This window comes from Schistocerca gregaria, unplaced genomic scaffold (genome assembly GCF_023897955.1).
Source record: "Schistocerca gregaria isolate iqSchGreg1 unplaced genomic scaffold, iqSchGreg1.2 ptg000256l, whole genome shotgun sequence".
NCBI classification, from domain to species: domain Eukaryota; kingdom Metazoa; phylum Arthropoda; class Insecta; order Orthoptera; family Acrididae; genus Schistocerca; species Schistocerca gregaria.
In genome coordinates this window covers 1085061-1157149 of record NW_026061762.1, presented here as the reverse complement: position 1 = coordinate 1157149, position 72089 = coordinate 1085061, and positions in this window count along the sequence as shown.

The following is a 72089-nucleotide window of genomic DNA, read 5'->3' as shown; positions in this document are numbered from 1 at the left end:
GCAAAGCTATGTCACGTGCTGCGGTATGCGGAGACCCTAAAAGCACCATAGTAGAGCACAGAAGAAGCTTCTAAGTTGAAGCAATAGCCAGTAAGAAGCAGCACAATTCAAGTTTTGGTTATCGAATATTGATTTTTAGGGGGCTTTAGTGCCATGGACATGAGGTGGAACCTTAAGATTTTGCATGAAAGGAGGACTAGCAGCCGCGTACCACGGTAGAATGTGAAAAGTGTTCAAATATAATAAACACCTGAGAAATCCGTCCGTTTTCGTCACTTGTTATCGAATCGACTTAAAGCCAGATCGTCACATTGGCCGCTTTTCTCTCTGAGACGGTTACATTTATCGTCTGCAAAGCTACGTTGCGTGCTGCGGTATGCGGAGACACTAAAAGCACCATAGTAGAACACAGAAGAAGCTTCTAAGTTGAAGCAATAGCCAGTAAGAAGCAGTACAATTCATGTTTTGTTTATCGATTATTGATTTGTAGCCGGCCTTGGTGCTTTGGACATAAGGTAGAAACTTAAGATTTTGCATGAAAGGAGGACTAGCAGCCCCGTTGCACGGGAGAATGTGAAAAGTAAAAACCTGAGAAATCAGTCCGTTTTCGTCATTTGTTATCGAATCGACTTAAAGCCAGATCGTCACATAGGCCGCTTTTCTCTCTGAGACGGTTACATTTATCGTCTGCAAAGCTATGTCCCGTGCTGCGGTATGCGGAGACTCTAAAAGCATCATAGTAGAACACAGAAGAAGCTTCTAAGTTGAAGCAATAGGCAGTAAGAAGCAGTACAATTCAAGTTTTTGTTATCGATTATTGATTTTTAGCCGGCTTTGGTGGTTTGGACATGACCTAGGACCTTAAGATTTTGCCTGAAAGGAGGATTAGAAGCCGCGTTGCACGGGAGAATATGAAAAGGGTTCATATGTAGTAAAAACCTGAGAAATCCGTCCGTTTTCGTCATTTGTTATCGAATCGACTTAAAGCCAGATCGTCATATTGGCCGCTTTTCTCTCTGAGACGGTTACATTTTTCGTCTGCAAAGCTATGTAGCGTGCTGCGGTATGCGGAGACACTAAGAGCACCATAGTAGAACACAGAAGAATCTGCTAAGTTGAAGCAATAGCCAGTAAGAGTCAGTACAATTCAAGTTTCTGTTATCGATATTTGATTTTTAGGGGGCTTTGGTGCCTTGGACATGAGGTAGAACGTTAAGATTTTGCATGAAAGGAGGACTAGCAGCCGCGTGGAACGGGAGAATGTGAAAAGTAAAAACCAGAGAAATCAGTCCGTTTTCGTCATTTGTTATCGAATCGACTTAAAGCCAGATCGTCACATTGGCCGCTCTTCTCTCTGAGACGGTTACATTTTTCGTCTGCAAAGCTATGTCCCGTGCTGCGGTATGCGGAGACTCTAAAAGCACCATAGTTGAACACAGAAGAAGCTTCTAAGTTGAAGTAATAGCCAGTAAGAAGTAGTACAATTCAAGTTTTAGTTGTCGATTACTCACTTTTTAGCCGGCTTTGGTGGCTTGGACATGACCTAGGACCTTAAGATTTTACATGAAAGGAGGACTTGCAGCCGTGTTGCACGGGAGAATGTGAAAAGTGTTCATATGTAGTAAAAACCTGAGAAATCCGTCCGTTTTCGTCATTTGTTACCGAATCGACTTAAAGCCAGATCGTCACATTGGCCGCTTTTCTCTCTGAGACGGTTACATTTATCGTCTGCAAAGCTATGTCGCGTGGTGCGGTATGCGGAGACACTAAAAGCACCATAGTAGAACACAGAAGAAGCTTCTAAGTTGAAGCAATAGCGAGTAAGAAGTAGTACAATTCAAGTTTTAGTTGACGAGTATTCACATTTTAGCCGGCTTTGGTGGCTTGGACATGACCTAGGACCTTAGGATTATCCCTGAAATTAGGACTAGAAGCCGCGTTGCACGGGAGAATATGAAAAGGGTTCATATGTAGTAAAAGCCTGAGAAATCCGTCCGTTTTCGTCATTTGTTATCGAATCGACTTAAAGCCAGATCGTCACATTGGCCGCTTTTCTCTCTGAGACGGATACATTTTTCGTCTTCAAAGCTATGTCGCGTGCTGCGGTATGCGGAGACACTAAAAGCACCATAGTAGAACACAGAAGAATCTTCTAAGTTGAAGGAATAGCCAGTAAGAAGCAGTACAATTCAAGTTTTGGTAATCGATTATTGATTTTTAGGGGGTTTTGGTGCCTTGGACATGAGGTGGAACGTTAAGATTTTGCATGAAAGGAGGACTAGCAGCCGCGTTGCACGGGAGAATGTGAAGAGGGTTCATATCTAGTAAAAACCTGAGAAATCCGTCCGTTTTCGTCATTTGTTATCGAATCGACTTAAAGCCAGATCGTCACATTGGCCGCTTTTCTCTCTGAGACGGTTACATTTATCGTCTGCAAAGCTATGTCGCGTGTTGCGGTATGCGGAGACACTAAAAGCACTATAGTACAACACAGAAGAAGCTTCTAAGTTGAAGCAATAGCCAGTAAGAAGCAGTACAATTCAAGTTTTGGTTATCGATTATTGATTTTTGGCCGGCTTTGGTGCCTTGGACATAAGGTGGAATCTTAAGATTTTGCATGAAAGGAGGACTAGCAGCCGCGTTGCACGGGAGAATGTGAAAAGGGTTCATATGTAGTAAAAACCTGAGAAATCCGTCCGTTTTCGTCATTTGTTATGGAATCGACTTAAAGCCAAATCGTCACATTGGCCGCTCTTCTCTCTGAATCGGTTACATTTATCGTCTGCAAAGCTATGTCGCGTGCTGCGCTATACGGAGACACTAAAAGCACCATAGTAGAACACAGAAGAAGCTTCTAAGTTGAAGCAATAGCCAGTAAGAAGTAGTACAATTCAAGTTTTAGTTGTCGATTATTCACTTTTTAGCCAGCTTTGGTGGCTTGGACATAACCTAGGACCTTAAGATTTTGCATGAAAGGAGGACTAGCAGCCGCGTTGCACGGGAGAATGTGATAAAGGGTTCATATGTAGTAAAAACCTGAGAAATCCGTCCGTTATCGTCATTTGTTATCGAATCGACTTAAAGCCAGATCGTCACATTGGCCGCTTTTCTCTCTGAGACCATTACATTTATCGTCTGCATTGCTATGTCGCGTGCTGCGGTATGCAGAGACACTAAATGCACCATAGTAGAACACAGAAGAAGCTTCTAAGTTGAAGTAATAGCCAGTAAGAAGTAGTACAATTCAAGTTTTAATGGTCGATTACTCACTTTTTAGCCGGCTTTGGTGGCTTGGACATGACCTAGGACCTTAAGATTTTACATGAAAGGAGGACTTGCAGCCGTGTTGCACGGGAGAATGTGAAAAGTGTTCATATGTAGTAAAAACCTGAGAAATCCGTCTGTTTTCGTCATTTGTTACCGAATCGACTTAAAGCCAGATCGTCACATTGGCCGCTTTTCTCTCTGAGACGGTTACATTTATCGTCTGCAAAGCTATGTCGCGTGGTGCGGTATGCGGAGACACTAAAAGCACCATAGTAGAACACAGAAGAAGCTTCTAAGTTGAAGCAATAGCCAGTAAGAAGTAGTACAATTCAAGTTTTAGTTGTCGATTATTCACTTTTTAGCCGGCTTTGGTGGCTTGGACATGACCTAGGACCTTAAGATTTTGCATGAAAGGATGACTAGCAGCCGCGTTGCACGGGAGAATGTGATAAAGGGTTCATATGTAGTAAAAACATGAGAAATCCGTCCGTTATAGTATTTTGTTATCGAATCAACTTAAAGCCAGATCGTCACATTGGCCGCTTTTCTCTCTGAGACGGTTACATTTTTCGTCTGCAAAGCTATGTCGCGTGCTGCGGTATGCGGAGACACTAAAAGCACCATAGTAGATCACAGAAGAAGCTTCTAAGTTGAAGCAATAGCCAGTAAGAAGCAGTACAATTCAAGATTTGTTTATCGATTATTGATTTTTAGCCGGCCTTGGTGCTTTGGACATAAAGTGGAACCTTAAGATTTTGCATGAAAGGAGGACTAGCAGCCCCGTTGCACGGGAGAATGTGAAAAGTAAAAACCTGAGAAATCAGTCCGTTTTCTTCATATGTTATCGAATCGACTTAAAGCCAGATCGTCACATTGGCCGCTTTTCTCTCTGAGACGGTTACATTTATCGTCTGCAAAGCTACGTCGCGTGCTGCGGTATGCGGAGACACTAAAAGCACCATAGTAGAACACAGAAGAAGTTTCTAAGTTGAAGTAATAGCCAGTAAGAAGTAGTACAACTCAAGTTTTAGTTGTCGATTATTCACTTTTTAGCCGGGTTTGGTGGCTTGGACGTGACCTAGGACCTTAAGATTTTGCATGAAAGGAGGACTAGCAGCCGCGTTGCACGGGAGAATGTGAAAAGTGTTGATATGTAGTAAAAACCTGAGAAATCCGTTCGTTTTCGTCATTTGTTATCGAATCGACTTAAAGCCAGATCGTCACATTGGCCGCTTTTCTCTCTGAGACGGTTACATTTGTCGTCTGCAAAGCTATGTCTCGTGCTGCGGTATGCGGAGACACTAAAAGCACCATAGTAGAACACAGAAGAAGCTTCTAAGTTGAAGCAATAGCCAGTAAGAAGTAGTACAATTCAAGTTTTAGTTGTCGATTATTCACTTATAAGCCGGCTTTGGTGGCTTGGACATGGCCTAGGACCTTAAGATTTTGCATGAAAGGAGGACTAGCAGCCGCGTTGCACGGGAGAATGTGATAAAGGGTTCATATGTAGTGAAAACCTGAGAAATCCGTCCGTTTTCGTCATTTGCTACTGAATCGACTTAAAGCCAGATCGTCACATTGGCCGCTTTTCTCTCTGAGACGGTTACATTTATCGTCTGCAAAGCTATGTCACGTGCTGCGGTATGCGGAGACTCTAAAAGCACCATAGTAGAGCACAGAAGAAGCTTCTAAGTTGAAGCAATAGCCAGTAAGAAGCAGCACAATTCAAGTTTTGGTTATCGAATATTGATTTTTAGGGGGCTTTAGTGCCATGGACATGAGGTGGAACCTTAAGATTTTGCATGAAAGGAGGACTAGCAGCCGCGTACCACGGTAGAATGTGAAAAGTGTTCAAATATAATAAACACCTGAGAAATCCGTCCGTTTTCGTCATTTGTTATCGAATCGACTTAAAGCCAGATCGTCACATTGGCCGCTTTTCTCTCTGAGACGGTTACATTTATCGTCTGCAAAGCTACGTTGCGTGCTGCGGTATGCGGAGACACTAAAAGCACCATAGTAGAACACAGAAGAAGCTTCTATGTTGAAGCAATAGCCAGTAAGAAGTAGTACAATTCAAGTTTTAGTTGTCGATTATTCACTTTTTAGCCGGCTTTGGTGGCTTGGACATGACCTAGGACCTTAAGATTTTGCATGAAAGGAGGACTAGCAGCCCCGTTGCACGGGATAATGTGAAAAGTAAAAACCTGAGAAATCAGTCCGTTTTCGTCATTTGTTATCGAATCGACTTAAAGCCAGATCGTCACATTGGCCGCTTTTCTCTCTGAGACGGTTACATTTATCGTCTGCAAAGCTATGTCACGTGCTGCGGTATGCGGAGACTCTAAAAGCATCATAGTAGAACACAGAAGAAGCTTCTAAGTTGAAGGAATCGCCAGTAAGAAGCAGTACAATTCAAGTTTTAGTTGTCGATTACTCACTTTTTAGCCGGCTTTGGTGGCTTGGACATGACCTAGGACCTTAAGATTTTACATGAAAGGAGGACTTGCAGCCGTGTTGCACGGGAGAATGTGAAAAGTGTTCATATGTAGTAAAAACCTTAGAAATCCGTCCGTTTTCGTCATTTGTTACCGAATCGACTTAAAGCCAGATCGTCACATTGGCCGCTTTTCTCTCTGAGACGGTTACATTTATCGTCTGCAAAGCTATGTCGCGTGGTGCGGTATGCGGAGACACTAAAAGCACCATAGTAGAACACAGAAGAAGCTTCTAAGTTGAAGCAATAGCGAGTAAGAAGTAGTACAATTCAAGTTTTAGTTGACGAGTATTCACATTTTAGCCGGCTTTGGTGGCTTGGACATGACCTAGGACCTTAGGATTATCCCTGAAAGTAGGACAAGAAGCCGCGTTGCACGGGAGAATATGAAAAGGGTTCATATGTAGTAAAAGCCTGAGAAATCCGTCCGTTTTCGTCATTTGTTATCGAATCGACTTAAAGCCAGATCGTCACATTGGCCGCTTTTCTCTCTGAGACGGATACATTTTTCGTCTTCAAAGCTATGTCGCGTGCTGCGGTATGCGGAGACACTAAAAGCACCATAGTAGAACACAGAAGAATCTTCTAAGTTGAAGCAATAGCCAGTAAGAAGCAGTACAATTCAAGTTTTGGTTATCGATTATTGATTTTTAGGGGGCTTTGGTGCGTTGGACATGAGGTGGAACTTTAAGATTTTGCATGAAAGGAGGACTAGCAGCCCCGTTGCACGGGAGAATGTGAAAAGTAAAAACCTGAGAAATCAGTCCGTTTTCGTCATTTGTTATCGCATCGACTTAAAGCCAGATCGTCACATTGGCCGCTTTTCTCTCTGAGACGGTTACATTTATCGTCTGCAAAGCTATGTCGCGTGCTGCGGTATGCGGAGATTCTAAAAGCACCATGGCAGAACACAGAAGAAGCTTCTAATTTGAAGCAATAGCCAGTAAGAAGCCGTACAATTCAAGTTTTGGTTATCGAAAATTGATTTTTAGCCGGCTTTGGTGCCATGGACATGAGGTGGAACCTTAAGATTATGCATGAAAGGAGGACTAGCAGCCGCGTTGCACGGGAGAATGTGAAAAGGGTTCATATCTAGTAAAAACCTGAGAAATCCGTCCGTTTTCGTCATTTGTTATCGAATCGACTTAAAGCCAGATCGTCACATTGGCCGCTTTTCTCTCTGAGACGGTTACATTTATCGTCTGCAAAGCTATGTCGCGTGCTGCGGTATGCGGAGACACTAAAAGCACTATAGTAGAACACAGAAGAAGCTTCTAAGTTGAAGCAATAGCCAGTAAGAAGCAGTACAATTCAAGTTTTGGTTATCGATAATTGATTTTTGGCCGGCTTTGGTGCCTTGGACATAAGGTGGAATCTTAAGATTTTGCATGAAAGGAGGACTAGCAGCCGCGTTGCACGGGAGAATGTGAAAAGGGTTCATATGTAGTAAAAACCTGAGAAATCCGTCCGTTTTCGTCATTTGTTATGGAATCGACTTAAAGCCAAATCGTCACATTGGCCGCTCTTCTCTCTGAATCGGTTACATTTATCGTCTGCAAAGCTATGTCGCGTGCTGCGGTATACGGAGACACTAAAAGCACCATAGTAGAACACAGAAGAAGCTTCTAAGTTGAAGCAATAGCCAGTAAGAAGTAGTACAATTCAAGTTTTAGTTGTCGATTATTCACTTTTTAGCCAGCTTTGGTGGCTTGGACATAACCTAGGACCTTAAGATTTTGCATGAAAGGAGGACTAGCAGCCGCGTTGCACGGGAGAATGTGATAAAGGGTTCATATGTAGTAAAAACCTGAGAAATCCGTCCGTTATCGTCATTTGTTATCGAATCGACTTAAAGCCAGATCGTCACATTGGCCGCTTTTCTCTCTGAGACCATTACATTTATCGTCTGCAAAGCTATGTCGCGCGCTGCGGTATGCAGAGACACTAAATGCACCATAGTAGAACACAGAAGAAGCTTCTAAGTTGAAGTAATAGCCAGTAAGAAGTAGTACAATTCAAGTTTTAATGGTCGATTACTGACTTTTTAGCCGGCTTTGGTGGCTTGGACATGACCTAGGACCTTAAGATTTTACATGAAAGGAGGACTTGCAGCCGTGTTGCACGGGAGAATGTGAAAAGTGTTCATATGTAGTAAAAACCTGAGAAATCCGTCCGTTTTCGTCATTTGTTACCGAATCGACTTAAAGCCAGATCGTCACATTGGCCGCTTTTCTCTCTGAGACGGTTACATTTATCGTCTGCAAAGCTATGTCGCGTGGTGTGGTATGCGGAGACACTAAAAGCACCATAGTAGAACACAGAAGAAGCTTCTAAGATGAAGCAATAGCCAGTAAGAAGTAGTACAATTCAAGTTTTAGTTGTCGATTATTCACTTTTTAGCCGGCTTTGGTGGCTTGGACATGACCTAGGACCTTAAGATTTTGCATGAAAGGATGACTAGCAGCCGCGTTGCACGGGAGAATGTGATAAAGGGTTCATATGTAGTAAAAACATGAGAAATCCGTCCATTATCGTCTTTTGTTATCGAATCGACTTAAAGCCAGATCGTCACATTGGCCGCTTTTCTCTCTGAGACGGTTACATTTTTCGTCTGCAAAGCTATGTCGCGTGCTGCGGTATGCGGAGACACTAAAAGCACCATAGTAGATCACAGAAGAAGCTTCTAAGTTGAAGCAATAGCCAGTAAGAAGCAGTACAATTCAAGTTTTGTTTATCGATTATTGATTTTTAGCCGGCCTTGGTGCTTTGGACATAAAGTGGAACCTTAAGATTTTGCATGAAAGGAGGACTAGCAGCCCCGTTGCACGGGAGAATGTGAAAAGTAAAAACCTGAGAAATCAGTCTGTTTTCGTCATATGTTATCGAATCGACTTAAAGCCAGATCGTCACATTGGCCGCTTTTCTCTCTGAGACGGATACATTTATAGTCTGCAAAGATATGTCGCGTGCTGCGGTATGCGTAAACTCTAAAAGCACCATAGTAGAACACATAAGAAGCTTCTAAGTTGAAGCAATAGTCAGTAAGAAGCAGTAAAATTCAAGTTTTGGTTATCGATTATTGATTTTTAGCCGGCTTTGGTGGCTTGGACATGACCTAGGACGTTAAGATTTTGCATGAAAGGAGGACTAGCAGCCGCGTTGCACGGGAGAATGTGAAAAGGGTTCATATGTAGTAAAAACCTGAAAAATCCGTCCGTTTTCGTCATTTTTTATCGAATCGACTTAAAGCCAGATCGTCACATTGGCCGCTTTTCTCTCTGAGACGGTTACATTTATCGTCTGCAAAGCTACGTTGCGTGCTGCGGTATGCGGAGACACTAAAAGCACCATAGTTGAACACAGAAGAAGCATCTAAGTTGAAGCAATTGCCAGTAAGAAGTAGTACAATTGAAGTTTTAGTTGTCAATTATTCACTTTTTTAGCCGGCTTTGGTGGCTTGAACATGACCTAGGACCTTAAGATTTTGCATGAAAGGAGGACTAGCAGCCGCGTTGCACGGGAGAATGTGAAAAGTGTTCATATGTAGTAAAACCCTGAGAAATCCGTCTGTTTTCGTAATTTGTTATCGAATCGACTTAAAGCCAGATCGTCACATTGGCCGCTTTTCTCTCTGAGACGGTTACATTTTTCGTCTGCAAAGCTATGTCGCGTGCTGCGGTATGCGGAGACCCCAAATGCACCATAGTAGAACACAGAAGAATCTTCTAAGTTGAAGCAAAAGCCAGTAAGAAGCAGTACAATTCAAGTTTTGGTAATCGATTATTAATTTTTTGCCGGCTTTGGTGTCTTGGACATAAGGTGGAATCTTAAGATTTTGCATGAAAGGAGGACTAGCAGCCACGTTGCACGGGAGAATGTAAAAAGGGTTCATATGTAGTAAAAACCTGAGAAATCAGTCCGTTTTCGTCATTTGTTATCGAATCGACTTAAAGCCAGATCGTCACATTGGCCGCTTTTCTCTCTGAGACGGTTACATTTATCGTCTGCAAAGCTATGTCGCGTGCTGCGGTATGCGGAGACACTAAAAGCACCATAGGAGAACACAGAAAAATCTTCTAAGTTGAAGCAATAGCCAGTAAGAAGCAGTACAATTTAAGTTTTGGTTATCCATTATCGATTTTTAGCCGACTTTGGTGCGTTGGACATGAGGTGGAACATTAAGATTTTGCATGAAAGGAGGACTAGCAGCCGCGTTGCACGGCAGAATGTGAAAAGTGTTCATATGTAGTAAAAACCTGAGAAATCCGTCCGTTTTCGTCATTTGTTATCGAATCGACTTAAAGCCAGATCGTCACATTGGCCGCTTTTCTCTCTGAGACGGTTACATTTATAGTCTGCAAAGCTATGTCGCGTGCTGCGATCTGCGGAGACACTAAAAGCACCATAGTAGAACACAGAAGAAGCTTCTAAGTTAAAGTAATAGCCAGTAAGAAGAAATACAATTTAAGTCTTAGTTGTCGATTATTCACATTTTAGCCGGCTTTGGTGGCTTGGACATGACCTAGGACCTTAACATTTTGCATGAAAGGAGGACTAGCAGCCGCGTTGCATGGCAGAATGTGAAAAGTGTTCATATGTGGTAAAAACCTGAGAAATGCGTCCGTTTTCGTCATTTGTTATCGAATTGACTTAAAGCCAGATCGTCACATTGGCCGCTTTTCTCTCTGAGACGGTTACATTTATCGTCTGCATAGCTATGTCTCGTGCTGCGGTATGCGGAGACACTAAAAGCACCATATTAGAACACAGATGAAGCTTTTAAGTTGAAGCAATAGCCAGTAAGAAGCAGTACAATTCAAGGTTTGGTTATCGATTATTAATTTTAGGCGGCTTTGGTGCCTTGGACATGAGGTGGAACATTAAGATTTTGCATGAAAGGAGGACTAGCAGCCGCGTTGCAGGGGAGAATGTGAAAAGGGTTCATATGTAGTAAAAACCTGAGAAATCCGTACGTTTTCGTAATTTGTTATCGAATCGACATAAAGCCAGATCGTCACATGGGCCGCTTTTCTCTCTGAGACGGTTACATTTACAGTCTGCAAATCTATGTCGCGTGCTGCGATCTGCGGAGACACTAAAAGCACCATAGTATAACACAGAAGAAGCTTCTAAGTTAAAGTAATAGCCAGTAAGAAGAAATACAATTTAAGTCTTAGTTGTCGATTATTCACATTTTAGCCGGCTTTGGTGGCTTGGACATGACCTAGGACCTTAACATTTTGCATGAAAGGAGGACTAGCAGCCGCGTTGCATGGCAGAATGTGAAAAGTGTTCATATGTGGTAAAAACCTGAGAAATGCGTCCGTTTTCGTCATATGTTATCGAATCGACTTATAGCCAGATCGTCACATTGGCCGCTTTTCTCTCTGAAACGGTTACATTTATCGTCTGCAAAGCTATGTCCCGTGCTGCGGTATGCGGAGACTCTAAAAGCACCATATTAAAACACAGAAGAAGCTTCTAAGTTGAAGGAATCGCCAGTAAAAAGCAGTACAATTCAAGTTTTCGTTATCGATTATTGATTTTTAGCCGACTTTGGTGCCTTGGACATGAGGTGGAACCTTACGATTTTGCATGAAAGGAGGACTAGCAGCCGCGTTGCACGGGAGAATGAGAAAAGGGTTCAGATGTAGTAAAAACCTGAGAAATCCGTCCGTTTTCGTCATTTGTTATCGAATCGACTTAAAGCCAGATCGTCACATTGGCCGCTTTTCTCTCTGAGACGGATACATTTATAGTCTGCAAAGCTATGTCGCGTGCTGCGGTATGCGTAAACTCTAAAAGCACCATAGTAGAACACATAAGAAGCTTCTAAGTTGAAGTAATAGCCAGTAAGAAGTAGTACAACTCAAGTTTTAGTTGTCGATTATTCACTTTTTAGCCGGGTTTGGTAACTTGGACATGACCTAGGACCTTAAGATTTTGCATGAAAGGAGGACTAGCAGCCGCGTTGCACGGGAGAATGTGAAAAGTGTTGATATGTAGTAAAAACCTGAGAAATCCGTCCGTTTTCGTCATTTGTTATCGAATCGACTTAAGGCCAGATCGTCACAGTGGCCGCTTTTCTCTCTGAGTCGGTTACATTTGTCGTCTGCAAAGCTATGTCTCGTGCTGCGGTATGCGGAGACTCTAAAAGCACCATAGTAGAACACAGAAGAAGCTTCTAAGTTGAAGCAATAGCCAGTAAGAAGTAGTACAATTCAAGTTTTAGTTGTCGATTATTCACTTATAAGCCGGCTTAGGTGGCTTGGACATGGCCTAGGACCTTAAGATTTTGCATGAAAGGAGGAATAGCAGCCGCGTTGCACGGGAGAATGTGATAAAGGGTTCATATGTAGTAAAAACCTGAGAAATCCGTCCGTTTTCGTCATTTGTTACTGAATCGACTTAAAGCCAGATCGTCACATTGGCCGCTTTTCTCTCTGAGACGGTTACATTTATCGTCTGCAAAGCTATGTCGCGTGCTGCGGTATGCGGAGACTCTAAAAGCACCATAGTAGAGCACAGAAGAAGCTTCTAAGTTGAAGCAATAGCCAGTAAGAAGCAGCACAATTCAAGTTTTGGTTATCGAATATTTATTTTTAGGGGGCTTTAGTGCCATGGACATGAGGTGGAACCTTAAGATTTTGCATGAAAGGAGGACTAGCAGCCGCGTACCACGGTAGAATGTGAAAAGTGTTCAAATATAATAAACACCTGAGAAATCCGTCCGTTTTCGTCATTTGTTATCGAATCGACTTAAAGCCAGATCGTCACATTGGCCGCTTTTCTCTCTGAGACGGTTACATTTATCGTCTGCAAAGCTACGTTGCGTGCTGCGGTATGCGGAGACACTAAAAGCACCATAGTAGAACACAGAAGAAGCTTCTAAGTTGAAGCAATTGCCAGTACGAAGTAGTACAATTGAAGTTTTAGTTGTCGATTATTCACTTTTTAGCCGGCTTTGGTGGCTTGGACATGACCTAGGACCTTAAGATTTTGCATGAAAAGAGGACTAGCAGCCGCGTTGCAAGGGAGAATGTGAAAAGTGTTCATATGTAGTAAAAACCTGAGAAATCCGTCCGTTTTCGTCATTTGTTATCGAATCGACTTAAAGGCAGATAGTCACATTGGCCGCTTTTCTCTCTGAGACGGTTACATTTATCGTCTGCAAAGCTATGTCGCATGCTGCGGAATGCGGAAACACTAAAAGCACCATAGTAGAACACAGAAGAAGCTTCTAAGTTGAAGCAATAACCAGTAATAAGCAGTACAATTCAAGTTTTGGTTATCGATTATTGATTTTTAGGAGGCTCTGGTGCCTTGGACATGAGGTGGAACATTAAGATTCTGCATGAAAAGAGGATTAGCAGCCGAGTTGCACGGGAAAATGTGAAAAGTGTTCATATGTAGTAAAAACCTGAAAAATCCGTCCATTTTCGTCATTTGTTATCGAATCGACTTAAAACCAGATCGTCACATTGGCCGCTTTTCTCTCTGAGACGGTTACATTTATAGTCTGCAAAGATATGTCGCGTGCTGCGGTATGCGGAAACTCTAAAAGCACCATAGTAGAACACATAAGAAGCTTCTAAGTTTAAGCAATAGCCAGTAAGAAGCAGTACAATTCAAGTTTTGGTTATCGATTATTGATTTTTAGCCGGCCTTGGTGCTTTGGACATTAGGTGGAACCTTAAGATTTTGCATGAAAGGAGGAATAGCAGCCGCGTTGCACGGGAGAATGTGAAAAGTGTTCATATGTAGTAAAAACCTGAGAAATCCGTCCGTTTTCGTCATTTGTTATCGAATCGACTTAAAGCCAGATCGTCACATTGGCCGCTTTTCTCTCTGAGACGGTTTCATTTATGGTCTGCAAAGCTATGTCGCGTGCTGCGGTATGCGGAGACACTAAAAGCACCATAGTAGAACACAGAAGAAGCTTCTAAGTTGAAGCAATAGCCAGTAAGAAGTAGTACAATTGAAGTTTTAGTTGTCAATTATTCACTTTTTTAGCCGGCTTTGGTGGCTTGGACATGACCTAGGACCTTAAGATTTTGCATGAAAGGAGGACTAGCAGCCCCGTTGCACGGGAGAATGTAAAAAGTGTTCATATGTAGTAAAAACCTGATAAATCCGTCCATTTTCGTCATTTGTTATCGAATCGACTTAAAGCCAGATCGTCACGTTGGCCGCTTTTCTCTCTGAGACGGTTACATTTATCGTCTGCAAAGATATGTCGCGTGCTGCGGTACGCGGAAAGAATAAAAGCATCATAGTAGAACACAGAAGAAACTTCTAAGTTGAAGCAATAGTCAGTAAGAAGCAGTAAAATTCTTGTTTAGTTTATCGATAATTGATTTTTAGCCGGCTTTGGTGTATTGGACATGAGGTGGAACCTTAAGATTTTGCATGAAAGGAGGACTGGCAGCCGCGTTGCACGGGAGAATGTGAAAAGTGTTCATATGTAGTAAAAACCTGAGAAATCCGTCCGTTTTCGTCATTTGTTATCGAATCGACTTAAAGCCAGATCGTCACCTTGGCCGCTTTTCTCTCTGAGACGGTTACATTTATCGTCTGCAAAGCTATGTCGCGTGCTGCGGTATGCGGAGACACTACAAGCACCATAGTAGAACACAGAAGAAGCTTCTAAGTTGACGTAATAGCCAGTAAGAAGTAGTACAATTCAAGTTTTAGTTGTCGATTATTCCCTTTTAAGCCGACTTTGGTGGCTTGGACATGACCTAGGACCTTAAGATTTTGCATGAAAGGAGGACTAGCAGCCGCGTTGCACGGGAGAATATGAAAAGTGTTTATATGTAGTAAAAAAATGAGAAATCCGTCCGTTTTCGTAATGTGTTATCGAATCGACTTAAAGCCAGATCGTCACATTGGCCGCTTTTCTCTCTGAGACGGTTACATTTATCGTCTGCAAAGCTATGTCGCGTGCTGCGGTATGCGGAGACACTAAAAGCACCATAGTAGAACACAAAAGAAGCTTCTAAGTTGAAGCAATAGCCAGTAAGAAGCTGTACAATTCAAGTTTTGGTTGTCGATTATTGATTTTTAGCCGGCCTTGGTGCTTTGGACATGAGGTGGAACCTTAAGATTTTGCATGAAAGGAGGACTAGCAGCCCCGTTTCACGGGAGAATGTGAAAAGTAAAAACCTAAGAAATCAGTCCGTTTTCGTCATTTGTTATCGAATCGACTTAAAGCCAGATCGTCACATTGGCCGCTTTTCTCTCTGAGACGGTTACATTTATCGTCTGCAAAGCTATGTCGCGTGCTGCGGTATGCGGAAACACTAAAAGCACCATAGTAGAACACAGAAGAAGCTTCTAAGTTGAAGTAATAGCCAGTAAGAAGTAGTACAATTCAAGTTTTAGTTGTCAAGTATTCACTTTTTAGCCGGCTTTGGTGGCTTGGACATGACCTAGGAACATAAGATTTTGCATGAAAGGAGGACTAGCAGCCGCGTTGCACGGGAGAATGTGAAAAGTGTTCATATATAGTAAACACCTGAGAAATCCGTCCGTTTTCGTCATTTGTTATCGAATCGACTTAAAGCCAGATCGTCACATTGGCCGCTTTTCTCTCTGAGACGGTTACATTTATCGTCTGCATAGCTATGTCTCGTGCTGCGGTATGCGGAGACACTAAAAGCACCATATTAGAACACAGATGAAGCTTTTAAGTTCAAGCAATAGCCAGTAAGAAGCAGTACAATTCAAGTTTTTGTTATCGATTATTGATTTTAGGCGGCTTTGTTGCCTTGGACATGAGGTGGAACATTAAGATTTTGCATGAAAGGAGGACTAGCAGCCGCGTTGCACGGGAGAATGTGAAAAGTGTTCATATGTAGTAAAAACCTGAGAAATCCGTCTGTTTTCGTCATTTGTTATCGAATCGACTTAAAGCCAGATCGTCACATTGGCCGCTTTTCTCTCTGAGACGGTTACATTTTTCGTCTGCAAAGCTATGTCGCGTGCTGCGGTATGCGGAGACCCCAAATGCACCATAGTAGAACACAGAAGAATCTTCTAAGTTGAAGCAATAACCAATAAGAAGCAGTACAATTCAAGTTTTGGTAATCGATTATTAATTTTTTGCCGGCTTTGGTGTCTTGGACATAAGGTGGAATCTTAAGATTTTGCATGGAAGGAGGACTAGCAGCCACGTTGCACGGGAGAATGTAAAAAGGGTTCATATGTAGTAAAAACCTGAGAAATCAGTCCGTTTTCGTCAGTTGTTATCGAATCGACTTAAAGCCAGATCGTCACATTGGCCGCTTTTCTCTCTGAGACGGTTACATTTATCGTCTGCAAAGCTATGCGCATGCTGCGGTATGCGGAGACACTAAAAGCACCATAGTAGAACACAGAAAAATCTTCTAAGTTGAAGCAATAGCCAGTAAGAAGCAGTACAATTTAAGTTTTGGTTATCCATTATCGATTTTTAGCCGACTTTGGTGCCTTGGACATGAGGTGGAACATTAAGATTTTGCATGAAAGGAGGACTAGCAGCCGCGTTGCACGGCAGAATGTGAAAAGTGTTCATATGTAGTAAAAACCTGAGAAATCCGTCCGTTTTCGTCATTTGTTATCGAATCGACTTAAAGCCAGATCGTCACATTGGCCACTTTTCTCTCTGAGACGGTTACATTTATCGTCTGCAAAGCTATGTCGCGTGCTGCGGTATGCGGAGACACTAAGAGCACCATAGTATAACACAGAAGAAGCTTCTAAGTTGAAGCAATAGCCAGTAAGAAGCAGTACAATTCAAGTTTTGGTTATCGATTATTAATTTTTTGCGGCTTTGGTGTCTTGGACATAAGGTGGAATCTTAAGATTTTGCATGAAAGGAGGACCAGCAGCCGCGTTGCACGGGAGAATGTAAAAAGGGTTCATATGTAGTAAAAACCTGAGAAATCCGTCCGTTTTCGTCATTTGTTATCGAATCGACTTAAAGCCAGATCGTCACATTGGCCGCTTTTCTCTCTGAGACGGTTACATTTATCGTCTGCAAAGCTATGTCGCGTGCTGCGGTATGCGGAGACACTAAAAGCACCATAGTAGAACACAGAAAAATCTTCTAAGTTGAAGCAATAGCCAGTAAGAAGCAGTACAATTCAAGTTTTGGTCATCGATAATTAATTTTTTGCCGACTTTGGTGTCTTGGACATGAGGTGGAACATTAAGATTTTGCATGAAAGGAGGACTAGCAGCCGCGTTGCAAGGGAGAATGTGAAAAGTGTTCATATGTAGTAAAAAGATGAGAAATCCGTCCGGTTTCGTCATTTGTTATCGAATCGACTTAAAGCCAGATCGTCACATTGTCCGCTTTTCTCTCTGAGACGGTTACATTTATCGTCTGCATAGCTATGTCTCGTGCTGCGGTATGCGGAGACACTAAAAGCACCATATTAGAACACAGATGAAGCTTTTAAGTTGAAGCAATAGCCAGTAAGAAGCAGTACAATACAAGTTTTGGTAATCGATTATTAATTTTTTGCCGGCTTTGGTGTCTTGGACATAAGGTGGAATCTTAAGATTTTGCATGAAAGGAGGACTAGCAGCCGCGTTGCACGGGAGAATGTAAAAAGGGTTCATATGTAGTAAAAAAATGAGAAATCCGTCCGTTTTCGTCATTTGTTATCGAATCGACTTAAAGCCAGATCGTCACCTTGGCCGCTTTTCTCTCTGAGACGGTTACATTTATCGTCTGCAAAGCTATGTCGCGTGCTGCGGTATGCGGAGACACTACAAGCACCATAGTAGAACACAGAAGAAGCTTCTAAGTTGACGTAATAGCCAGTAAGAAGTAGTACAATTCAAGTTTTAGTTGTCGATTATTCCCTTTTAAGCCGGCTTTGGTGGCTTGGACATGACCTAGGACCTTAAGATTTTGCATGAAAGGAGGACTAGCAGCCGCGTTGCACGGGAGAATATGAAAAGTGTTTATATGTAGTAAAAAAATGAGAAATCCGTCCGTTTTCGTAATGTGTTATCGAATCGACTTAAAGCCAGATCGTCACATTGGCCGCTTTTCTCTCTGAGACGGTTACATTTATCGTCTGCAAAGCTATGTCGCGTGCTGCGGTATGCGGAGACACTAAAAGCACCATAGTAGAACACAAAAGAAGCTTCTAAGTTGAAGCAATAGCCAGTAAGAAGCTGTACAATTCAAGTTTTGGTTGTCGATTATTGATTTTTAGCCGGCCTTGGTGCTTTGGACATGAGGTGGAACCTTAAGATTTTGCATGAAAGGAGGACTAGCAGCCCCGTTTCACGGGAGAATGTGAAAAGTAAAAACCTAAGAAATCAGTCCGTTTTCGTCATTTGTTATCGAATCGACTTAAAGCCAGATCGTCACATTGGCCGCTTTTCTCTCTGAGACGGTTACATTTATCGTCTGCAAAGCTATGTCGCGTGCTGCGGTATGCGGAAACACTAAAAGCACCATAGTAGAACACAGAAGAAGCTTCTAAGTTGAAGTAATAGCCAGTAAGAAGTAGTACAATTCAAGTTTTAGTTGTCAAGTATTCACTTTTTAGCCGGCTTTGGTGGCTTGGACATGACCTAGGAACATAAGATTTTGCATGAAAGGAGGACTAGCAGCCGCGTTGCACGGGAGAATGTGAAAAGTGTTCATATGTAGTAAAAACCTGAGAAATCCGTCTGTTTTCGTAATTTGTTATCGAATCGACTTAAAGCCAGATCGTCACATTGGCCGCTTTTCTCTCTGAGACGGTTACATTTTTCGTCTGCAAAGCTATGTCGCGTGCTGCGGTATGCGGAGACCCCAAATGCACCATAGTAGAACACAGAAGAATCTTCTAAGTTGAAGCAATAACCAGTAAGAAGCAGTACAATTCAAGTTTTGGTAATCGATTATTGATTTTTACGCGGCTTTGGTGCCTTGGACATGAGGTGGAACATAAAGATTTTGCATGAAAGGAGGACTAGCAGCCGCGTTGCACGGGAGAATGTGAAAAGTGTTCATATGTAGTAAAAACCTGAGAAATCCGTCCGTTTTCGTCATTTGTTATCGAATCGACTTAAAGCCAGATCGTCACATTGGCCACTTTTCTCTCTGAGACGGTTACATTTATCGTCTGCAAAGCTATGTCGCGTGCTGCGGTATGCGGAGACACTAAGAGCACCATAGTAGAACACAGAAGAAGCTTCTAAGTTGAAGCAATAGCCAGTAAGAAGCAGTACAATTCAAGTTTTGGTTATCGATTATTAATTTTTTGCGGCTTTGGTGTCTTGGACATAAGGTGGAATCTTAAGATTTTGCATGAAAGGAGGACCAGCAGCCGCGTTGCACGGGAGAATGTAAAAAGGGTTCATATGTAGTAAAAACCTGAGAAATCCGTCCGTTTTCGTCATTTGTTATCGAATCGACTTAAAGCCAGATCGTCACATTGGCCGCTTTTCTCTCTGAGACGGTTACATTTATCGTCTGCAAAGCTATGTCGCGTGCTGCGGTATGCGGAGACACTAAAAGCACCATAGTAGAACACATAAAAATCTTCTAAGTTGAAGCAATAGCCAGTAAGAAGCAGTACAATTCAAGTTTTGGTCATCGATTATTAATTTTTTGCCGACTTTGGTGTCTTGGACATGAGGTGGAACATTAAGATTTTGCATGAAAGGAGGACTAGCAGCCGCGTTGCAAGGGAGAATGTGAAAAGTGTTCATATGTAGTAAAAAGATGAGAAATCCGTCCGGTTTCGTCATTTGTTATCGAATCGACTTAAAGCCAGATCGTCACATTGTCCGCTTTTCTCTCTGAGACGGTTACATTTATCGTCTGCATAGCTATGTCTCGTGCTGCGGTATGCGGAGACACTAAAAGCACCATATTAGAACACAGATGAAGCTTTTAAGTTGAAGCAATAGCCAGTAAGAAGCAGTACAATTCAAGTTTTGGTAATCGATTATTAATTTTTTGCCGGCTTTGGTGTCTTGGACATAAGGTGGAATCTTAAGATTTTGCATGAAAGGAGGACTAGCAGCCGCGTTGCACGGGAGAATGTAAAAAGGGTTCATATGTAGTAAAAACCTGAGAAATCAGTCCGTTTTCGTCATTTGTTATCGAATCGACTTAAAGCCAGATCGTCACATTGGCCGCTTTTCTCTCTGAGACGGTTACATTTATCGTCTGCAAAGCTATGTCGCGTGCTGCGGTATGCGGAGACACTAAAAGCACCATAGTAGAACAAAGAAAAATCTTCTAAGTTGAAGCAATAGCCAGTAAGAAGCAGTACAATTTAAGTTTTGGTTATCCATTATCGATATTTAGCCGGCTTTGGTGCCTTGGACATGAGGTGGAACATTAAGATTTTGCATGAAAGGAGGACTAGCAGCCGCGTTGCACGGGAGAATGAGAAAAGGGTTCATATGTAGTAAAAACCTGAGAAATCCGTCCGTTTTCGTCATTTGTTATCGAATCGACTTAAAGTCAGATCGTCACATTGGTCGCTTTTCTCTCTGAGACGGTTACATTTATCGTCTGCAAAGATATGTCGCGTGCTGCGGTATGCGAAAACACTAAAAGCACCAGAGTAGAACACAGAAAAAGCTTCTAAGTTGAAGTAATAGCCAGTAAGAAGTAGTACAATTCAAGTTTTAGTTGTCGATTATTCACTTTTTAGCAGGCTTTGGTGGCTTGGACATGATCTAGGAACTTAAGATTTTGCATGAAAGGAGGACTAGCAGCCGCGTTGCACGGGAGAATGTGAAATGTGTTCATATATAGTAAACACCTGAGAAATCCGTCCGTTTTCGTCATTTGCTATCGAATCGACTTAAAGCCTGATCGTCACATTGGCCGCTTTTCTCTCTGAGACGGTTACATTTATCGTCTGCAAAGCTACGTCGCGTGCTGCGGTATGCGGAGACCCCAAATGCACCATAGTAGAACACAGAAGAATCTTCTAAGTTGAAGCAATAGCCAGTAAGAAGCAGTACAATTCAAGTTTTGGTAATCGATTATTAATTTTTTGCCGGCTTTGGTGTCTTGGACATAAGGTTGAATCTTAAGATTTTGCATGAAAGGAGGACTAGCAGCCGCGTTGCACGGGAGAATGTAAAAAGGGTTCATATGTAGTAAAAACCTGAAAAATCCGTCCGTTTTCGTCATTTGTTATCGAATCGACTTAAAGCCAGATCGTCACATTGGCCGCTTTTCTCTCTGAGACGGTTACATTTATCGTCTGCAAAGCTATGTCGCGTGCTGCGGTATGCGGAGACACTAAAAGCACCATAGTAGAACACAGAAAAATCTTCTAAGTTGAAGCAATAGCCAGTAAGATGCAGTACAATTTAAGTTTTCGTTATCGAGTATCGATTTTTAGCCGGCTTTGGTGCCTTGGACATGAGGTGGAACCTTAAGATTTTGCATGAAAGGAGTACTAGCAGCCGCGTTGCACGGGAGAATGAGAAAAGGGTTCATATGTAGTAAAAACCTGAGAAATACGTCTGTTTTCGTCATTTGTTATCGAATCGACTTAAAGCCAGATCGTCACTTTGGCCACTCTTCTTTCTGAAACGGTTACATTTGTCGTCTGCAAAGCTATGTTGCGTGCTGCGGTATGCGGGGACACTAAAAGCACCATAGTAAAACACAGAAGAAGCTTCTAAGTTGAAGCAATAGCCAGTAATAAGCAGTACAATTCAAGTTTTGGTTATCGATTATTGATTTTTAGGAGGCTTTGGTGCCTTGAACATGAGGTGGAACATTAAGAATCTGCATGAAAAGAGGATTAGCAGCCGAGTTGCACGGGAGAATGTGAAAAGTGTTCATATGTAGTAAAAACCTCAGAAATCCGTCCACTTTCGTTATTTGTTATCGAATCGACTTAAAGCCAGATCGTCACATTGGCCGCATTTCTCTCTGAGACGGTTACATTTATCGTCTGCAAAGCTATGTCGCGTGCTGCGGTATGCGGAGACACTAAAAGCACCATAGTAGAACACAGAAAAATCTTCTAAGTTGAAGCAATAGCCAGTAAGAAGCAGTACAATTCAAGTTTTGGTTATCGATTATTGATTTTTAGCCGGCTTTGGTGCCTTGGACATGAGGTGGAACCTTAAGATTTTGCATGAAAGGAGGACTAGCAGCCGCGTTGCACGGGAGAATGAGAAAAGGGTTCAAATGTAGTAAAAACCTGAGAAATCCGTCCGTTTTCGTCATTTGTTATCGAATCGATTTAAAGTGAGATCGTCACATTGGCCACTCTTCTTTCTGAATCGGTTACATTTATCGTCTGCAAAGCTATGTCGCGTGCTGCGGTATGCGGAGACACTAAAAGCACCATAGTAGAACACAGAAGAAGCTTCTAAGTTGAAGCAATAGCCAGTAAGAAGTAGTACAATTGAAGTTTTAGTTGTCAATTATTCACTTTTTTAGCCGGCTTTGGTGGCTTGGACATGACCTAGGACCTTAAGATTTTGCATGAAAGGAGGACTAGTAGCCCCGTTGCACGGGAGAATGTAAAAAGTGTTCATATGTAGTAAAAACCTGATAAATCCGTCCATTTTCGTCATTAGTTATCGAATCGACTTAAAGCCAGATCGTCACGTTGGCCGCTTTTCTCACTGAGACGGTTACATTTGTCGTCTGCAAAGATATGTCGCGTGCTGCGGTACGCGGAAACAATAAAAGCATCATAGTAGAACACAGAAGAAACTTCTAAGTTGAAGCAATAGTCAGTAAGAAGCAGTAAAATTCTTGTTTAGTTTATCGATAATTGATTTTTAGCCGGCTTAGGTGTATTGGACATGAGGTGGAACCTTAAGATTTTGCATGAAAGGAGGACTGGCAGCCGCGTTGCACGGGAGAATGTGAAAAGTGTTCATATGTAGTAAAAACCTGAGAAATCCGTCCGTCTTCGTCATTTGTTATCGAATCGACTTAAAGCCAGATCGTCACATTGGCCGCTTTTCTCTCTGAGACGGTTACATTTATCGTCTGCAAAGCTATGTCGCCTGCTGCGGTATGCGGAGACTCTAAAAGCACCATAGTAGAACACAGAAGAAGCTTCTAAGTTGAAGCAATAGCCAGTAAGAAGCAGTACAATTCAAGTTTTGGTTTTCGAATATTGATTTTTAGCCGGCTTTGGTGCCATGGGCATGAGGTGGAACCATAAGATTTTGCATGAAAGGAGGACTAGCAGCCGCGTTGCACGGGAGAATGTGAAAAGGGTTCAGATGTAGTAAAAACCTGAGAAATCCGTCCGTTTTCGTCATTTGTTATCGACTCGACTTAAAGCCAGATCGTCACATTGGCCGCTTTTCTCTCTGAGACGGTTACATTTATCGTCTGCAAAGCTATGTCGCGTGCTGCGGTATGCGGAAACACTAAAAGCACCATAGTAGAACACAGAAGAAGCTTCTAAGTTGAAGTAATAGCCAGTAAGAAGTAGTACAATTCAAGTTTTAGTTGTCAAGTATTCACTTTTTAGCCGGCTTTGGTGGCTTGGACATGACCTAGGAACATAAGATTTTGCATGAAAGGAGGACTAGCAGCCGCGTTGCACGGGAGAATGTGAAAAGTGTTCATATATAGTAAACACCTGAGAAATCCGTCCGTTTTCGTCATTTGTTATCGAATCGACTTAAAGCCAGATCGTCACATTGGCCGCTTATCTCTCTGAGACGGTTACATTTATCGTCTGCATAGCTATGTCTCGTGCTGCGGTATGCGGAGACACTAAAAGCACCATATTAGAACACAGATGAAGCTCTTAAGTTCAAGCAATAGCCAGTAAGAAGCAGTACAATTCAAGTTTTTGTTATCGATTATTGATTTTAGGCGGCTTTGTTGCCTTGGACATGAGGTGGAACATTAAGATTTTGCATGAAAGGAGGACTAGCAGCCGCGTTGCACGGGAGAATGTGAAAAGTGTTCATATGTAGTAAAAACCTGAGAAATCCGTCCGTTTTCGTAATTTGTTATCGAATCGACTTAAAGCCAGATCGTCACATTGGCCGCTTTTCTCTCTGAGACGGTTACATTTTTCGTCTGCAAAGCTATGTAACGTGCTGCGGTATGCGGAGACCCCAAATGCACCATAGTAGAACACAGAAGAATCTTCTAAGTTGAAGCAATAGCCAGTAAGAAGCAGTACAATTCAAGTTTTGGTAATCGATTATTAATTTTATGCCGGCTTTGGTGTCTTGGACATAAGGTGGAATCTTATGATTTTGCATGAAAGGAGGACTAGCAGCCGCGTTGCACGGGAGAATGTAAAAAGGGTTCATATGTAGTAAAAACCTGAGAAATCAGTCCGTTTTCGTCATTTGTTATCGAATCGACTTAAAGCCAGATCGTCACATTGGCCGCTTTTCTCTCTGAGACGGTTACATTTATCGTCTGCAAAGCTATGTCGCGTGCTGCGGTATGCGGAGACACTAAAAGCACCATAGTAGAACACAGAAAAATCTTCTAAGTTGAAGCAATAGCCAGTAAGATGCAGTACAATTTAAGTTTTCGTTATCGAGTATCGATTTTTAGCCGGCTTTGGTGCCTTGGACATGAGGTGGAACCTTAAGATTTTGCATGAAAGGAGTACTAGCAGCCGCGTTGCACGGGAGAATGAGAAAAGGGTTCATATGTAGTAAAAACCTGAGAAATACGTCTGTTTTCGTCATTTGTTATCGAATCGACTTAAAGCCAGATCGTCACTTTGGCCACTCTTCTTTCTGAAACGGTTACATTTGTCGTCTGCAAAGCTATGTTGCGTGCTGCGGTATGCGGGGACACTAAAAGCACCATAGTAAAACACAGAAGAAGCTTCTAAGTTGAAGCAATAGCCAGTAATAAGCAGTACAATTCAAGTTTTGGTTATCGATTATTGATTTTTAGGAGGCTTTGGTGCCTTGAACATGAGGTGGAACATTAAGAATCTGCATGAAAAGAGGATTAGCAGCCGAGTTGCACGGGAGAATGTGAAAAGTGTTCATATGTAGTAAAAACCTCAGAAATCCGTCCACTTTCGTTATTTGTTATCGAATCGACTTAAAGCCAGATCGTCACATTGGCCGCATTTCTCTCTGAGACGGTTACATTTATCGTCTGCAAAGCTATGTCGCGTGCTGCGGTATGCGGAGACACTAAAAGCACCATAGTAGAACACAGAAAAATCTTCTAAGTTGAAGCAATAGCCAGTAAGAAGCAGTACAATTCAAGTTTTGGTTATCGATTATTGATTTTTAGCCGGCTTTGGTGCCTTGGACATGAGGTGGAACCTTAAGATTTTGCATGAAAGGAGGACTAGCAGCCGCGTTGCACGGGAGAATGAGAAAAGGGTTCAAATGTAGTAAAAACCTGAGAAATCCGTCCGTTTTCGTCATTTGTTATCGAATCGATTTAAAGTGAGATCGTCACATTGGCCACTCTTCTTTCTGAATCGGTTACATTTATCGTCTGCAAAGCTATGTCGCGTGCTGCGGTATGCGGAGACACTAAAAGCACCATAGTAGAACACAGAAGAAGCTTCTAAGTTGAAGCAATAGCCAGTAAGAAGTAGTACAATTGAAGTTTTAGTTGTCAATTATTCACTTTTTTAGCCGGCTTTGGTGGCTTGGACATGACCTAGGACCTTAAGATTTTGCATGAAAGGAGGACTAGTAGCCCCGTTGCACGGGAGAATGTAAAAAGTGTTCATATGTAGTAAAAACCTGATAAATCCGTCCATTTTCGTCATTAGTTATCGAATCGACTTAAAGCCAGATCGTCACGTTGGCCGCTTTTCTCTCTGAGACGGTTACATTTGTCGTCTGCAAAGATATGTCGCGTGCTGCGGTACGCGGAAACAATAAAAGCATCATAGTAGAACACAGAAGAAACTTCTAAGTTGAAGCAATAGTCAGTAAGAAGCAGTAAAATTCTTGTTTAGTTTATCGATAATTGATTTTTAGCCGGCTTAGGTGTATTGGACATGAGGTGGAACCTTAAGATTTTGCATGAAAGGAGGACTGGCAGCCGCGTTGCACGGGAGAATGTGAAAAGTGTTCATATGTAGTAAAAACCTGAGAAATCCGTCCGTCTTCGTCATTTGTTATCGAATCGACTTAAAGCCAGATCGTCACATTGGCCGCTTTTCTCTCTGAGACGGTTACATTTATCGTCTGCAAAGCTATGTCGCCTGCTGCGGTATGCGGAGACTCTAAAAGCACCATAGTAGAACACAGAAGAAGCTTCTAAGTTGAAGCAATAGCCAGTAAGAAGCAGTACAATTCAAGTTTTGGTTTTCGAATATTGATTTTTAGCCGGCTTTGGTGCCATGGGCATGAGGTGGAACCATAAGATTTTGCATGAAAGGAGGACTAGCAGCCGCGTTGCACGGGAGAATGTGAAAAGGGTTCAGATGTAGTAAAAACCTGAGAAATCCGTCCGTTTTCGTCATTTGTTATCGACTCGACTTAAAGCCAGATCGTCACATTGGCCGCTTTTCTCTCTGAGACGGTTACATTTATCGTCTGCAAAGCTATGTCGCGTGCTGCGGTATGCGGAAACACTAAAAGCACCATAGTAGAACACAGAAGAAGCTTCTAAGTTGAAGTAATAGCCAGTAAGAAGTAGTACAATTCAAGTTTTAGTTGTCAAGTATTCACTTTTTAGCCGGCTTTGGTGGCTTGGACATGACCTAGGAACATAAGATTTTGCATGAAAGGAGGACTAGCAGCCGCGTTGCACGGGAGAATGTGAAAAGTGTTCATATATAGTAAACACCTGAGAAATCCGTCCGTTTTCGTCATTTGTTATCGAATCGACTTAAAGCCAGATCGTCACATTGGCCGCTTATCTCTCTGAGACGGTTACATTTATCGTCTGCATAGCTATGTCTCGTGCTGCGGTATGCGGAGACACTAAAAGCACCATATTAGAACACAGATGAAGCTCTTAAGTTCAAGCAATAGCCAGTAAGAAGCAGTACAATTCAAGTTTTTGTTATCGATTATTGATTTTAGGCGGCTTTGTTGCCTTGGACATGAGGTGGAACATTAAGATTTTGCATGAAAGGAGGACTAGCAGCCGCGTTGCACGGGAGAATGTGAAAAGTGTTCATATGTAGTAAAAACCTGAGAAATCCGTCCGTTTTCGTAATTTGTTATCGAATCGACTTAAAGCCAGATCGTCACATTGGCCGCTTTTCTCTCTGAGACGGTTACATTTTTCGTCTGCAAAGCTATGTAACGTGCTGCGGTATGCGGAGACCCCAAATGCACCATAGTAGAACACAGAAGAATCTTCTAAGTTGAAGCAATAGCCAGTAAGAAGCAGTACAATTCAAGTTTTGGTAATCGATTATTAATTTTATGCCGGCTTTGGTGTCTTGGACATAAGGTGGAATCTTATGATTTTGCATGAAAGGAGGACTAGCAGCCGCGTTGCACGGGAGAATGTAAAAAGGGTTCATATGTAGTAAAAACCTGAGAAATCAGTCCGTTTTCGTCATTTGTTATCGAATCGACTTAAAGCCAGATCGTCACATTGGCCGCTTTTCTCTCTGAGACGGTTACATTTATCGTCTGCAAAGCTATGTCGCGTGCTGCGGTATGCGGAGACACTAAAAGCACCATAGTAGAACACAGAAAAATCTTCTAAGTTGAAGCAATAGCCAGTAAGAAGCACTACAATTTAAGTTTTGGTTATCCATTATCGATTTTTAGCCGGCTTTGGTGCCTTGGACATGAGGTGGAACATTAAGATTTTGCATGAAAGGAGGACTAGCAGCCGCGTTGCACGGGAGAATGAGAAAAGGGTTCATATGTAGTAAAAACCTGAGAAATCCGTCCGTTTTCGTCATTTGTTATCGAATCGACTTAAAGCCAGATCGTCACTTTGGCCGCTTTTCTCTCTGAGACGGTTACATTTATCGTCTGCAAAGCTATATCGCGTGCTGCGGTATGCGGAGACACTAAGAGCACCATAGTAGAATACAGAAGAAGCTTCTAAGTTGAAGCAATAGCCAGTAAGAAGCAGTACAATTCAAGTTTTGGTTATCGATTATTAATTTTTTGCCGGCTTTGGTGTCTTGGACATAAGGTGGTATCTTAAGATTTTGCATGAAAGGAGGACTAGCAGCCGCGTTGCACGGGAGAATGTAAAAAGGGTTCATATGTAGTAAAAACCTGAGAAATACGTCCGTTTTCGTCATTTGTTATCGAATCGACTTAAAGCCAGATCGTCACATTGGCCGCTTTTCTCTCTGAGACGGTTACATTTATAGTCTGCAAAGCTATGTCGCGTGCTGCGGTATGCGGAAACACTAAAAGCACCATAGTAGAACACAGAAGAAGTTTCTAAGTTGAAGCAATAGTCAGTAAAATGTAGTACAATTCAAGATTTAGTTGTCGATTATTCACTTTTTAGCCGGCTTTGGTGGCTTGGACATGACGTAGGACCTTAAGATTTTGCATGGAAGGAGGACTAGCAGCCGCGTTGCACGGGAGAATGTGAAAAGGGTTCACATGTAGTAAAATCCTGAGAAATGCGTCCGTTTTCGTCATTTGTTATCGAATCGACTTAAAGCCAGATCGTCACATTGGCCGCTCTTCTCTCTGAGACGGTTATATTTATCGTCTGCAAAGCTATGTCGCGTGATGCGGTATGCGGAGACACTAAAAGCACCATAGTAGAACACAGAAAAATCTTCTAAGTTGAAGCAATAGCCAGTAAGAAGCAGTACAATTTAAGTTTTGGTTATCGAGTATCGATTTTTAGCCGGCTTTGGTGCCTTGGACATGAGGTGGAACCTTAATATTTTGCATGAAAGGAGGACTAGCAGCCGCGTTGCACGGGAGAATGAGAAAAGGGTTCATATGTAGTAAAAACCTGAGAAATACGTCCGTTTTCGTCATTTGTTATCGAATCGACTTAAAGCCAGATCGTCACTTTGGCCACTCTTCTTTCTGAAACGGTTACATTTGTCGTCTGCAAAGCTATGTCGCGTGCTGCGGTATGCGGAGACACTAAAAGCACCATAGTAAAACACAGAAGAAGCTTCTAAGTTGAAGTAATAGCCAGTAAGAAGTAGTACAATTCAAGTTTTAGTTGTCGATTATTCACTTTTTAGCCGGCTTTGCTGGCTTGGACATGATGTAGGAATTTAAGACTTTGCATGAAAGGAGGACTAGCAGCCGCGTTGCACGGGAGAATGTGAAAAGTGCTCATATATAGTAAACACCTGAGAAATCCGTCCGTTTTCGTTATTTGTTATCGAATCGACTTAAAGCCAGATCGTCACATTGGCCGCTCTTCTCTCTGAGACGGTTACATTTTTCGTCTGCAAAGCTATGTCGCGTGCTGCGGTATGCGGAGACCCCAAATGCACCATAGTAGAACACAGAAGAATCTTCTAAGTTGAAGCAATAGCCAGTAAGAAGCAGTACAATTCAAGTTTTGGTAATCGATTATTAATTTTTTGCCGGCTTTGGTGTCTTGGACATAAGGTGGAATCTTATGATTTTGCATGAAAGGAGGACTAGCAGCCGCGTTGCACGGGAGAATGTGAAAAGGGTTCATATGTAGTAAAAACCTGAGAAATCAGTCCGTTTTCGTCATTTGTTATCGAATCGACTTAAAGCCAGATCGTCACATTGGCCGCTTTTCTCTCTGAGACGGTTACATTTATCGTCTGCAAAGCTATGTCGCGTGCTGCGGTATGCGGAGACACTAAAAGCACCATAGTAGAACACAGAAAAATCTTCTAAGTTGAAGCAATAGCCAGTAAGAAGCACTACAATTTAAGTTTTGGTTATCCATTATCGATTTTTAGCCGGCTTTGGTGCCTTGGACATGAGGTGGAACATTAAGATTTTGCATGAAAGGAGGACTAGCAGCCGCGTTGCACGGGAGAATGAGAAAAGGGTTCATATGTAGTAAAAACCTGAGAAATCCGTCCGTTTTCGTCATTTGTTATCGAATCGACTTAAAGCCAGTTCGTCACTTTGGCCGCTTTTCTCTCTGAGACGGTTACATTTATCGTCTGCAAAGCTATATCGCGTGCTGCGGTATGCGGAGATACTAAGAGCACCATAGTAGAATACAGAAGAAGCTTCTAAGTTGAAGCAATAACCAGTAAGAAGCAGTACAATTCAAGTTTTGGTTATCGATTATTAATTTTTTGCCGGCTTTGGTGTCTTGGACATAAGGTGGTATCTTAAGATTTTGCATGAAAGGAGGACTAGCAGCCGCGTTGCACGGGAGAATGTAAAAAGGGTTCATATGTAGTAAAAACCTGAGAAATACGTCCGTTTTCGTCATTTGTTATCGAATCGACTTAAAGCCAGATCGTCACATTGGCCGCTTTTCTCTCTGAGACGGTTACATTTATAGTCCGCAAAGCTATGTCGCGTGCTGCGGTATGCGGAAACACTAAAAGCACCATAGTAGAACACAGAAGAAGTTTCTAAGTTGAAGCAATAGTCAGTAAAATGTAGTACAATTCAAGATTTAGTTGTCGATTATTCACTTTTTAGCCGGCTTTGGTGGCTTGGACATGACGTAGGACCTTAAGATTTTGCATGGAAGGAGGACTAGCAGCCGCGTTGCACGGGAGAATGTGAAAAGGGTTCACATGTAGTAAAATCCTGAGAAATGCGTCCGTTTTCGTCATTTGTTATCGAATTGACTTAAAGTCAGATCGTCACATTGGCCGCTTTTCTCTCTGAGACGGTTACATTTTTCGTCTGCAAAGATATGTCGCGTGCTGCGGTATGCGAAAACACTAAAAGCACCAGAGTAGAACACAGAAGAAGCTTCTAAGTTGAAGTAATAGCCAGTAAGAAGTAGTACAATTCAAGTTTTAGTTGTCGATTATTCACTTTTTAGCAGGCTTTGGTGGCTTGGACATGATCTAGGAACTTAAGATTTTGCATGAAAGGAGGACTAGCAGCCGCGTTGCACGGGAGAATGTGAAATGTGTTCATATATAGTAAACACCTGAGAAATCCGTCCGTTTTCGTCATTTGCTATCGAATCGACTTAAAGCCTGATCGTCACATTGGCCGCTTTTCTCTCTGAAACGGTTACATTTATCGTCTGCAAAGCTATGTCGCGTGCTGCGGTATGCGGAGACACTAAAAGCACCATAGTAGAACACAGAAAAATCTTCTAAGTTGAAGCAATAGCCAGTAAGAAGCACTACAATTTAAGTTTTGGTTATCCATTATCGATTTTTAGCCGGCTTTGGTGCCTTGGACATGAGGTGGAACATTAAGATTTTGCATGAAAGGAGGACTAGCAGCCGCGTTGCACGGGAGAATGAGAAAAGGGTTCATATGTAGTAAAAACCTGAGAAATCCGTCCGTTTTCGTCATTTGTTATCGAATCGACTTAAAGCCAGATCGTCACTTTGGCCGCTTTTCTCTCTGAGACGGTTACATTTATCGTCTGCAAAGCTATATCGCGTGCTGCGGTATGCGGAGACACTAAGAGCACCATAGTAGAATACAGAAGAAGCTTCTAAGTTGAAGCAATAGCCAGTAAGAAGCAGTACAATTCAAGTTTTGGTTATCGATTATTAATTTTTTGCCGGCTTTGGTGTCTTGGACATAAGGTGGTATCTTAAGATTTTGCATGAAAGGAGGACTAGCAGCCGCGTTGCACGGGAGAATGTAAAAAGGGTTCATATGTAGTAAAAACCTGAGAAATACGTCCGTTTTCGTCATTTGTTATCGAATCGACTTAAAGCCAGATCGTCACATTGGCCGCTTTTCTCTCTGAGACGGTTACATTTATAGTCTGCAAAGCTATGTCGCGTGCTGCGGTATGCGGAAACACTAAAAGCACCATAGTAGAACACAGAAGAAGTTTCTAAGTTGAAGCAATAGTCAGTAAAATGTAGTACAATTCAAGATTTAGTTGTCGATTATTCACTTTTTAGCCGGCTTTGGTGGCTTGGACATGACGTAGGACCTTAAGATTTTGCATGGAAGGAGGACTAGCAGCCGCGTTGCACGGGAGAATGTGAAAAGGGTTCACATGTAGTAAAATCCTGAGAAATGCGTCCGTTTTCGTCATTTGTTATCGAATCGACTTAAAGCCAGATCGTCACATTGGCCGCTCTTCTCTCTGAGACGGTTATATTTATCGTCTGCAAAGCTATGTCGCGTGATGCGGTATGCGGAGACACTAAAAGCACCATAGTAGAACACAGAAAAATCTTCTAAGTTGAAGCAATAGCCAGTAAGAAGCAGTACAATTTAAGTTTTGGTTATCGAGTATCGATTTTTAGCCGGCTTTGGTGCCTTGGACATGAGGTGGAACCTTAATATTTTGCATGAAAGGAGGACTAGCAGCCGCGTTGCACGGGAGAATGAGAAAAGGGTTCATATGTAGTAAAAACCTGAGAAATACGTCCGTTTTCGTCATTTGTTATCGAATCGACTTAAAGCCAGATCGTCACTTTGGCCACTCTTCTTTCTGAAACGGTTACATTTGTCGTCTGCAAAGCTATGTCGCGTGCTGCGGTATGCGGAGACACTAAAAGCACCATAGTAAAACACAGAAGAAGCTTCTAAGTTGAAGTAATAGCCAGTAAGAAGTAGTACAATTCAAGTTTTAGTTGTCGATTATTCACTTTTTAGCCGGCTTTGCTGGCTTGGACATGATGTAGGAATTTAAGACTTTGCATGAAAGGAGGACTAGCAGCCGCGTTGCACGGGAGAATGTGAAAAGTGCTCATATATAGTAAACACCTGAGAAATCCGTCCGTTTTCGTTATTTGTTATCGAATCGACTTAAAGCCAGATCGTCAAATTGGCCGCTCTTCTCTCTGAGACGGTTACATTTTTCGTCTGCAAAGCTATGTCGCGTGCTGCGGTATGCGGAGACCCCAAATGCACCATAGTAGAACACAGAAGAATCTTCTAAGTTGAAGCAATAGCCAGTAAGAAGCAGTACAATTCAAGTTTTGGTAATCGATTATTAATTTTTTGCCGGCTTTGGTGTCTTGGACATAAGGTGGAATCTTATGATTTTGCATGAAAGGAGGACTAGCAGCCGCGTTGCACGGGAGAATGTGAAAAGGGTTCATATGTAGTAAAAACCTGAGAAATCAGTCCGTTTTCGTCATTTGTTATCGAATCGACTTAAAGCCAGATCGTCACATTGGCCGCTTTTCTCTCTGAGACGGTTACATTTATCGTCTGCAAAGCTATGTCGCGTGCTGCGGTATGCGGAGACACTAAAAGCACCATAGTAGAACACAGAAAAATCTTCTAAGTTGAAGCAATAGCCAGTAAGAAGCACTACAATTTAAGTTTTGGTTATCCATTATCGATTTTTAGCCGGCTTTGGTGCCTTGGACATGAGGTGGAACATTAAGATTTTGCATGAAAGGAGGACTAGCAGCCGCGTTGCACGGGAGAATGAGAAAAGGGTTCATATGTAGTAAAAACCTGAGAAATCCGTCCGTTTTCGTCATTTGTTATCGAATCGACTTAAAGCCAGTTCGTCACTTTGGCCGCTTTTCTCTCTGAGACGGTTACATTTATCGTCTGCAAAGCTATATCGCGTGCTGCGGTATGCGGAGATACTAAGAGCACCATAGTAGAATACAGAAGAAGCTTCTAAGTTGAAGCAATAACCAGTAAGAAGCAGTACAATTCAAGTTTTGGTTATCGATTATTAATTTTTTGCCGGCTTTGGTGTCTTGGACATAAGGTGGTATCTTAAGATTTTGCATGAAAGGAGGACTAGCAGCCGCGTTGCACGGGAGAATGTAAAAAGGGTTCATATGTAGTAAAAACCTGAGAAATACGTCCGTTTTCGTCATTTGTTATCGAATCGACTTAAAGCCAGATCGTCACATTGGCCGCTTTTCTCTCTGAGACGGTTACATTTATAGTCTGCAAAGCTATGTCGCGTGCTGCGGTATGCGGAAACACTAAAAGCACCATAGTAGAACACAGAAGAAGTTTCTAAGTTGAAGCAATAGTCAGTAAAATGTAGTACAATTCAAGATTTAGTTGTCGATTATTCACTTTTTAGCCGGCTTTGGTGGCTTGGACATGACGTAGGACCTTAAGATTTTGCATGGAAGGAGGACTAGCAGCCGCGTTGCACGGGAGAATGTGAAAAGGGTTCACATGTAGTAAAATCCTGAGAAATGCGTCCGTTTTCGTCATTTGTTATCGAATTGCCTTAAAGTCAGATCGTCACATTGGCCGCTTTTCTCTCTGAGACGGTTACATTTTTCGTCTGCAAAGATATGTCGCGTGCTGCGGTATGCGAAAACACTAAAAGCACCAGAGTAGAACACAGAAGAAGCTTCTAAGTTGAAGTAATAGCCAGTAAGAAGTAGTACAATTCAAGTTTTAGTTGTCGATTATTCACTTTTTAGCAGGCTTTGGTGGCTTGGACATGATCTAGGAACTTAAGATTTTGCATGAAAGGAGGACTAGCAGCCGCGTTGCACGGGAGAATGTGAAATGTGTTCATATATAGTAAACACCTGAGAAATCCGTCCGTTTTCGTCATTTGCTATCGAATCGACTTAAAGCCTGATCGTCACATTGGCCGCTTTTCTCTCTGAGACGGTTACATTTATCGTCTGCAAAGCTACGTCGCGTGCTGCGGTATGCGGAGACCCCAAATGGACCATAGTAGAACACAGAAGAATCTTCTAAGTTGAAGCAATAGCCAGTAAGAAGCAGTACAATTCAAGTTTTGGTAATCGATTATTAATTTTTTGCCGGCTTTGGTGTCTTGGACATAAGGTGGAATCTTAAGATTTTGCATGAAAGGAGGACTAGCAGCCGCGTTGCACGGGAGAATGTAAAAAGGGTTCATATGTAGTAAAAACCTGAGAAATCCGTCCGTTTTCGTCATTTGTTATCGAATCGACTTAATGCCAGATCGTCACATTGGCCGCTTTTCTCTCTGAGACGGTTACATTTATCGTCTGCAAAGCTATGACGCGTGCTGCGGTATGCGGAAACACTAAAAGCACCATAGTAGAACACAGAAGAAACTTCTAAGTTGAAGCAATAGTCAGTAAGAAGCAGTACAATTCTTGTTTTGTTTATCGACAATTGATTTGTAGCCGGCTTTGGTGCCTTGGACATGAGGTGGAACGTTAAGATTTTGCATGAAAGGAGGACTAGCAGCCGCGTTGGCGGGAGAATGTAAAAAGGGTTCATATGTAGTAAAATCCTGAGAAATCCGTCCGTTATCGTCATTTGTTACCGAATCGACTTAAAGCCAGATCGTCACATTGGCCGCTTTTCTCTCTGAGACGGTTACATTTATCGTCTGCAATGATATGTCGTGTGCTGCGGTATGCGGAAACACTAAAAGCACCATAGTAGAACACAGAAGAAGAATCTAAGTTGAAGCAGTAGCCAGTAAGAAGTAGTACAATTCAAGTTTTAGTTGTCGATTATCACTTTTTAGAAGCGTTATTGGCTTCTACATGACCTAGTACCTTAAGATTTTGCATGAAAGGAGGACTAACAGCCGCGTTGTACGGGAGAATGTGAAATGTGTTCATATGTAGTAAAAACCTGAGAAATCCGTCCGTTTTCGTCATTTGTTATCGAATCGACTTAAAGCCAGATCGTCACATTGGCCGCTTTTCTCTCTGAAACGGTTACATTTATGGTGTGCAATGCTATGTCGCGTGCTGCGGTATGCGGAGATACTAAAAGCACCATAGTAGAACACAGAAGAAGCTTCTAAGTTGAAGCATTAGCCAGTAAGAAGCAATACAATTCAAGTTTTGGTTATCGATTATTGATTTTTACGCGGCTTTGGTGCCTTGGACATGAGGTGGAACATAAAGATTTTGCATGAAAGGAGGACTAGCAGCCGCGTTGCACGGGAGAATGTGAAAAGTGTTCATATGTAGTGAAAACCTGAGAAATCCGTCCGTTTTCGTCATTTGTTATCGAATCGACTTAAAGCCAGATCGTCACATTGGCCGCTTTTCTCCCTGAAACGGTTACATTTATCGTCTGCAAAGCTATGTCACGTGCTGCGGTATGCGGAGACATTAAAAGCACAATAGTAGAACACAGAAGAAGAATCTAAGTTGAAGCAGTAGCCAGTAAGAAGTAGTACAGTTCAAGTTTTAGTTGTCGATTATCACTTTTTAGAAGCGTTATTGGCTTCTACATGACCTAGTACCTTAAGATTTTGCATGAAAGGAGGACTAACAGCCGCGTTGTACGGGAGAATGTGAAATGTGTTCATATGTAGTAAAAACCTGAGAAATCCGTCCGTTTTCGTCATTTGTTATCGAATCGACTTAAAGCCAGATCGTCACATTGGCCGCTTTTCTCTCTGAGACGGTTACATTTATCTTCTGCAAAGCTATGTCGCGTTCTGCGGTATGCAGAGACAAAGCACCATAGTACAACACAGAAGAAGCTTCTAAGTTGAAGTGATAGGCAGTAAGAAGTAGTACAATTCAAGTTTTAGTTGTCGATTATTCGCTTTTTATCCGGCTTTGGTGACTTGGACATGACCTAGGACCTTAAGACTTTGCATGAAAGGAGGACTAACAGCCGCGTTGTACGGGAGAATGTGAAATGTGTTCATATGTAGTAAAAACCTGAGAAATCCGTCCGTTTTCGTCATTTGTTATCGAATCGACTTAAAGCCAGATCGTCACATTGGCCGCTTTTCTCTCTGAGACGGTTACATTTATCGTCTGCAAAGCTATGTCGCGTGCTGCGGTATGCGGAGACACTAAAAGCACCAAAGTAGAACACAGAAGAAGCTTCTAAGTTGAAGCAATAGTCAGTAAAATGTAGTACAATTCAAGATTTAGTTGTCGATTATTCACTTTTTAGCCGGCTTTGGTGGCTTGGACATGACCTAGGACCTTAAGACTTTGCATGAAAGGAGGACTAACAGCCGCGTTGTACGGGAGAATGTGAAATGTGTTCATATGTAGTAAAAACCTGAGAAATCCGTCCGTTTTCGTCATTTGTTATCGACTCGACTTAAAGCCAGATCGTCACATTGGCCGCTCTTCTCTCTGAATCGGTTACATTTATCGTCTGCAAAGCTATGTCGCGTGCTGCGGTATGCGGAGACACTAAAAGCACCATAGTAGAACACAGAAGAAGCTTCTAAGTTGAAGCAATAGCCAGTAAGAAGTAGTACAATTCAAGTTTTAGTTGTCGATTATTCACTTTTTAGCCGGCTTTGGTGGCTTGGACATGACCTAGGACCTTAATATTTTGCATGAAAGGATGACTAGCAGCCGCGGTGCACGGGAGAATGTGAAAAGTGTTCATATGTAGTAAAAACCTGAGAAATCCGTCGGTTTTCGTCATTTGTTATCGAATCGACTTAAAGCCAGATCGTCACATTGGCCGCTTTTCTCTCTGAAACGGTTACGTTTATTGTCTGCAAAGCTATGTCACGTGCTGCGGTATGCGGAGACACTAAAAGCACCATAGTAGAACACAGAAGAAGCTTCGAAGTTGAAACAATAACCAGTACGAAGTAGTACAATTCAAGTTTTAGTTGTCGATTATTCACTTTTTAGCCGGCTTTATTGGCTTGCACATGACCTAGTACCTTAAGATTTTGCTTGAAAAGAGGACTAGCAGCCGCGTTGCACGGGAGAATGTGAAGTGTTCATATGTACTAAAAACTTGAGAAATCCGTCCGTTCTTGTCATTTGTAATCGAATCGACTTAAAGCCAGATCGTCACATTGGCCGCTTTTCTCTCTGAGACGGTTACATTTATCGTCTGTAAAGCTATGTCGCGTGCTGCGGTATACGGAGACACTAAAAGCACCATAGTAGAACACAGAATAAGCTTCTATGTTGAAGTAATAGCCAGTAAGAAGTAGTACAATTCAAGTTTTAGGCGTCTATTATTCTCTTTTTAGCCGGCTTTGGTGGCTTGGAAATGACCTAGGACCTTAAGATCTTGCATGAAAGGAGGACTAGCAGCCGCGTTGCACGGGAGAATGTGAAAAGTGTTCATATGTAGTAAAAACCTGAGAAATCCGTCCGTTTTCGTCATTTGTTATCGAATCGACTTAAAGCCAGATCGTCACATTGGCCGCTTTTCTCTCTGAGACGGTTACATTTATCGTCTGCAAAGCTATGTCGCGTGCTGCGGTATGCGGAGACACTAAAAGCACCATAGTAGAACACAGAAGAAGCTTCTAAGTTGAAGCAATAGCCATAAGAAGCAGTACAATTCAAGTTTTGGTTATCGATTATTGATTTTTAGCCGGCTTTGGTGCCTTGGACATGAGGTGGAACCTTATGATTTTGCATGAAATTAGGACTAGCAGCTGCGTTGCACGGGAGAATGTGAAAAGGGTTCATATTTAGTAAAAACCTGAGAAATCCTTCCGTTTTCGTCATTTGTTATAGAATCGACTTAAAGCCAGATCGTCACATTCTCCGCTTTTCTCTCAGAGACTGTTACATTTATCGTCTGCAAAGCTATGTCGCGTGCTGCGGTATGCGGAGACACTAAAAGCACCTTAGTAGAACACAGAAGAAGCTTCTAAGTTGAAGCAATGGCCAGTAAGAAGTAGTACAATTCAAGTTTTGGTTATCGATTATTGATTTTTAGCCGGCTTTGGTGCCTTGGACATGAGGTGGAACCTTAAGATTTTGCATGAAAGGAGGACTAGCAGCTGCGTTGCACGGGAGAATGTGAAAAGGTTTCATATGTAGTAAAAACCTGAGAAATCCGTCCGTTTTCGTCATTTGTTATCGAATCGACTTAAAGCCAGATCGTCACATTGGCCGCTTTTCTCTCTGAAACGGTTACGTTTATTGTCTGCAAAGCTATGTCACGTAATGCGGTATGCGGGACACTAAAAGCACCATAGTAGAACACAGAAGAAGCTTCTAAGTTGAAGCAATAGCCATTAAGAAGTAGTACAATTCAAGTTTTAATTGTGGATTATTCACATTTTAGCCGGCTTTGGTGGCTTGGACATGACCTAGGACCTTAATATTTTGCATGAAAGGAGGACTAGCACCCGCGGTGCACGGGAGAATGTGAAAAAGTGTTCATATGTAGTAAAAACCTGAGAAATCCGTCCGTTTTCGTAATTTCTTATCGAATAGACTTAAAGCCAGATCGTCACATTGGCCGCTTTTCTCTCTGAGACGGTTACATTTATCGTCTGCAAAGCTATGTCGCGTGCTGCGGTATGTGGAGACACTAAAAGAACCATAGTAGAACACAGAAGAAGCTTCTAAGTTGAAGCAATAGCCATAAGAAGCAGCAGAATTCAAGATTGGGTATCGATTATTGATTTTTAGCGGCTTTGGTGCCTTGGACAAGAGGTGGAACCTTTAGATTTTGCATGAAAGGAGGACTAGCAGCCGCGTGGCACGGGAGAATGTGAAATGTGTTCATATGTACTAAAAACCTGAGAAATCCGTCCGTTTTCGTCATTTGTTATCGAACCGACTTAAAGCCAGATAGTCACATTGGCCGCTTTTCTCTCTGAGACGGTTACATTTATCGTCTGCAAAGCAATGTCGCGTGCTGCGGTATGCGGAGACACTAAAAGCACCATAGTAGAGCACAGAAGAAGCTTCTAAGTTGAAGCAATAGCCGTAAGAAGCAGTACAATTCAAGTTTTGGTTATCGATTATTGATTTTTTGCGGCTTTGGTGCCTTGGACAAGAGGTGGAACCTTAAGATTTTGCATGAAAGGAGGACTAGCAGCCGCGTTACACGGGAGAATGTGAAAAGCGTTCATATGTAGTAAAAACCTGAGAAATCCGTCCGTTTTCGTCATTTGTTATCGAATCGACTTAAAGCCAGATCGTCACATTGGCCGCTTTTCTCTCTGAAACGGTTACGTTTATCGTCTGCAAAGCTATGTCACGTGCTGCGGTATGCGGAGACACTAAAAGCACCATAGTAGAACACGGAATAAGCTTCTAAGTTGAAGCAATAGCCTTAACAAGCAGTACAATTCAAGTTTTGGTTATCGATTATTGATTTTTAGCCGGCTTTGGTGCCTTGGACATGAGGTGGAGCCTTAAGATTTTGCATGAAAGGAGGACTAGCAGCTGCGTTCACGGGAGTATGTGAAAAGGGTTCATATGTAGTAAAAACCTGAAAAATCCGTCCGTTTTCGTCATTTGTTATCGAATCGACTTAAAGGCAGATCGTCACATTGGCCGCTTTTCTCTCTGAAACGGTTACGTTTATCGTCTGCAAAGCTATGTCACGTCCTGCGGTATGTGGAGACACTAAAAGCACCATAGTAGAACACAGAAGAAGCTTCTAAGTTGAAGCAATAACCAGTACGAAGTAGTACAAATCAAGTTTTAGTTGTCGATTATTCACTTTTTAGCCGGCTTTATTGGCTTGGACATGACCTAGAACCTTAAGATTTTGCTTGAAAGGAGGACTAGCAGCCGCGTTGCACGGGAGAATGTGAAAAGTGTTCATATGTACTAAAAACCTGAGAAATCCGTCCGTTTTCGTCATTTGATATCGAATCGACTTAAAGCCAGATCGTCACATTGGCCGCTTTTCTCTCTGAGACGGTTACATTTATCGTCTGCAAACCTATGTCGCGTGCTGCGGTATGCGGAGACACTAAAAGCACCAAAGTAGAACACAGCAGAAGCTTCTAAGTTGAAGCAATAGTGAGTAAGATGTAGTACAATTCAAGATTTAGTTGTCGATTATTCACTTTTTAGCCGGCTTTGATGGCTTGGACATGACCTAGGACCTTAAGACTTTGCATGAAAGGAGGACTAGCAGCTGCGTTGCACGGGAGAATGTGAAAAGTGTTCATATGTAGTACAAACCTGAGAAATCCGTTCGTTTTCGTCATTTGTTATAGAATCGACTTAAAGCCAGATCGTCACATTGGCCGCTTTTCTCTCTGAAACGGTTACATTTATCGTCTGCAAAGCTATGTCGCGTGCTGCGGTATGCGGAGACACTAAATGCACCATAGTAGAACACAGAAGAAGCTTCTAAGTTGAAGTAATAGCCAATAAGATGTAGTACAATTCAAGTTTTAGGCGTCGATTATTCACTTTTTAGCCAGTTTTGGTAGCTTGGACATGACCTCGGACCTTAAGATTTTGCATGAAAGGAGGACTAGTAGCCGCGTTACACGGGAGAATGTGAAAAGTGTTCATATGTAGTAAAAACCTGAGAAATCCGTCCGTTTTCGTAATTTGTTATCGAATCGCCTTAAAGCCAGATCGTCACATTGGCCGCTTTTCTCTCTGAGACGGTTACATTTATCGTCTGCAAAGCTATGTCGCGTGCTGCGGTATGCGGAGACACTAAAAGCACCATAGTAGAACACAGAAGAAGCTTCTAAGTTGAAGCAATAGCCATAAGAAGCAGTACAATTCAAGGTTTGGTTATCGATTATTGATTTTTAGCCGGCTTTGGTGCCTTGGACATGAGGTGGAACCTTAACATTTTGCATAAAAGGAGGACTAGCAGCTGCGTTGCACGGGAGAATGTGAAAAGGGTTCATATGTAGCAAAAACCTGAGAAATCCGCCCGTTTTCTTCATTTGTTATCCAATCAACTTAAAGCCAGATCGTTACATTGGCCGCTCTTCTCTCTGAATCGGTTACATTTATCGTCTGCAAAGCTATGTCGCGTGCTGCGGTATGCGGAGACACTAAAAGCACCATAGTAGAACACAGAAGAAGCTTCTAAGTTGAAGCAATAGCCAGTAAGAAGTAGTACAATTCAAGTTTTAGTTGTCGAGTATTCACATTTTAGCCGGCTTTGGTGGCTTGGACATGACCTAGGACCTTAATATTTTCCATGAAAGGAGGACTAGCAGCCGCGGTGCACGGGAGAATGTGAAAAGTGTTCATATGTAGTAAAAACATGAGATATCTGTCCGTTTTCGTAATTTGTTATCGAATCGACTTAAAGCCAGATCGTCACATTGGCCGCTTTTCCCTCTGAGACGGTTACATTTATCGTCTGCAAAGCTATGTCGCGTGCTGCGGTATGCGGAGACACTAAAAGCACCATAGTAGAACACAGAAGAAGCTTCTAAGTTAAAGCAATGGCCAGTAAGAAGTAGTACAATTCAAGTTTTGGTTATCGATTATTGATTTTTAGCCGGCTTTGGTGCCTTGGACATGATGTGGAACCTTAAGATTTTGCATGAAAGGAGGACTAGCAGCTGCGTTGCACGGGAGAATGTGAAAAGGTTTCATATGTAGTAAAAACCTGAGAAATCCGTCCGTTTTCGTCATTTGTTATCGAATCGACTTATAGCCAGATCGTCACATTGGCCGCTTTTCTCTCTGAAACGGTTACGTTTATTGTCTGCAAACCTATGTCACGTGCTGCGGTATGCGGAGACACTAAAAGCACCATAGTAGAACACAGAAGAAGCTTCTAAGTTGAACCAATAACCAGTACGAAGTAGTACAATTCAAGTTTTAGTTGTCGATTATTCACTTTTTAGCCGGCTTTATTGGCTTGCACATGACCTAGTACCTTAAGATTTTGCTTGAAAAGAGGACTAGCAGCCGCGTTGCACGGGAGAATGTGAAAAGTGTTCATATGTACTAAAAACTTGAGAAATCCGTCCGTTTTCGTCATATGTTATCGAATCGACTTAAAGCCAGATCGTCACATTGGCCGCTTTTCTCTCTGAGACGGTTACATTTATCGTCTGCAAAGCTATGTCGCGTGCTGCGGTATGCGGAGACACTAAAAGCACCATAGTAGAACACAGAAGAAGCTTCTAAGTAGAAAGCAATAGCCATAAGAAGCAGTACAATTCAAGTTTTGGTTATCGATTATTGATTTTTAGCCGGCTTTGGTGCCTTGGACAAGAGGTGGAACCTTTAGATTTTGCATGAAAGGAGGACTAACAGCCGCGTTGCACGGGAGAATGTGAAAAGTGTTCATATGTACTAAAAACCTGAGAAATCCGTCCGTTTTCGTCATTTGTTATCGAACCGACTTAAAGCCAGATCGTCACATTGGCCGCTTTTCTCTCTGAGACGGTTACATTTATCGTCTGCAAAGCTATGTCGCGTTCTGCGGTATGCGGAGACACTAAAAGCACCGTAGTAGAACACAGAAGAAGCTTCTAAGTTGAAGCAATAGCCGTAAGAAGCAGTACAATTCAAGTTTTGGTTATCGATTATTGATTTTTTGCAGCTTTGGTGCCTTGGACAAGAGGTGGAACCTTAAGATTTTGCATGAAAGGAGGACTAGCAGCCGCGTTGCACGGGAGAATGTGAAAAGTGTTCATATGTAGTAAAAACCTGAGAAATCCGTCGGTTTTCGTCATTTGTTATCGAATCGACTTAAAGCCAGATCGTCACATTGGCCGCTTTTCTCTCTGAAACGGTTACGTTTATCGTCTGCAAAGCTATGTCACGTGCTGCGGTATGCGGAGACACTAAAAGCACCATAGTAGAACACAGAAGAAGCTTCTAAGATGAAGTAATAGCCAGTAAGAAGTAGTACAATACAAGTTTTAGGCTTCGATTATTCACTTTTTAGAGGGCTTTGGTGGCTTGGACATGACCTAGGACTTTAAGATTTTGCATGAAAGGAATACTAGCAGCCGCGTTGCACGGGAGAATGTGAAAAGTGTTCATATGTAGTAAAAACCTGAGAAATCCGTCTGTTTTCGTCATTTATTATCGAATCGACTTAAAGCCAGATCGTCACATTGGCCGCTTTTCTCTCTGAAACGGTTACGTTTATCGTCTGCAAAGCTATGTCGCGTGCTGCGGTATGCGGAGACACTAAAAGCACCGTAGTAGAACACAGAAGAAGCTTCTAAGTTGAAGCAATAGCCGTAAGAAGCAGTACAATTCAAGTTTTGGTTATCGATTATTGATTTTTTGCAGCTTTGGTGCCTTGGACAAGAGGTGGAACCTTAAGATTTTGCATGAAAGGAGGACTAGCAGCTGCGTTCACGGGAGTATGTGAAAAGGGTTCATATGTAGTAAAAACCTGAGAAATCCGTCCGTTTTCGTCATTTGTTATCGAATCTACTTAAAGCGAGATCGTCACATTGGCCGCTTTTCTCTCTGAAACGGTTACATTTATCGTCTGCAAAGCTATGTCACGTGCTGCGGTATGTGGAGACACTAAAAGCACCATAGTAGAACACACAAGAAGCTTCTAAGTTGAAGCAATAACCAGTACGAAGTAGTACAAATCAAGTTTTAGTTGTCGATTATTCACTTTTTAGCCGGCTTTATTGGCGTGGACATGACCTAGTACCTTAAGATTTTGCTTGAAAGGAGGACTAGCAGCCGCGTTGCACGGGAGAATGTGAAAAGTGTTCATATGTATTAAAAACCTGAGAAATCCGTCCGTTTTCGTCATTTGTTATCGAATCGACTTAAAGCCAGATCTTCACATTGGACGCTTTTCTCTCTGAGACGGTTACATTTATCGTCTACAAAGGTATGTCGCGTGCTGCGGTATGCGGAGACACTAAAAGCACCATAGTAGAACACAGAAGAAGCTTCTAAGATGAAGTAATAGCCAGTAAGAAGTAGTACAATTCAAGTTTTAGGCGTCGATTATACACTTTTTAGAGGGCTTTGGTGGCTTGGACATGACCTAGGACTTTAAGATTTTGCATGAAAGGAATACTAGCAGCCGCGTTGCACGGGAGAATGTGAAAAGTGTTCATATGTAGTAAAAACCTGAGAAATCCGTCTGTCTTCGTCATTTATTATCGAATCGACTTAAAGCCAGATCGTCACATTGGCCGCTTTTCTCTCTGAGACGCTTTCATTTATCGTCTGCAAAGCTATGTCGCGTGCTGCGGTATGCGGAGACACTAAAAGCACCATAGTAGAACACAGAAGAAGCTTCTAAGTTGAAGCAATAGCCATAAGAAGCAGTACAATTCAAGTTTTGTTTATCGTTTATTGATTTTTAGCGGCTTTGGTGAATTGGGCAAGAGGTGGAACCTTAAGATTTTGCATGAAAGGAGGACTAGCAGCTGCGTTGCACGGGAGAATGTGAAAAGGGTTCATATGTAGTAAAAACCTGAGAAATACGCCCGTTTTCGTCATTTGTTATCGAATCGACTTAAAGCCAGATCGTCACATTGGCCGCTCTTCTCTCTGAATTGGTTACATTTATCGTCTGCAAAGCTATGTCGCGTGCTGCGCTATGCGGAGACACTAAAAGCTCCATAGTAGAACACAGAGGAAGCTTCTAAGTTGAAGCAATAGCCAGTAAGAAGTAGTACAATTCAAGTTTTAGTTGTCGATTATTCACATTTTAGCCAGCTTTGGTGGCTTGGACATGACCTAGGACCTTAATATTTTGCATGAAAGGTGGACTAGCAGCCGCGGTGCACGGGAGAATGTGAAAAGTGTTCATATGTAGTAAAAACCTAAGAAATCAATCCGTTTTCGTCATTTGTTATCGAATCGACTTAAAGCCAGATCGTCACATTGGCCGCTTTTCTCTCTGAGACGGTTACATTTATCGTCTGCAAAGCTATGTCGCGTGCTGCGGTATGCGGAGACACTAAAAGCACCATAGTAGAACACAGAAGAAGCTTCTAAGTTGAAGCAATGGCCAGTAAGAAGTAGTAAAATTCAAGTTTTGGTTATCGATTATTGAGTTTTAGCCGGCTTTGGTGCCTTGGGCATGAGGTGGAACCTTAAGATTTTGCATGAAAGGAGGACTAGCAGCTGCGTTGCACGGGAGAATGTGAAAAGGGTTCATAAGTAGTAAAAACCTGAGAAATCCGTCCTTTTTCGTCTTTTGTTATCGAATCGACTTAAAGCCAGATCGTCACATTGGCCGCTTTTCTCTCTGAGACGGTTACATTTATCGTCTGCAAAGCTATGTCGCGTGCTGCGGTATGCGGAGACACTAAAAGCACCATAGTAGAACACAGAAGAAGCTTCTAAGTTGAAGCAATAGCCATAAGAAGCAGTACAATTCAAGTTTTGGTTATCGATTATTGATTTTTAGCGGCTTTGGTGCCTTGGACAAGAGGTGGAACCTTTAGATTTTGCATGAAAGGAGGACTAACAGCCGCGTTGCACGGGAGAATGTGAAAAGTGTTCATATGTACTAAAAACCTGAGAAATCCGTCCGTTTTTGTCATTTGTTATCGAACCGACTTAAAGCCAGATCGTCACATTGGCCGCTTTTCTCTCTGAGACGGTTACATTTATCGTCTGCAAAGCTATGTCGCGTGCTGCCGTATGCGGAGACACTAAAAGCACCATAGTGGAACACAGAATAAGCTTCTAAGTTGAAGCAATGGCCAGTAAGAAGTAGTACAATTCAAGTCTTGGCTATCGATTATTGATCTTTAGCCGGCTTTGGTGCCTTGGACATGAGGTCGATCCTTAAGATTTTGCTTGAAAGGAGGACTAGAAGCTGCGTTGCACGGGAGAATGTAAAAAGGGTTCATATGTAGTAAAAACCTGAGAAATCCGTCCGTTTTCGTCATTTGTTATCGAATCGACTTAAAGCCAGATCGTCACTTTGGCCGCTTTTCTCTCTGAAATGGTTACGTTTATCGTCTGCAAGGCTATGTCACGTGCTGCGGTATGCGGAGACACTAAAAGCACCATAGTAGAACACAGAAGAGGCTTCTAAGTTGAAGCAATAAAAAGTAACGAGTAGTACAATTCAAGTATTAGTTGTCGATTATTCACTTTTTAGCCGGCTTTATTGGCTTGGACATGACCTAGTACCTTAAGATTTTGCACGAAAGGAGCATTAGCAGCCGCGTTGCACGGGAGAATGTTAAAAGTGTTCATATGTACTAAAAACCTGAGAAATCCGTCCGTTTTCGTCATTTGTTATCGAATCGACTTAAAGCCAGATCGCCACATTGGCCGCTTTTCTCTCTGAGACGGTTACATTTATCGTCTGCAAAGCTATGTCGCGTGCTGCGGTATGCGGAGACACTAAAAGCACCATAGTAGAACACAGAAGAAGCTTCTAAGTTGAAGCAATAACCAGTACGAAGTAGTACAATTCAAGTTTTAGTTGTCGATTATTCACTTTTTAGCCGGCTTTATTGACTTGGACATGACCTAGTACCTTAAGATTTTGCTTGAAAGGAGGACTAGCAGCCGCGTTGCACGGGAGAATGTGAAAACTGTTCATATGTAGTAAAAACCTGAGATATCCGTCCGTTTTCGTCATTTGTTATCGAATCGACTTAAAGCCAGATCGTCACATTGGCCGCTTTTCTCTCTGAGACGGTTACATTTATCGTCTGCAAAGCTATGTCGCGTGCTGTGGTATGCGGAGACACTAAAAGCACCATAGTAGAACACAGAAGAAGCTTCTAAGATGAAGTAATAGCCAGTAAGAAGTAGTACAATTCAAGTTTTAGGCGTCGATTATTCACTTTGTAGCCGGCTTTGGTGGCTTGGACATGACTTAGGACTTTAAGATTTTGCATGAAAGTAGGACTAGCAGCCGCGTTGCACGGGAGAATGTGAAAAGTGTTCATATGTAGTAAAAAGCTGAGAAATCCGTCCGTTTTCGTCATTTGTTATCGAATCGACTTAAAGCCAGATCGTCACATGGGCCGCTTTTCTCTCTGAGACGGTTACATTTATCGTCTGCAAAGCTATGTCGCGTGCTGCGGTATGCAGAGACACTAAAAGCACCATAGTGGAACAATGAATAAGCTTCTAAGTTGAAGCAATGGCCAGTAAGAAGTAGTACAATTCAAGTTTTGGTTATCGATTATTGATTTTTAGCCGGCTTTGGTGCCTTGGACATGAGGTGGAACCTTAAGATTTTGCATGAAAGGAGGACTAGCAGCCGCGTTGCACGGGAGAATGAGAAAAGGGTTCATATGTAGTAAAAACCTGAGAAATCCGTCCGTTTTCGTCATTTGTTATCGAATCGATTTAAAGTGAGATCGTCACATTGGCCACTCTTCTTTCTGAATCGGTTACATTTATCGTCTGCAAAGCTATGTCGCGTGCTGCGGTATGCGGAGACACTAAAAGCACCATAGTAGAACACAGAAGAAGCTTCTAAGTAGAAGCAATAGCCAGTAAGAAGTAGTACAATTGAAGTTTTAGTTGTCAATTATTCACTTTTTTAGCCGGCTTTGGTGGCTTGGACATGACCTAGGACATTAAGATTTTGCATGAAAGGAGGACTAGTAGCCCCGTTGCACGGGAGAATGTAAAAAGTGTTCATATGTTGTAAAAACCTGATAAATCCGTCCATTTTCGTCATTTGTTATCGAATCGACTTAAAGCCAGATCGTCACGTTGGCCGCTTTTCTCTCTGAGACGGTTACATTTGTCGTCTGCAAAGATATGTCGCGTGCTGCGGTACGCGGAAACAATAAAAGCATCATAGTAGAACACAGAAGAAACTTCTAAGTTGAAGCAATAGTCAGTAAGAAGCAGTAAAATTCTTGTTTAGTTTATCGATAATTGATTTTTAGCCGGCTTCGGTGTATTGAACATGAGGTGGAACCTTAAGATTTTGCATGAAAGGAGGACTGGCAGCCGCGTTGCACGGGAGAATGTGAAAAGTGTTCATATGTAGTAAAAACCTGAGAAATCCGTCCGTTTTCGTCATTTGTTATCGAATCGACTTAAAGCCAGATCGTCACATTGGCCGCTTTTCTCTCTGAGACGGTTACATTTATCGTCTGCAAAGCTATGTCGCCTGCTGCGGTATGCGGAGACTCTAAAAGCACCATAGTAGAACACAGAAGAAGCTTCTAAGTTGAAGCAATAGCCAGTAAGAAGCAGTACAATTCAAGTTTTGGTTTTCGAATATTGATTTTTAGCCGGCTTTGGTGCCATGGGCATGAGGTGGAACCATAAGATTTTGCATGAAAGGAGGACTAGCAGCCGCGTTGCACGGGAGAATGTGAAAAGGGTTCAGATGTAGTAAAAACCTGAGAAATCCGTCCGTTTTCGTCATTTGTTATCGAATCGACTTAAAGCCAGATCGTCACATTGGCCGCTTTTCTCTCTGAGACGGTTACATTTATCGTCTGCAAAGCTATGTCGCGTGCTGCGGTATGCGGAAACTCTAAAAGCACCATAGTAGAACACAGAAGAAGCTTCTAAGTTGAAGTAATAGCCAGTAAGAAGTAGTACAATTCAAGTATTAGTTGTCGATTATTCACTTTTTAGCCGGCTTTATTGGCTTGGACATGACCTAGTACCTTAAGATTTTGCACGAAAGGAGCATTAGCAGCCGCGTTGCACGGGAGAATGTTAAAAGTGTTCATATGTACTAAAAACCTGAGAAATCCGTCCGTTTTCGTCATTTGTTATCGAATCGACTTAAAGCCAGATCGCCACATTGGCCGCTTTTCTCTCTGAGACGGTTACATTTATCGTCTGCAAAGCTATGTCGCGTGCTGCGGTATGCGGAGACACTAAAAGCACCATAGTAGAACACAGAAGAAGCTTCTAAGTTGAAGCAATAAAAAGTAACAAGTAGTACAATTCAAGTATTAGTTGTCGATTATTCACTTTTTAGCCGGCTTTATTGGCTTGGACATGACCTAGTACCTAAAGATTTTGCATGAAAGGAGGACTTGCAGCCGCGTTGCACGGGAGAATGTGAAAAGTGTTCATATGTACTAAAAACCTGAGAAATCCGTCCGTTTTCGTCATTTGTTATCGAATCGAGTTAAAGCCAGATCGTCACATTGGCCGCTTTTCTCTCTGAGACGGTTACATTTATCGTCTGCAAAGCTATGTCGCGTGCTGCGGTACGCGGAGACACTAAAAGCACCATAGTAGAACACAGAAGAAGCTTCTAAGTTGAAGCAATAGCCATAAGAAGCAGTACAATTCAAGATTTGGTTATCGATTATTGATTTTTAGCGGCTTTGGTGCCTTGGACAAGAGTTGGAACCTTTAGATTTTGCATGAAAGGAGGACTAACAGCCGCGTTGCACGGGAGAATGTGAAAGGTGTTCATATGTAGTAAAAACCTGAGATATCCGTCCGTTTTCGTCATTTGTTATCGAATCGACTTAAAGCCAGATCGTCACATTGGCCGCTTTTCTCTCTGAGACGGTTACATTTATCGTCTGCAAAGCTATGTCGCGTGCTGTGGTATGCGGAGACACTAAAAGCACCATAGTAGAACACAGAAGAAGCTTCTAAGTTGAAGTAATAGCCAGTAAGAAGTAGTACAATTCAAGTATTAGTTGTCGATTATTCACTTTTTAGCCGGCTTTATTGGCTTGGACATGACCTAGGACTTTAAGATTTTGCATGAAAGTAGGACTAGCAGCCGCGTTGCACGGGAGAATGTGAAAAGTGTTCATATGTAGTAAAAAGCTGAGAAATCCGTCCGTTTTCGTCATTTGTTATCGAATCGACTTAAAGCCAGATCGTCACATTGGCCGCTTTTCTCTCTGAGACGGTTACATTTATCTTCTGCAAAGCTATGTCGCCTGCTGCGGTATGCGGAGACACTAAAAGCACCATAGTGGAACAATGAATAAGATTCTAAGTTGAAGCAATGGCCAGTAAGAAGTAGTACAATTCAAGTTTTGGCTATCGATTATTGATCTTTAGCCGGCTTTGGTGCCTTGGACATGAGGTCGAACCTTAAGATTTTGCTTGAAAGAAGGACTAGCAGCTGCGTTGCACGGGAGTATGTGAAAAGGGTTCATATGTAGTAAAAACCTGAGAAATCCGTCCGTTTTCGTCATTTGTTATCGAATCGACTTAGAGCCAGATCGTCACTATGGCCGCTTTTCTCTCTGAAATAATTACGTTTATCGTCTGCAAAGCTATGTCACGTGCTGCGGTATGCGGAGACACTAAAAGCACCATAGTAGAACACAGAAGAAGCTTCTAAGTTGAAGCAATAAAAAGTAACAAGTAGTACAATTCAAGTATTAGTTGACGATTATTCACTTTTTAGCCGGCTTTATTGGCTTGGACATGACCTAGTACCTAAAGATTTTGCATGAAAGGAGGACTTGCAGCCGCGTTGCACGGGAGAATGTGAAAAGTGTTCATATGTACTAAAAACCTGAGAAATCCGTCCGTTTTCGTCATTTGTTATCGAATCGACTTAAAGCCAGATCGTCACATTGGCCGCTTTTCTCTCTGAGACGGTTACATTTATCGTCTGCGAAGCTATGTCGCGTGCTGCGGTATGCGGAGACACTAAAAGCACCATAGTAGAACACAGAAGAAGCTTCTAAGTTGAAGCAATAACCAGTACGAAGTAGTACAATTCAAGTTTTAGGCGTCGATTATTCACTTTTTAGCCAGTTTTGGTGGCTTGGACATGACCTAGGACCTTAAGATTTTGCATGAAAGGAGGACTGGTAGCCGCGTTGCACGGGAGAATGTGAAAGGTGTTCATATGTAGTAAAAACCTGAGATATCCGTCCGTTTTCGTCATTTGTTATCGAATCCACTTAAAGCCAGATCGTCACATTGGCCGCTTTTCTCTCTGAGACGGTTACATTTATCGTCTGCAAAGCTATGTCGCGTGCAGTGGTATGCGGAGACACTAAAAGCACCATAGTAGAACACAGAAGAAGCTTCTAAAATGAAGTAATAGCCAGTAAGAAGTAGTACAATTCAAGTTTTGGCTATCGATTATTGATCTTTAGCCGGCTTTGGTGCCTTGGACATGAGGTCGAACCTTAAGATTTTGCTTGAAAGAAGGACTAGCAGCTGCGTTGCACGGGAGTATGTGAAAAGGGTTCATATGTAGTAAAAACCTGAGAAATCCGTCCGTTTTCGTCATTTGTTATCGAATCGACTTAGAGCCAGATCGTCACTATGGCCGCTTTTCTCTCTGAAATAATTACGTTTATCGTCTGCAAAGCTATGTCACGTGCTGCGGTATGGGGGACACTAAAAGCACCATAGTAGAACACAGAAGAAGCTTCTAAGTTGAAGCAATAAAAAGTAACAAGTAGTACAATTCAAGTATTAGTTGACGATTATTCACTTTTTAGCCGGCTTTATTGGCTTGGACATGACCTAGTACCTAAAGATTTTGCATGAAAGGAGGACTTGCAGCCGCGTTGCACGGGAGAATGTGAAAAGTGTTCATATGTACTAAAAACCTGAGAAATCCGTCCGTTTTCGTCATTTGTTATCGAATCGACTTAAAGCCAGATCGTCACATTGGCCGCTTTTCTCTCTGAGACGGTTACATTTATCGTCTGCGAAGCTATGTCGCGTGCTGCGGTATGCGGAGACACTAAAAGCACCATAGTAGAACACAGAAGAAGCTTCTAAGTTGAAGCAATAACCAGTACGAAGTAGTACAATTCAAGTTTTAGGCGTCGATTATTCACTTTTTAGCCAGTTTTGGTGGCTTGGACATGACCTAGGACCTTAAGATTTTGCATGAAAGGAGGACTGGTAGCCGCGTTGCACGGGAGAATGTGAAAGGTGTTCATATGTAGTAAAAACCTGAGATATCCGTCCGTTTTCGTCATTTGTTATCGAATCCACTTAAAGCCAGATCGTCACATTGGCCGCTTTTCTCTCTGAGACGGTTACATTTATCGTCTGCAAAGCTATGTCGCGTGCAGTGGTATGCGGAGACACTAAAAGCACCATAGTAGAACACAGAAGAAGCTTCTAAAATGAAGTAATAGCCAGTAAGAAGTAGTACAATTCAAGTTTTAGGCGTCGATTATTCACCTTGTAGCCGGCTTTGGTGGCTTGGACATGACCTAGGACTTTAAGATTTTGCATGAAAGTAGGACTAGCAGCCGCGTTGCACGGGAGAATGTGAAAAGTGTTCATATGTAGTAAAAAGCTGAGAAATCCGTCCGTTTTCATCATTTGTTATCGAATCGACTTAAAGCCAGATCGTCACATTGGCCGCTTTTCTCTCTGAGACGGTTACATTTATCGTCTGCAAAGCTATGTCGCGTGCTGCGGTATGCGGAGACACTAAAAGCACCATAGTGGAACAATGAATAAGCTTCCTAGTTGAAGCAATGGCCAGTAAGAAGTAGTACAATTCAAGTTTTGGCTATCGATTATTGATCTTTAGCCGGCTTTGGTGCCTTGGACATGAGGTCGAACCTTAAGATTTTGCTTGAAAGAAGGACTAGCAGCTGCGTTGCACGGGAGTATGTGAAAAGGGTTCATATGTAGTAAAAACCTGAGAAATCCGTCCGTTTTCGTCATTTGTTATCGAATCGACTTAAAGCCAGATCGTCACTATGGCCGCTTTTCTCTCTGTAATGGTTACGTTTATCGTCTGCAAAGCTATGTCACGTGCTGCGGTATGCGGAGACACTAAAAGCACCATAGTAGAACACAGAAGAAGCTTCTAAGTTGAAGCAATAAAAAGTAACAAGTAGTACAATTCAAGTATTAGTTGTCGATTATTCACTTTTTAGCCAGTTTTGGTGACTTGGACATGACCTAGGACCTTAAGATTTTGCATGAAAGGAGGACTGGTAGCCGCGTTGCACGGGAGAATGTGAAAGGTGTTCATATGTAGTAAAAACCTGAGATATCCGTCCGTTTTCGTCATTTGTTATTGAATCGACTTAAAGCCAGATCGTCACTATGGCCGCTTTTCTCTCTGAAACGGTTACGTTTATCGTCTGCAAAGCTATGTCACGTGCTGCGGTATGCGGAGACACTAAAAGCACCATAGTAGAACACAGAAGAAGCTTCTAAGTTGAAGCAATAAAAAGTAACAAGTAGTACAATTCATGTAAGAGTTGTCGATTATTCACTTTTTAGCTGGCTTTATTGGCTTGGACATGACCTAGTACCTTAAGATTTTGCATGAAAGGAGGATTAGCAGCCGCGTTGCACGGGAAAATGTGAGAAGTGTTCATATGTACTAAAAACCTGAGAAATCCGTCCGTTTTCGTCATTTGTTATCGAATCGACTTAAACCCAGATAGTCACATTGGCCGCTTTTCTCTCTGAGACGGTTACATTTATCGTCTGCAAAGCTATGTCGCGTGCTGCGGTATGCGGAGACACTAAAAGCACCATAGTAGAACACAGAATAAGTTTCTAAGTTGAAGCAATAGCCTTAACAAGCAGTACAATTCAAGATTTGGTTATCGATTAATGATTTTTAGCGGCTTTGGTGCCTTGGACAAGAGTTGGAACCTTTAGATTTTGGATGAAAGGAGGACTAACAGCCGCGTCGCACGGGAGAATGTGAAAAGTGTTCATATGTACTAAAAACCTGAGAAATCCGTCCGTTTTCGTCATTTGTTATCGAACCGACTTAAAGCCAGATCGTCACATTGGCCGCTTTTCTCTCTGAGACGGTTACATTTATCGTCTGCAAAGCTATGTCGCGTGCTGCCGTATGCGGAGACACTAAAAGCACCATAGTGGAACACAGAATAAGCTTCTAAGTTGAAGCAATAGCCAGTAAGAAGTAGTACAATGCAAGTCTTGGCTATCGATTATTGATCTTTAGCCGGCTTTGGTGCCTTGGACATGAGGTCGATAATTAAGATTTTGCTTGAAAGGAGGACTAGAAGCTGCGTTGCACGGGAGAATGTGAAAAGGGTTCATATGTAGTAAAAACCTGAGAAATCCGTCCGTTTTCGTCATTTGTTTTCGAATCGACTTAAAGCCAGATCGTCACTTTGGCCGCTTTTCTCTCTGAAATGGTTACGTTTATCGTCTGCAAGGCTATGTCACGTGCTGCGGTATGCGAAGACACTAAAAGCACCATAGTAGAACACAGAAGAAGCTTCTAAGTTGAAGCAATAACCAGTACGAAGTAGTACAATTCAAGTTTTAGTTGTCGATTATTCACTTTTTAGCCGGCTTTATTGACTTGGACATGACCTAGTACCTTAAGATTTTGCTTGAAAGGAGGACTAGCAGCCGGGTTGCACGGGAGAATGTGAAAAGTGTCATAGGTACAAAAAACCTGAGAAATCCGTCCGTTTTCGTCATTTGTTATCGAATCGACTTAAAGCCAGATCGTCACATTGGCCGCTTTTCTCTCTGAGACGGTTACATTTATCGTCTGCAAAGCTATGTCGCGTGCTGCGGTATGCGGAGACACTAAAAGCACCATAGTAGAACACAGAAGAAGCTTCTAAGTTGAAGTAATAGCCAGTAAGAAGTAGTACAATTCAAGTTTTAGGCGTCGATTATTCACTTTTTAGCCAGTTTTGGTAGCTTGGACATGACCTAGGACCTTAAGATTTTGCATGAAAGGAGGACTGGTAGCCGCGTTGCACGGGAGAATGTGAAAGGTGTTCATATGTAGTAAAAACCTTAGATATCCGTCCGTTTTCGTCATTTGTTATCGAATCGACTTAAAGCCAGATCGTCACATTGGCCGCTTTTCTCTCTGAGACGGTTACATTTATCGTCTGCAAAGCTATGTCGCGTGCTGTGGTATGCGGAGACACTAAAAGCACCATAGTAGAACACAGAAGAAGCTTCTAAAATGAAGTAATAGCCAGTAAGAAGTAGTACAATTCAAGTTTTAGGCGTCGATTATTCACTTTGTAGCCGGCTTTGGTGGCTTGGACATGACCTAGGACTTTAAGATTTTGCATGAAAGTAGGACTAGCAGCCGCGTTGCACGGGAGAATGTGAAAAGTATTCATATGTAGTAAAAAGCTGAGAAATCCGTCCGTTTTCGTCATTTGTTATCGAATCGACTTAAAGCCAGATCGTCACATGGGCCGCTTTTCTCTCTGAGACGGTTACATTGATCGTCTGCAAAGCTATGTCGCGTGCTGCGGTATGCGGAGACACTAAAAGCACCATAGTGGAACAATGAATAAGCTTCTAAGTTGAAGCAATGGCCCGTAAGAAGTAGTACAATTCAAGTTTTGGCTATCGATTATTGATCTTTAGCCGTCTTTGGTGCCTTGGACATGAGGTCGAACCTTAAGATTTTGCTTGAAAGAAGGACTAGCAGCTGCGTTGCACGGGAGAATGTGAAAAGGGTTCATATGTAGTAAAAACCTGAGAAATCCGTCCGTTTTCGTCATTAGTTTTCGAATCGACTTAAAGCCAGATCGTCACTATGGCCGCTTTTCTCTCTGAAATGGTTACGTTTATCGTCTGAAAAGCTATGTCACGTGCTGCGGTATGCGGAGACACTAAAAGCACCATAGTAGAACACAGAAGAAGCTTCTAAGTTGAAGCAATAAAAAGTAACAAGTAGTACAATTCAAGTATTAGTTGTCGATTATTCACTTTTTAGCCGGCTTTATTGGCTTGGACATGACCTAGTACCTAAAGATTTTGCATGAATGTAGGACTTGCAGCCGCGTTGCACGGGAGAATGTGAAAAGTGTTCATATGTACTAAAAACCTGAGAAATCCGTCCGTTTTCGTCATTTGTTATCGAATCGACTTAAAGCCAGATCGTCACATTGGCCGCTTTTCTCTCTGAGACGGTTACATTTATCGTCTGCAAAGCTATGTCGCGTGCTGCGGTATGCGGAGACACTAAAAGCACCATAGTAGAACACAGAAGAAGCTTCTAAGTTGAAGCAATAGCCATAGGAAGCAGTACAATTCAAGTTTTGGTTATCGATTATTGATTTTTAGCGGCTTTGGTGCCTCGGACAAGAGGTGGAACCTTAAGTTTTTGCATGAACGGAGGACTAGCAGCCGCGTTGCACGGGAGTATGTGAAAAGGGTTCATATGTAGTAAAAACCTGAGAAATCCGCCCGTTTTCGTCATTTGTTATCGAATCAACTTAAAGCCAGATCGTCACATTGGCCGCTTTTCTCTCTGAGACGGTTACGTTTATCGTCTGCAAAGCTATGTCGCGTGCTGCGGTATGCGGAGACACTAAAAGCACCATAGTAGAACACAGAAGAAGCTTCTAAGTTGAAGTAATAGCCAGTAAGAATTAGTACAATTCAAGTTTTAGGCGTCGATTATTCACTTTTTAGCCAGTTTGGTTGCTTGGACATGACCTAGGACCTTAATATTTTGCATGAAAGGAGGACTAACAGCCGCGGTGCACGGGAGAATGTTAAAAGTGTTCATATGTACTAAAAACCTGAGAAATCCGTCCGTTTTCGTCATTTGATATCGAATCGACTTAAAGCCAGATCGTCACTATTGCCGCTTTCCTCTCTGAAACGGTTACGTTTATCGTCTGCAAAGCTATGTCACGTGCTGCGGTATGCGGAGACACTAAAAGCACCATAGTAGAACACAGAAGAAGCTTCTAAGTTGAAGCAATAAAAAGTAACAAGTAGTACAATTCAAGTATTAGTTGTCGATTATTTACTTTTTAGCCGGCTTTATTGGCTTGGACATGACCCAGTACCCTAAGATTTTGCATGAAAGGAGGACTAGCAGCCGCGTTGCACGGTAGAATGTGAAAAGAGTTCATATGTACTAAAAACCTGAGAAATCCGTCCGTTTTCGTCATTTGTTATCGAATCGACTTAAAGCCAGATCGTCACATTTTCCGCTTTTCTCTCTGAGACGGTTACATTTATCGTCTGCAAAGCTATGTCGCGTGCTGCGGTATGCGGAGACACTAAAAGCACCATAGTAGAACACAGAAGAAGCTTCTAAGTTGAAGTAATAGCCAGTAAGAATTAGTACAATTCAAGTTTTAGGCGTCGATTATTCACTTTTTAACCAGTTTGGTGGCTTGGACATGACCTAGGACCTTAAGATTTTGCATGAATGGAGGACTAGTAGAAGCGTTGCACGGGAGAATGTGAGAGGTGTTCATATGTAGTAAAAACCTGAGAAATCCGTCCGTTTTCGTCATTTGTTATCGAATCGACTTAAAGCCAGATCGTCACATTGGCCGCTTTTATCTCTGAGACGGTTACATTTATCGTCTGCAACGCTATGTCGCGTGCTGCGGTATGCGGAGACACTAAAAGCACCATAGTAGAACACAGAAGAAGCTACTATGTTGAAGTAATCGCCAGTAAGAAGTAGTACAATTCAAGTTTTAGGCGTCGATTATTCACTTTTTAGCCGTCTTTGGTGGCTTGGACATGACCTAGGACCTTAAGATTTTGCATGAAAGGAGGACTAGCAGCCGCGTTGCACAGGTGAATGTGAAAAGTGTTCATATGTACTAAAAACCTGAGAAATCCGTCCGTTTTCGTCATTTGTTATCGAATCGACTTAAAGCCAGATCGTCACATTGGCCGCTTTTCTCTCTGAGACGGTTACATTTATCGTCTTCAAAACTATGTCGCGTGCTGCGGTATGCGGAGACACTAAAAGCACCATAGTAGAACACAGAAGAAGCTTGTAAGTTGAAGCAATAGGCAGTAAGAAGTAGTACAATTCAAGTTTTGGCTATCGATTATTCACATTTTAGCCGGCTTTGGTGGCTTGGACATGACCTAGGACCTTAATATTTTGCATGAAAGGAGGACTAGCAGCCGCGGTGCACGGGAGAATGTGAAAAGTGTTCATATGTAGTAAAAACCTGAGAAATCCGTTCGCTTTCGTCATTTGTTATCGAATCGACTTAAAGCCAGATCGTCACTATGGACGATTTTCTCTCTGAAACGGTTACGTTTATCGTCTGCAAAGCTATGTCACGTGCTGCGGTATGCGGAGACACTAAAATCACCATAGTAGAACACACAAGAAGCTTCTAAGTTGAAGCAATAACCAGTACGAAGTAGTACAAATCAAGTTTTAGTTGCCGATTATTCACTTTTTAGCCGGCTTTATTGGCTTGGACATGACCTAGTACCTTAAGATTTTGCTTGAAAGGAGGACTAGCAGCCGCGTTGCACGGGAGAATGTGAAAAGGGTTCATATGTAGTAAAAACCTGAGAAATCCGTCTTTTTCGTCATTCGTTATCGAATCGACTTAAAGCCAGATCGTCACATTGGATGCTTTTCTCTCTGAAACGGTTACGTTTATCGTCTGCAAAGCTATGTCACGTGCTGCGGTATGCGGAGACACTAAAAGCACCATAGTAGAACACAGAAAAAGCTTCTAAGTTGAAGCAATGGTCAGTAAGAAGTAGTACAATTCAAGTTTTGGCTATCGATTATTGATTTTTAGCCGGCTTTGGTGCCTTGGACATGAGGTGGAACCTTAAGATTTTGCATGAAAGGAGGACTAGCAGCCGCGGTGCACGGGAGAATGTGAAAAGTGTTCGTATGTAGTAAAAACCTGAGAAATCCGTTCGTTTTCGTCTTTTGTTATCAAATCGACTTAAAGCCAGATCGTCACATTGGCCGCTTTTCTCTCTGAGACGGTTACATTTATCGTCCTCAAAGCTAAGTCGCGAGCAGCGGTATGCGAAGACACTAAAAGCACCATAGTAGAACACAGAATAAGCTTCTAAGTTTAAGCAATGGCCAGTAAGAAGTAGTACAATTCAAGTTTTGGCTATCGATTATTGATTTTTAGCCGGCTTTGGTGCCTTGGACATGAGGTGGAACCTTAAGATTTTGCATGAAAGGAGGACTAGCAGCCGCGTTGCACGGGAGAATGTGAAAAGGGTTCGTATGTAGTAAAAACCTCAGAAATCCGTACGTTTTCGTCATTTGTTATCGAATCGACTTAAAGCCAGATCGTCACTATGGCCGCTTTTCTCTCTGAAACGGTTACGTTTAACGTCTACAAAGCTATGTCACGTGCTGCGGTATGCGGAGACACTAAAAGCACCATAGTAGAACACAGAAGAAGCATCTAAGTTGAAGTAATAGCCAGTAAGAAGTAGTACAATTCAAGTTTTAGGCGTCGATTATTCACTTTTTAGCCGGCTTTGGTGGCTTGGACATGACCTAGGACTTTAAGATTTTGCATGAAAGGAGGACTAGCAGCCGCGTTGCACGGGAGAATGTGAAAAGTGTTCATATGTAGTAAAAAACTGAGAAATCCGTCCGTTTTCGTCATTTGTTATCTAATCTACTTAAAGCCAGATCGCCACATTGGCCGCTTTTCTCTCTGAGACGGTTACATTTATCGTCTGCAAAGCTATGTCGCGTGCTGCGGTATGCGGAGACACTAAAAGCACCATAGTAGAACACAGAAGAAGCTTCTAAGTTGAAGCAATAGCCATAGGAAGCAGTACAATTCAAGATTTAGTTATCGATTATTGTTTTTTAGCGGCTTTGGTGCCTTGGACAAGAGGTGGAACCTTAAGATTTTGCATGAAAGGAGGACTAGCAGCTGCGTTGCACGGGAGAATGTAAAAAGGGTTCATATGTAGTAAAAACCTGAGAAATCCGCCCGTTTTCGTCATTTGTTATCTAATCTACTTAAAGCCAGATCGTCACATTGGCCGCTCTTTTCTCTGAATCGGTTACATTTATCGTCTGCAAAGCTATGTCGCGTGCTGCGGTATGCGGAGACACTAAAAGCACCATAGTTGAACACAGAAGAAGCTTCTAAGTTGAAGCAATAAAAAGTAACAAGTAGTACAATTCAATATTAGTTGTCGATTATTCACTTTTTAGGCGGCTTTATTGGCTTGGACATGACCTAGTACCTTACGATTTTGCATGAAAGGAGGACTAGCAGCCGCGTTCCACGGGAGAATGGGAAAAGTGTTCATATGTAGTAAAAACCTGAGAAATCCGTCCCATTTCGTCATTTGTTATCGAATCGACTTAAAGCCAGATCGTCACATTGACGCTCTTCTCTCTGAGACGGTTACATTTCTCGTCTGCAAAGCTATGTCGCGTGCTGCGGTATGCGGAGACACTAAAAGCACCATAGTAGAACACAGAAGAAGCTTCTAGGTTGAAGTAATAGCCAGTAAGAAGTAGTACAATTCAAGTTTTAGGCGTCGATTATTTACTTTTTAGAAAGTTTTGGTGGCTTGGACATGACCTAGGACCTTAAGATTATGCATGAAAGGAGGACTGGTAGCCGCGTTGCACGGGAGAATGTGAAAGGTGTTCATATGTAGTAAAAAGCTGAGAAATCCGTCCGTTTTCGTCATTTGTTACCAAATCTACTTAAAGCCAGATCGTCACATTGGCCGCTCTTCTCTCTGAATCGGTTACATTTATCGTCTGCAAAGCTATGTCGCGTGCTGCGGTATGCGGAGACACTAAAAGCACCATAGTAGAACACAGAAAAAGCTTCTAAGTTGAAGCAATGGTCAGTAAGAAGTAGTACAATTCAAGTTTTGGCTATCGATTATTGATTTTTAGCCGGCTTTGGTGCCTTGGACATGAGGTGGAACCTTAAGATTTTGCATGAAAGGAGGACTAGCAGCCGCGGTGCACGGGAGAATGTGAAAAGTGTTCGTATGTAGTAAAAACCTGAGAAATCCGTTCGTTTTCGTCTTTTGTTATCAAATCGACTTAAAGCCAGATCGTCACATTGGCCGCTTTTCTCTCTGAGACGGTTACATTTATCGTCCTCAAAGCTAAGTCGCGAGCAGCGGTATGCGAAGACACTAAAAGCACCATAGTAGAACACAGAATAAGCTTCTAAGTTTAAGCAATGGCCAGTAAGAAGTAGTACAATTCAAGTTTTGGCTATCGATTATTGATTTTTAGCCGGCTTTGGTGCCTTGGACATGAGGTGGAACCTTAAGATTTTGCATGAAAGGAGGACTAGCAGCCGCGTTGCACGGGAGAATGTGAAAAGGGTTCATATGTAGTAAAAAACTGAGAAATCCGTCCGTTTTCGTCATTTGTTATCTAATCTACTTAAAGCCAGATCGCCACATTGGCCGCTTTTCTCTCTGAGACGGTTACATTTATCGTCTGCAAAGCTATGTCGCGTGCTGCGGTATGCGGAGACACTAAAAGCACCATAGTAGAACACAGAAGAAGCTACTATGTTGAAGTAATCGCCAGTAAGAAGTAGTACAATTCAAATTTTAGGCGTCGATTATTCACTTTTTAGCCGTCTTTGGTGGCTTGGACATGACCTAGGACCTTAAGATTTTGCATGAAAGGAGGACTAGCAGCCGCGTTGCACGGGTGAATGTGAAAAGTGTTCATATGTACTAAAAACCTGAGAAATCCGTCCGTTTTCGTCATTTGTTATCGAATCGACTTAAAGCCAGATCGTCACATTGGCCGCTTTTCTCTCTGAGACGGTTACATTTATCGTCTTCAAAACTATGTCGCGTGCTGCGGTATGCGGAGACACTAAAGGCACCATAGTAGAACACAGAAGAAGCTTGTAAGTTGAAGCAATAGGCAGTAAGAAGTAGTACAATTCAAGTTTTGGCTATCGATTATTCACATTTTAGCCGGCTTTGGTGGCTTGGACATGACCTAGGACCTTAATATTTTGCATGAAAGGAGGACTAGCAGCCGCGGTGCACGGGAGAATGTGAAAAGTGTTCATATGTAGTAAAAACCTGAGAAATCCGTTCGCTTTCGTCATTTGTTATCGAATCGACTTAAAGCCAGATCGTCACTATGGACGATTTTCTCTCTGAAACGGTTACGTTTATCGTCTGCAAAGCTATGTCACGTGCTGCGGTATCCGGAGACACTAAAATCACCATAGTAGAACACACAAGAAGCTTCTAAGTTGAAGCAATAACCAGTACGAAGTAGTACAAATCAAGTTTTAGTTGCCGATTATTCACTTTTTAGCCGGCTTTATTGGCTTGGACATGACCTAGTACCTTAAGATTTTGCTTGAAAGGAGGACTAGCAGCCGCGTTGCACGGGAGAATGTGAAAAGGGTTCATATGTAGTAAAAACCTGAGAAATCCGTCCGTTTTCGTCATTCGTTATCGAATCGACTTAAAGCCAGATCGTCACATTGGATGCTTTTCTCTCTGAAACGGTTACGTTTATCGTCTGCAAAGCTATGTCACGTGCTGCGGTATGCGGAGACACTAAAAGCACCATAGTAGAACACAGAAAAAGCTTCTAAGTTGAAGCAATGGTCAGTAAGAAGTAGTACAATTCAAGTTTTGGCTATCGATTATTGATTTTTAGCCGGCTTTGGTGCCTTGGACATGAGGTGGAACCTTAAGATTTTGCATGAAAGGAGGACTAGCAGCCGCGGTGCACGGGAGAATGTGAAAAGTGTTCGTATGTAGTAAAAACCTGAGAAATCCGTTCGTTTTCGTCTTTTGTTATCAAATCGACTTAAAGCCAGATCGTCACATTGGCCGCTTTTCTCTCTGAGACGGTTACATTTATCGTCCTCAAAGCTAAGTCGCGAGCAGCGGTATGCGAAGACACTAAAAGCACCATAGTAGAACACAGAATAAGCTTCTAAGTTTAAGCAATGGCCAGTAAGAAGTAGTACAATTCAAGTTTTGGCTATCGATTATTGATTTTTAGCCGGCTTTGGTGCCTTGGACATGAGGTGGAACCTTAAGATTTTGCATGAAAGGAGGACTAGCAGCCGCGTTGCACGGGAGAATGTGAAAAGTGTTCGTATGTAGTAAAAACCTCAGAAATCCGTACGTTTTCGTCATTTGTTATCGAATCGACTTAAAGCCAGATCGTCACTATGGCCGCTTTTCTCTCTGAAACGGTTACGTTTAACGTCTACAAAGCTATGTCACGTGCTGCGGTATGCGGAGACACTAAAAGCACCATAGTAGAACACAGAAGAAGCATCTAAGTTGAAGTAATAGCCAGTAAGAAGTAGTACAATTCAAGTTTTAGGCGTCGATTATTCACTTTTTAGCCGGCTTTGGTGGCTTGGACATGACCTAGGACTTTAAGATTTTGCATGAAAGGAGGACTAGCAGCCGCGTTGCACGGGAGAATGTGAAAAGTGTTCATATGTAGTAAAAAACTGAGAAATCCGTCCGTTTTCGTCATTTGTTATCTAATCTACTTAAAGCCAGATCGCCACATTGGCCGCTTTTCTCTCTGAGACGGTTACATTTATCGTCTGCAAAGCTATGTCGCGTGCTGCGGTATGCGGAGACACTAAAAGCACCATAGTAGAACACAGAAGAAGCTTCTAAGTTGAAGCAATAGCCATAGGAAGCAGTACAATTCAAGATTTAGTTATCGATTATTGTTTTTTAGCGGCTTTGGTGCCTTGGACAAGAGGTGGAACCTTAAGATTTTGCATGAAAGGAGGACTAGCAGCTGCGTTGCACGGGAGAATGTAAAAAGGGTTCATATGTAGTAAAAACCTGAGAAATCCGCCCGTTTTCGTCATTTGTTATCTAATCTACTTAAAGCCAGATCGTCACATTGGCCGCTCTTTTCTCTGAATCGGTTACATTTATCGTCTGCAAAGCTATGTCGCGCGCTGCGGTATGCGGAGACACTAAAAGCACCATAGTTGAACACAGAAGAAGCTTCTAAGTTGAAGCAATAAAAAGTAACAAGTAGTACAATTCAATATTAGTTGTCGATTATTCACTTTTTAGGCGGCTTTATTGGCTTGGACATGACCTAGTACCTTACGATTTTGCATGAAAGGAGGACTAGCAGCCGCGTTCCACGGGAGAATGGGAAAAGTGTTCATATGTAGTAAAAACCTGAGAAATCCGTCCCATTTCGTCATTTGTTATCGAATCGACTTAAAGCCAGATCGTCACATTGACGCTCTTCTCTCTGAGACGGTTACATATCTCGTCTGCAAAGCTATGTCGCGTGCTGCGGTATGCGGAGACACTAAAAGCACCATAGTAGAACACAGAAGAAGCTTCTAGGTTGAAGTAATAGCCAGTAAGAAGTAGTACAATTCAAGTTTTAGGCGTCGATTATTTACTTTTTAGAAAGTTTTGGTGACTTGGACATGACCTAGGACCTTAAGATTTTGCATGAAAGGAGGACTGGTAGCCGCGTTGCACGGGAGAATGTGAAAGGTGTTCATATGTAGTAAAAAGCTGAGAAATCCGTCCGTTTTCGTCATTTGTTACCGAATCTACTTAAAGCCAGATCGTCACATTGGCCGCTCTTCTCTCTGAATCGGTTACATTTATCGTCTGCAAAGCTATGTCGCGTGCTGCGGTATGCGGAGACACTAAAAGCACCATAGTAGAACACTGAAGAAGCTTCTAAGTTGAAGCAATAGCCAGTAAGAAGTAGTACAATTCAAGTTTTGGCTATCGATTATTCACATTTTAGCCGGCTTTGGTGGCTTGGACATGACCTAGGACCTTAATATTTTGCATGAAAGGAGGACTAGCAGCCGCGGTGCACGGGAGAATGTGAAAAATGCTCATATGTAGTAAAAACCTGAGAAATCCGTTCGCTTTCGTCATTTGTTATCGAATCGACTTAAAGCCAGATCGTCACTATGGACGATTTTCTCTCTGAAACGGTTACGTTTGTCGTCTGCAAAGCTATGTCATGTGGTGCGGTATGCGGAGACACTAAAATCACCATAGTACAACACACAAGAAGCTTCTAAGTTGAAGCAATAACCAGTACGAAGTAGTACAAATCAAGTTTTAGTTGTCGATTATTCACTTTTTAGCCGGCTTTATTGGCTTGGACATGACCTAGTACCTTAAGATTTTGCTTGAAAGGAGGACTAGCAGCCGCGTTGCACGGGAGAATGTGAAAAGGGTTCATATGTAGTAAAAACCTGAGAAATCCGTCCGTTTTCGTCATTCGTTATCGAATCGACTTAAAGCCAGATCGTCACATTGGATGCTTTTCTCTCTGAAACGGTTACGTTTATCGTCTGCAAAGCTATGTCACGTGCTGCGGTATGCGGAGACACTAAAAGGACCATAGTAGAACACAGAAAAAGCTTCTAAGTTGAAGCAATGGTCAGTAAGAAGTAGTACAATTCAAGTTTTGGCTATCGATTATTGATTTTTAGCCGGCTTTGGTGCCTTGGACATGAGGTGGAACCTTAAGATTTTGCATGAAAGGAGGACTAGCAGCCGCGGTGCACGGGAGAATGTGAAAAGTGTTCATATGTAGTAAAAACCTGAGAAATCCGTTCGTTTTCGTCTTTTGTTATCAAATCGACTTAAAGCCAGATGGTCACATTGGCCGCTTTTCTCTCTGAGACGGTTACATTTATCGTCTGCAAAGCTATGTCGCGTGCTGCGGTATGATGAGACACTAAAAGCACCATAGTGGAACACAGAAGAAGCTTCTAAGTTGAAGCAATAGCGAGTAAGAAGTAGTACAATTCAAGTTTTAGTTGACGAGTATTCACATTTTAGCCGGCTTTGGTGCCTTGGAAATGAGGTCGAACCTTACGATTTTGCTTGAAAGGAGGACTAGCAGCTGCGTTGCACGGGAGAATGTGAAAAGGGTTCATATGTAGTAAAAACCTGAGAAATCCGTCCGTTTTCGTCATTTGTTATCGAATCGACTTAAAGCCAGATCGTCACTATGGCCGCTTTTCTCTCTGAAATGGTTACGTTTATCGTCTGCAAGGCTATGTCACGTGCTGCGGTATTCGGAGACACTAAAAGCACCATAGTAGAACACAGAAGAAGCTTCTAAGTTGAAGCAATAAAAAGTAACGAGTAGTACAATTCAAGTATTAGTTGTCGATTATTCACTTTTTAGCCGGCTTTATTGGCTTGGGCATGACCTAGTACCTTAAGATTTTGCATGAAAGGAGGATTAGCAGCCGCGTTGCACGGGAGAATGTGAAAAGTGGTCATATGTACTAAAAACCTGAGAAATCTTTCCGTTTTCGTCATTTGTTATCGAATCGACTTAAAGCCAGATCGCCACATTGGCCGCTTTTCTCTCTGAGACGGTTACATTTATCGTCTGCAAAGCTATGTCGCGTGCTGCCGTATGCGGAGACACTAAAAGCACCATAGTAGAACACAGAAGAAGCTTCTAAGTTGAAGCAATAACCAGTACGAAGTAGTACAATTCAAGTTTTAGTTGTCGATTATTCACTTTTTAGCCGGCTTTATTGGCTTGGACATGACCTAGTATCTTAAGATTTTGCTTGAAAGGAGGACTAGCAGCCGCGTTGCACGGGAGAATGTGAAAAGCGTTCATATGTACTAAGAACCTGAGAAATCCGTCCGTTTTCGTCATTTGTTATCGAATCGACTTAAAGCCAGATCGTCACTATGGCCGCTTTTCTCTCTGAAATGGTTACGTTTATCGTCTGCAAAGCTATGTCACGTGCTGCGGTATGCGGAGACACTAATAACACCATAGTAGAACACAGAAGAAGCTTCTAAGGTGAAGCAATAAAAAGTAACAAGTAGTACAATTCAGGTATTAGTTGTCGATTATTCACTTTTTAGCCGGCTTTATTGGCTTGGACATGACCTAGTACCTAAAGATTTTGCATGAAAGGAGGACTTGCAGCCGCGTTGCACGGGAGAATGTGAAAAGTGTTCATATGTACTAAAAACCTAAGAAATCCGTCCGTTTTCGTCATTTGTTATCGAATCGACTTAAAGCCAGATCGTCACATTGGCCGCTTTTCTCTCTGAGCCGGTTACATTTATCGTCTGCAAAGCTATGTCGCGTGCTGCGGTATGCGGAGACACTAAAAGCACCATAGTAGAACACAGAAGAAGGTTCTAAGTTGAAGTAATAGCCAGTAAGAAGTAGTACAATTCAAGTTTTAGGCGTCGATTATTCACTTTTTAGCCAGTTTTGGTGGCTTGGACATGACCTAGTACCTTAAGATTTTGCTTGAAAGGAGGACTAGCAGCCGCGTTGCACGGGAGAATGTGAAAAGTGTTCATATGTACTAAAAACCTGAGAAATCCGTCCGTTTTCGTCATTTGTTATCGAATCGACTTAAAGCCAGATCGTCACATTGGCCGCTTTTCTCTCTGAGACGGTTACATTTATCGTCTGCAAAGCTATGTCGCGTGTTGCGGTATGCGGAGACACTAAAAGCACCATAGTGGAACACAGAATAAGCTTCTAAGTTGAAACAATGGCCAGTAAGAAGTAGTACAATTCAAGTCTTGGCTATCGATTATTGATTTTTAGCCGGCTTTGGTGCCTTGGACATGAGGTCGAACCTTAAGATTTTGCTTGAAAGGATTAGTAGCAGCTGCGTTGCACGGGAGAATGTCAAAAGGGTTCATATGTAGTAAAAACTTGAGAAATCCGTCCGTTTTCGTCATTTGTTATCGAATCGACTTAAAGCCAGATCGTCACTATGGCCGCTTTTCTCTCTGAAATGGTTACGTTTATCGTCTGAAAGGCTATGTCGCGTGCTGCGGTATGCGGAGACACTAAAAGCAGCATAGTAGAACACAGAAGAAGCTTCTAAGTTGAAGTAATAGCCAGTAAGAAGTAGTACAATTCAAGTTTTAGGCGTCGATTATTCACTTTTTAGCCAGTTTTGGTGGCTTGGACATGACCTAGGACCTTAAGATTTTGCATGAAAGGTGGACTGGTAGCCGCGTTGCACGGGAGAATGTGAAAGGTGTTCATATGTAGTAAGAACCTGAGATATCCGTCCGTTTTCGTCATTTGTTAACGAATCGAATTAAAGCCAGATCGTCACATTGGCCGCTTTTCTCTCTGAGACGGTTACATTTATCGTCTGCAAAGCTATGTCGCGTGCTGTGGTATGCGGAGACACTAAAAGCACCATAGTAGAACACAGAAGAAGCTTCTAAAATGAAGTAATAGCCAGTAAGAAGTAGTACAATTCAAGTTTTAGGCGTCGATTATTCACTTTTTAGCCGGCTTTGGTGGCTTGGACATGACCTAGGACTTTAGGATTTTGCATGAAAGTAGGACTAGCAGCCGCGTTGCACGGGAGAATGTGAAAAGTGTTCATATGTAGTAAAAAGCTGAGAAATCCGTCCGTTTTCGTCATTTGTTATCGAATCGACTTAAAGCCAGATCGTCACATTGGCCGCTTTTCTCTCTGAGACGGTTACATTTATCGTCTGCAAAGCTATGTCGCGTGCTGCGGTATGCGGAGACACTAAAAGCACCATAGTGGAACACAGAATAAGCTTCTAAGTTGAAGCAATGGCCAGTAAGAAGTAGTACAATTCAAGTTTGGCTATCGATTATTGATCTTTAGCCGGCTTTGGTGCCTTGGACATGAGGTCGAACCTCACGATTTTGCTTGAAAGAAGGACTAGTAGCTGCGTTGCACGGGAGAATGTGAAAAGTGTTCATATGTAGTAAAAACCTGAGAAATCCGTCCGTTTTCGTCTTTTGTTATCGAATCGACTTAAAGCCAGATCGTCACATTGGCCGCTTTTCTCTCTGAGACGGTTACATTTATCGTCTGCAAAGCTATGTCGCGTGCTGCGGTATGCGGAGACACTAAAAGCAGCATAGTAGAACACAGAAGACGATTCTAAGTTGAAGTAATAGCCAGTAAGAATTAGTACAATTCAAGTTTTAGGCGTCGATTATTCACTTTTTAGCCAGTTTGGTGGCTTGGACATGACCTAGGACCTTAAGATTTTGCATGAAAAAAGGACTAGTAGAAGCGTTGCACGGGAGAATGTGAGAGGTGTTCATATGTAGTAACAACCTGAGAAATCCGTCCGTTTTCGTCATTTGTTATCGAATCGACTTAAAGCCAGATCGTCACATTGGCCGCTTTTCTCTCTGAGACGGTTACATTTATCGTCTGCAAAGCTATCTCGCGTGCTGCGGTATGTGGTGACACTAAAAGCACCATAGTAGAACACAGAAGAAGCTTCTAAGTTGTAGTAATAGCCAGTAAGAAGTAGTACAATTGAAGTTTTAGGCGTCGATTATTCACTTTTTAGCCGTCTTTGGTGGCTTGGTCATGACCTAGGACCTTAAGATTTTGCATGAAAGGAGGACTAGCAGCCGCGTTGCACGGGAAAATGTGAAAAGTGTTCATATGTAGTAAAAACCTGAGAAATCCTTCCGTTTTCGTCATTTGTTATAGAATCGACTTAAAGCCAGATCGTCACATTCGCCGCTTTTTTCTCTGAGACGGTTACATTTATCGTCTGCAAAGCTATGTCGCGTGCTGCGGTATGCGGAGACCTTAAAAGCACCATAGTAGAACACAGAATAAGCTTCTAAGTTGAAGCAATGGTCAGTAAGAAGTAGTACAATTCATGTTTTGGTTATCGATTATTGATTTTTAGCCGGCTTTGGTGCCTTGGACATGAGGTCGAACCTTAAGATTTTGCATGAAAGGAGGACTAGCAGCTGCGTTGCACGGGAGATTGTGAAAAGGGTTCATATGTAGTAAAAACCTGAGAAATCCGTCCGTTTTCTTCATTTGTTATCGAATCTACTTAAAGCCAGATCGTCACATTGGCCGCTTTTCTCTCTGAAACGGTTACGTTTATCGTCTGCAAAGCTATCTCACGTGCTGCGGTATGCGGAGACACTAAAAGCACCATAGTAGAACACAGAAGAAGCTTCTAAGTTGAAGTAATAGCCGGTAAGACGTAGTACAATTCAAGTTTTAGGCGTCGATTATTCACTTTTTAGCCGGCTTTGGTGGCTTGGACATGACCTAGGACCTTATGATTTTGCATGAAAGGAGGACTTGCAGCCGCGTTGCACGGGAGAATGTGAAAAGTGTTCATATGTACTAAAAACCTGAGAAATCCGTCCGTTTTCGTCATTTGTTATCGAATCGACTTAAAGCCAGATCGTCACATTGGCGCTTTTCTCTCTGAGACGGTTACATTTATCGTCTGCAAAGCTACGTCGCGTGCTGCGGTATGCGGAGACACTAAAAGCACCATAGTAGAACACAGAAGAAGCTTCTAAGTTGAAGTAATAGCCGGTAAGAAGTAGTACAATTCAAGTTTTAGGCGTCGATTATTCACTTTTTAGCCAGTTTTGGTGGCTTGGACATGACCTAGGACCTTAAGATTTTGCATGAAAGGAGGACTAGCAGCCGCGTTGCACGGGAGAATGTGAAAAGTGTTCATATGTAGTAAAAACCTGAGAAATCCGTCCGTTTTCGTCTTTTGTTATCGAATCGACTTAAAGCCAGATCGTCACATTGGCCGCTTTTCTCTCTGAGACGGTTACATTTATCGTCTGCAAAGCTATGTCGCGTGCTGCGGTATGTGGTGACACTAAAAGCACCATAGTAGAACACAGAAGAAGCTTCTATGTTGTAGTAATAGCCAGTAAGAAGTAGTACAATTCAAGTTTTAGGCGTCGATTATTCACTTTTTAGCCGTCTTTGGTGGCTTGGACATGACCTAGGACCTTAAGATTTTGCATGAAAGGAGGACTAGCAGCCGCGTTGCACGGGAAAATGTGAAAAGTGTTCATATGTAGTAAAAACCTGAGAAATCCTTCCGTTTTCGTCATTTGTTATAGAATCGACTTAAAGCCAGATCGTCACATTCGCCGCTTTTCTCTCTGAGACGGTTACATTTATCGTCTGCAAAGCTATGTCGCGTGCTGCGGTATGCGGAGACCTTAAAAGCACCATAGTAGAACACAGAATAAGCTTCTAAGTTGAAGCAATGGTCAGTAAGAAGTAGTACAATTCATGTTTTGGTTATCGATTATTGATTTTTAGCCGGCTTTGGTGCCTTGGACATGAGGTCGAACCTTAAGATTTTGCATGAAAGGAGGACTAGCAGCTGCGTTGCACGGGAGATTGTGAAAAGGGTTCATATGTAGTAAAAACCTGAGAAATCCGTCCGTTTTCTTCATTTGTTATCGAATCTACTTAAAGCCAGATCGTCACATTGGCCGCTTTTCTCTCTGAAACGGTTACGTTTATCGTCTGCAAAGCTATCTCACGTGCTGCGGTATGCGGAGACACTAAAAGCACCATAGTAGAACACAGAAGAAGCTTCTAAGTTGAAGTAATAGCCGGTAAGACGTAGTACAATTCAAGTTTTAGGCGTCGATTATTCACTTTTTAGTCAGTTTTGGTGGCTTGGACATGACCTAGGACCTTAAGATCTTGCATGAAAGGAGGACTAGCAGCCGCGTTGCATGGGAGAATGTGAAAAGTGTTCATATGTAGTAAAAACCTGAGAAATCCGTCCGTTTTCGTCATTTGTTATCGAATCGACTTAAAGCCAGATCGTCACATTGGCCGCTTTTCTCTCTGAGACGGTTACATTTATCGTCTGCAAAGCTATGTCGCGTTCTGCGGTATGCGGAGACACTAAAAGCACCATAGTATTACACAGAAGAAGCTTCTAAGCTGAAGCAATAGCCATAAGAAGCAGTACAATTCAAGTTTTGGTTATCGATTATTCACTTTTTAGGCGGCTTTGGTGCCTTGGACAAGAGGTGGAACCTTATGATTTTGCATGAAAGGAGGACTAGCAGCCGCGTTGCACGGGAAAATGTGAAAAGCGTTCATATGTAGTAAAAACCTGAGAAATCCGCCCGTTTTCGTCAATTGTTATCGAATCTACTTAAAGCCAGATCGTCACATTGGCCGCTCTTCTCTCTGAATCGGTTACATTTATCGTCTTCAAAGCTATGTCGCGTGCTGCGGTATGCGGAGATACTAAAAGCACCATAGTAGAACACAGAATAAGCTTCTAAGTTGAAGCAATAGCCAGTAAGAAGTAGTACAATTCAAGTTTTAATTGTCGATTATTCACATTTTAGCCGGCTTTGGTGGCTTGGACATGACCTGGGACCTTAATATTTT